This window comes from Cimex lectularius, unplaced genomic scaffold, assembly GCF_000648675.2.
Source record: "Cimex lectularius strain Harlan isolate CLEC.00 unplaced genomic scaffold, Clec_2.1 scaffold235, whole genome shotgun sequence".
Lineage (NCBI taxonomy): Eukaryota > Metazoa > Arthropoda > Insecta > Hemiptera > Cimicidae > Cimex > Cimex lectularius.
In genome coordinates, this window is record NW_019392839.1 from 481,238 (window position 1) to 542,185 (window position 60,948).

At 32.8% G+C, this 60,948-nt stretch overlaps 3 protein-coding genes across 9 annotated transcripts in view; 2 read left to right on the plus strand and 1 right to left on the minus strand.

Annotated features, from left to right (window-relative positions):
* LOC106670694 (nipped-B-like protein) overlaps positions 1 to 10,001 on the plus strand; it is a 21,681-nt gene extending 11,680 nt beyond the window's left edge. For all 4 annotated transcript variants that reach the window (XM_024228620.1, XM_014401234.2, XM_024228619.1 and 1 more), the window contains 20 exons: positions 1 to 113; positions 639 to 861; positions 1,410 to 1,681; positions 1,787 to 1,903; positions 1,992 to 2,120; positions 2,212 to 2,338; positions 2,417 to 2,586; positions 3,977 to 4,228; positions 4,305 to 4,539; positions 4,681 to 4,841; positions 4,922 to 5,116; positions 5,435 to 5,501; positions 5,572 to 5,762; positions 5,835 to 5,948; positions 6,025 to 6,216; positions 6,302 to 6,448; positions 6,521 to 6,717; positions 6,797 to 6,971; positions 7,178 to 7,330; positions 8,104 to 10,001. The exon at positions 1 to 113 is cut by the window's left edge and continues 73 nt beyond it. In XM_024228620.1, the coding sequence (XP_024084388.1) occupies positions 1 to 113; positions 639 to 861; positions 1,410 to 1,681; positions 1,787 to 1,903; positions 1,992 to 2,120; positions 2,212 to 2,338; positions 2,417 to 2,586; positions 3,977 to 4,228; positions 4,305 to 4,539; positions 4,681 to 4,841; positions 4,922 to 5,116; positions 5,435 to 5,501; positions 5,572 to 5,762; positions 5,835 to 5,948; positions 6,025 to 6,216; positions 6,302 to 6,448; positions 6,521 to 6,717; positions 6,797 to 6,971; positions 7,178 to 7,330; positions 8,104 to 8,289 (3,416 nt within the window). In that variant the 3' untranslated portion in view covers positions 8,290 to 10,001. The remainder of the gene's footprint in view (positions 114 to 638; positions 862 to 1,409; positions 1,682 to 1,786; positions 1,904 to 1,991; positions 2,121 to 2,211; positions 2,339 to 2,416; positions 2,587 to 3,976; positions 4,229 to 4,304; positions 4,540 to 4,680; positions 4,842 to 4,921; positions 5,117 to 5,434; positions 5,502 to 5,571; positions 5,763 to 5,834; positions 5,949 to 6,024; positions 6,217 to 6,301; positions 6,449 to 6,520; positions 6,718 to 6,796; positions 6,972 to 7,177; positions 7,331 to 8,103) is intronic.
* A 3,641-nt stretch (positions 10,002 to 13,642) lies between these two features.
* LOC106670713 (serine protease gd-like) lies at positions 13,643 to 27,828 on the minus strand. Of its 4 annotated transcripts, none has more exons than XM_024228622.1 (8): positions 27,501 to 27,828; positions 23,591 to 23,762; positions 22,044 to 22,133; positions 21,790 to 21,960; positions 21,401 to 21,513; positions 19,283 to 19,447; positions 19,047 to 19,203; positions 13,643 to 14,057 (listed from the first exon to the last, which is right to left on the minus strand). In XM_024228622.1, the coding sequence occupies exons 1-8, from the start codon at positions 27,696 to 27,698 to the stop codon at positions 13,855 to 13,857; spliced, it is 1,269 nt and encodes a 422-aa protein (XP_024084390.1). In that variant the 5' UTR covers positions 27,699 to 27,828; the 3' UTR covers positions 13,643 to 13,854. The 4 variants fall into 4 exon arrangements, with proteins under 4 accessions (XP_024084390.1, XP_014256763.1, XP_014256764.1 ...); XM_014401277.2 differs by having other exon boundaries at positions 13,643 to 14,187; positions 21,401 to 21,510; positions 27,501 to 27,825; XM_014401278.2 differs by having other exon boundaries at positions 13,643 to 14,187; positions 21,862 to 21,960; positions 27,501 to 27,824.
* An 11,732-nt stretch (positions 27,829 to 39,560) lies between these two features.
* On the plus strand, positions 39,561 to 60,295 carry LOC106670701 (plastin-2). Its single transcript, XM_014401249.2, has 13 exons — positions 39,561 to 39,745; positions 47,024 to 47,182; positions 48,911 to 49,019; positions 49,083 to 49,236; positions 50,926 to 51,133; positions 51,358 to 51,512; positions 51,588 to 51,693; positions 51,771 to 51,981; positions 52,693 to 52,831; positions 55,182 to 55,321; positions 55,611 to 55,762; positions 57,195 to 57,296; positions 58,216 to 60,295. The coding sequence occupies exons 1-13, from the start codon at positions 39,644 to 39,646 to the stop codon at positions 58,381 to 58,383; spliced, it is 1,905 nt and encodes a 634-aa protein (XP_014256735.1). The 5' UTR covers positions 39,561 to 39,643; the 3' UTR covers positions 58,384 to 60,295.
* Positions 60,296 to 60,948: the final 653 nt, after the last annotated feature.

Sequence of the window (60,948 nt, forward strand, 5' to 3'; positions counted from 1 at the left end):
CTGCAAGGCTAAGAAAAGATGCTGTTACTTCTCAGTTACGACGTTCCACGATTGATCAAATTATAAAAGATATACAAACTGAAGAAATGAAAGATGATGAAGGGGTGTGCAAGGTAAGATTAAAAAAAAACTATTTTTCTTAATTTGCTGACTAAGTAGGTGATGTGTTCTATTTCTGAATTAAGTATGTGTGCCATGAATATGAATGTGTATTCCATGGATATAAAAAATCACCTTAATATGTTTTACCAATCTAATTCTTTCTTAATTTCCAATTTTTTTGCTCACTTTCATTCGTTAGATTAAAAAAAAATTAATCCCACGATTCAGATTGTAAAATGATTCACAGATTATTGTTATATCATTAACTTTAAATCATAGACAGGAGTTAAATGCATCAACTAACTTTAATAGTACTTTGGTAGTATGGCAGACGGTTTTTATCCATGCCGTTATTTTATGTTAAGGCATATGTTTTGTTTTGTAAACTTTTTTGTACTAATAAAGCATTATATTATTATTATTAGTAGTACTTTGGTAGTATTAGCAAATCGATTTAGACATAAATTATGCTCTAAAATTCATTAACTTCATTAATTGCTAAGTAAAACACAATATTGGAAATTCTCTTTTTATAGGGTGAAATAAAGGAAGTCACTAATGACGATGATAGAATGCAGTTCCTTCAGAGGGTGCTGCTTGATTATCTTGCAATTCGTGGACAGACTGAGACGGTTTTAACCCATGCTAGACACTTTTATCTTGCTCAATGGTATCAGGATAATTGTGTGTCTTCCATGTCTCCATCATCCCCGTCTAAGAAGTCTTCTAAACGGAAAAAGAAAAACCGCCGGAAAGGAGGTAAATTGCTTTATGGTTATAAATAAATATTGATGTGTGGTATTGTAAAATATAATAGTGCCCTCATTGAATTTCCTTGGTCAATTTATCAGTTTCTTCGTTGCCCCTCTGTCATGTGAGCCCTGGCACCCTGACAAGGGTTTGCTCATTTTTTACATGATGTTGAATATCTTGTAAAAAATTTGCCCCTAATTATTGTCATTCAAATTTGTTTTTCTCATTTTTAAATCATGCACTTCCAGTGGTCAACATTTCAAATCCTTTACACCTACCTACAAATGACGTACAAAACATCTAGTTTAATAAGAAAAAAATTGATCAAAATTTTTATTGAGTACTTCCAATTCTCAAAATTGGAAATACTTTACACCAACTAATGCAGAAAAACAAAACTAGTCGAACAAAAATTGACTTTTTTAAAGCCAGATAAAAGCATATAGTTTGGTTGCTCAATTGAATTCAAATTCTATAAACTGTAATAACAATTTGTTCAGCAAATATTAACATAATATTGCCATAATTTTACACTCTATCTCTGCCATGTTTAGCTGAAACGAGCGATGAGGATCAGACGACGAGTGAAGACGAAGGCATTTGTTCCAAATCTAGTGAAGACCCTGTTGACACCTATAAGTTTAACGAGTCAAAGAAACGCTTTTTGCTGAGTAAAATCCGTCCTTTTGAAGACTCCGTTTCTGCAGATGGAGTAAAAACTCAGGTTATGCAGACTTACATAGATTATGGAAGTGCGGAACTGATTGCCCGTTATTTAGCGTCTAAAAGGCCTTTTTCACAAAGTTTTGACGTGTACTTAAAACATGTAAGCCAAATGTTATACTTTATGTTTTAAATTTGAACTCTTTCTTAAATTAAATGTTTTATCAAATGTACAACATTATAAAATGTAATTTACTTAATGTTTTAGATTCTTAAAGTACTTACAGAAACATCTGTTTTAATAAGAACAAAAGCAATGAAGTGTTTGACATCCATTGTGGAAGTTGACCCAAGTGTTTTGGGATTAAAGGAAATGCAATTGGGAGTACGTCTTTTTTTATTTTTGTTTTTTAAATTTTAATTGTGGTTTGTCTTAGAAAAACAAAGTATTTATAAATTATTGTGTTATAAAGGTTAGCCATTCTTTTTTGGATCATTCAACTTCTGTGAGAGAGGCTGCAGTCGATTTAGTGGGAAAGTTCATTCTTAGCCGGACAGAATTGATTCCAACTTATTATGACATGTTGTCAGCAAGAATATTGGTATGTTATTTGTGTTGCATTAAATCACATAAACACATAAGTGGTTTTAAAAATTGTTTAAAAAAAAAAACTATTTTATTTTTTAATTTAGGATACTGGAGTGAGTGTTAGGAAAAGAGTAATTAAAATTCTAAAAGAAGTTTGCATTGAATGCCCTGACTTCCCCAAAATTCCTGAAATTTGTGTAAAAATAATAAGAAGAGTTAATGATGAAGATGGTAAGTTTAATGTCAAAAATATTGTGTATTGAATTATATTAAACGTTAAACATTATGTTCATTAATTTTTTTATTTAGGCATTCGGAAGTTAGTGCTAGAAGTGTTCCAAAACATGTGGTTTACTCCAGTAAAAGAAAGACCTGTTTTGGATACTGATGCCTTAGTTCGTAAAGTCATGAATATCACAGATGTCGTGTCTGCATCAAATGATGTCAGTATTGAGTGGTTTGAACAGCTGCTTTTAAGTGTAAGTAAAAAAATAATTGAAATCGAATGCTAAATTGCAAAATAATATAGTCATAGTTCTGTAAAAAAATTTCGCATATATATTGGATATGAGCATAAGTTTTTTCGGTATTCAGAAGAAAAAAAGAGTAAAATTTTCAAAATATATGTTTATTTTATTTTTTATTCCAAAACATGATTTCCTTCGTTTTCTATAACATACTACCATTGTTCTGGTAGTAGAAATATTCTCTTTTGTAAAAATGTGATGAGACAAGAAAAAAAAAACTAAGTCCGATTTTCAGAGTTTACATTCAAAAATTCCCTACCTTTTAAGTGGTCAAGGGAGATGAACAAGTAAAAATTGGAAGGGGCAAGATCTGGAGATTATGGAGAGTGGTGCAACTACTGCCTGCCGAACTGATTTTACTCTGTGAGGCCTGGCATTGCCATAGTGAAACAAAACGTTGCGTCTGTTGATCATGGCTGAACCTTTTCTTTCAACACTTGTGTTTATGTTGCATTAAATTGATTGCACCCCCCCACTCTAACTGGGCACACTCTGCTGTAGGGTTTAGTTATATGGTAACAGTTCCCAATAAATTCCCCCCAGACATGGTGCAATTGTCCTGATGTCAACAGCACCATTTCATTCTTCTTGCAAACGGTCCTTCGGCATTTAACATTTTTGTAAAGGACCCCATTGCTCATCCCAATGCTCAAATATGAAATAAATCCTTCCAATTTATTCTTATTCTGGTGCAACAAGCCATGCGGTCTTCCTTGTTCCTGTGTGATAATTCAATGGGAACACATGAATTGAGTTTCACAATGTAATCCCAAGTTTGGATTGTTCTTTTTATTATTATACAATGTACCTGAAATCTCTTTATTAGTTACAGTTAATTTATCCTCACCCTCCAATGCTACTAATAAGTCATCGCTTTTAAGCTTTTAAGCTCATCTGGCATTCCACAAAGAGGCTGGTCTTTGATTTGTCTCATTACATTACGAAAACATCAGAACCCCAGTTGAGACGTTCAGTTAATTAATTTCGACAGGCATCCACCGGTCCATGCCCAGAGATCGAACTTTAATAGCAAACAATGCCTCAAATTAATTTTATCTGCTTCCACATCGAATGCTCCAAAGTTTGTTCTAGACTGACTTTTGGAATCAACTACTACCCCTTTCTTAACAATCTCTTTCAATAAGGCTTTTCCCACCCTAGAGCTAACAGGGCTAGCAGGTAAGGATTTCGACTCCTTTTAGCTCTTATAAGGGTAAAAGTCGAAATTTGAAAAAATCGAAAAAATTATGCACAACAATATTTATGACAAATTAGTAGGGATCTCAAGCAAATCGATCAATGTAAGTGAGTAATTAATTTAATAATTGATCATTTATTATAGCTATTTAAACCACGTGAAGATAAGGAAGAAACAACCAAAGTGGCTGTTGAGGTGCCCAAGACAATTCTTGTTGCATGCAAACAAATAGTTGATTGCTTAGTTGAAACTGTCATTCGACTTGATGGAAATGGTCAAGATTCACAAAGACTTGTTTCTTGTCTATTAATGCTCTACCTGTTTGCCAAAATAAGGCCACAACTTCTTGTACACCATGCAACAACTTTACAACCCTATTTATCATTAAAGTGCCAGGTAGAGATATTGTTATAATAAAGACAACATTTAAAGAAAAAGTTTGTTTAATAAAATATGTAATTAAATTTTTTAGACTCAAGGGGATTACCAAATTATCAGTTGTGTCGCGAGAACACTTGAACTAGTGGTTCCGTTGATTGAACATCCTAGTGAAATGTTTCTATCAAGATTGGAAGAAGACTCGGTTAAGTTGATGATGCAACAAGACCCATCAGTCGTCTCTAGTTGTGTTTCTTGTTTAGGATCAATTGTAAATAATGTAACTAGAAATTTTGCATTGATAAGGGATTGTCTAAAGAAGTATCATGGTAAGTAAAAAAAATTTGAATGGTATATTTTAAATTTTTGATAGAAATAATCATGTAAAAATGTTTTTAATTGTAAGTCTACGATATATAGTTTCTTAATTTTCAATAATGTGCATTAAACAAATGATTTTATTATTTTAGGTTTTCTTGCATCTTATAAACAGTTATTAGAAAGTGGTAATCGTAACCCTGAATCATTACAAAGACTGAAACCCCTTTTTAGAAGATCATTATTTGTAGTTGGTTTATTACTCCGTTTCTTTGATTTTACGGATAAAGATGTCATAGGTGATCAACTGCCTGTAAGTTTTTTCTATACATTCTTATACATAAAAACCTTCTTATAATATATTCCCGTCTTATAACAAATTGTTATTTATAGGAAACTATTAAAGATGATGTATTTAATACCTTCATATTCTTTCTGCACAATGACGAAGAGTCACAGCATTACACATTAAAGGCTGTCGGGTCTGTTTGCATTCGACATTATGAACTTATGCTTGGAACAGAGTTAAAAACCTTGTACCATAATTATCTGAAAAATGAAAGTGCTCCACTGGCAATGAAAGTGCAGGTAAGAAAATAGGCCACTCATATTCATTTTCTTCCTCGGTTGATCATTGCATGATTTCTGGTGACTGTTGGAAGAACTGTAGTACGAAATTGGAAAAAAGCATTCCAACAGAGTTACGAATCCATGATCAGTTGATGTTCGGGCATACGCATCATAAATCATGGATTAGTTGGCAACTGGTTTGTGATTGTGTCCTGGAACATACTTTTAATATCACAATTTAACGTTGCCATATCTGTTACTATGCTTTTAAATGTTTTTGTATAATGGTATGCTTTGTGTTGTTCAAATTTACTTATCATTCCTTGCATGTTATAGGTACTGACAAATATTGAAAATTATTTGCAAGAAGAAGAGAAAAAGATGATTAAACAAGATCAAGAATGTATGTATTAACTGTTGATTAAATATATTTAAATTAATAAATTGAGCTAATGATTCATATTTTTTAACAGGGGCAAAGTTATCGAAAACCGAAAATTTAAAGGAAATGGGTGATGTGACTTCTGGGATGGCCAGTACTGTAATACAATTGTATTTAAAAGAAACATTGGAAGCATTTCTTCACCCCCATCCATCTGTTAGAAATTCTGCATTAAAAGTTATTCAGCTTATTTTAGCACAAGGTTTAGTTCATCCTGTTCAGGTTAGATTGATACCACCTCCCCTGTTCACACATTCATAAGAATTTTTTTAAAAATTTATCTTCTATTTACAGATCGTTCCTTACTTAATTTGTATGAGTACAGATAATGACAAAGCTGTTAGCAGCTGTGCAGACAAACAGTTGCAGGATATTGAGAAAAAATATCCCGGTTTTATTCATATGAAGGTATAGTAAATACTAAGTTAGCCCTTAAGATTTTGTGATAAGGCAATGTAGTTAAATTAATTTTTTTAAATTTCAGGCTCAACCAGGCATCAAACTCTCATATAAATTACAAAAAATCTTACAGTATGAATCCACTGTTCGTGGGTTTAGATTAAAAGAAGGAGAACTGCCTTCGGCATTAAATGGTTTTCTTTATTCAATTCTTAGAACAAAACAACAGAGGAGAGCCCTAATGTTGTCGATCTTGAAACAGTTCGATGAGCACGGAGTATGTAAAATATTTTGAATTTAACTGCACAGTATAATCATCATATTAAATTTTATCTAAAAACTTTTTTTTAATGCTTTTTTAGAAGACCAGTTTGGCTCAAATGTTATATTTGGCAGATAACATGGCTTATTTTCCTTACCAAGTTCAAGATGAACCATTATTTATTATACACCATATAGATATTATTATTTCTGTAACTGGCACAAATTTGCTTCAGTCTTTTCGAGAGGTAAACATTATTCTGCTATAAAATATATTGATTTAAAATATATTGTTTTGTAATACTTACACATTCTTCTAGGCATTGATTCCTTTGCACACAGAAGAAGAAAGAGCTCAAAATCCTGATGAAGAGGAAGATGAGGATGAGGAAATGCTACTGCAAAGAATACCAGAAGATACGACAATACTTCAGCACTGTTTGACTGCTTCTCAAGGATGCTTATTACTACTTGTATTAAAACAACATCTAAAAACTTTGTACGGATTTAATGATGCGTAAGTGTTTCACAAAAATATGTATTTTATATTTTCTTTATATTTAATAACAATCGATTTGCATTTATTTTAATAACAGAAAAATTACCCAATATTCACCAACTGATGGTTCGAAAGTTTATGATAAAAGTGTCAATAGAAAATCAAATTCAAAATTTAACCCTAAAGCAACACTTCAGAAACTCAAAGAAGGGACACCGCCTAGAATACTCGATGAAGATGCAAGAAGAGAACTGGTGACTGAATACTTAGAGGTACATCATATTAATTTCCAAAAAATTAAGACGTCTTTATCTTAACATATAAATTTGTAGTTTCTTCTTAACCTATAAGCAAAGATTATTAGGGGTTAGCCCAATATAGTGTTCATGAAAAATAATCTGTTAATTGCCATTTCCTCCTGTGTTGTATATTTAAAATTGCTTAACACGTAAACAATTGTCGATGCATTTATTTTCAGTTTAAAACATTGATCATGAATTTGGATCCGGACGATCAAGATGATGACGATGTTCAACGAAATACTTCGGAGGGAACTGGGACAGTTCTCCGTGTTAGGGAACTAATTGCAAAAAAGACAGAAGAATCTGAACAGGCTGCTGCAGCACAACACGTTAGTTACATTTTTAATTATAATTAATGTATGATTTTAATGTATAGAAACAAGGTGACGCATCTTGGCCATTTTGTTGATCATGACAGAAACCCATTTATTAAAGAACTCTCTGGTACATAGAAATGATGTTAATGATTTTTTTATATTTTTTACGTGCCGTATAGTGCTAAGTAAATGAAATAGGCAACCCGCAGAATGTTTATTCAGTTTAAGTGTGTAGTTAAATAAAATTAGTTTTACTTTCTACAAAAATTTTCCTTTATTTGTAATAATACAAAATGGCTTAAATAATTAAAATTAATAAAGTTGTTACTGCCAAACTTTTTATTTATTTTAAGGTCATCATTAGAGCAAAACAATCTTAATATGTCTACACATTGACATAATTAAATTTTTATCGATGGTTTCAAATTTTAGTAGTGTTACACTCGGTGGCAATGTTGGGACTGGGTCTGTCTTCGAAGAAATTTTAAACCATCTATTAATAACTTAATTATGTTAAATTGTAGATATATTTAAGATGGTTTTGCCCTGTCGTTGACCTTAAAATAGGTTGAAAGTTTGGCAGTAACAATTGAATTTGTTTCTTCGTCCAAGCCTTACCAAGATCAAGATTATTCGTCCTTTGCAGTTAATGTGTTAACATAAATGTACAGCCAAATTTTCCTTGTCTATGTATTTTTTTTAAATTAGTGAGGTGATTTTCAAAAATAGAATCAGTTTCATAGTTAATTTCTAATATTAATGATTAAAACAATGTTATTTTTCAGGATCCTAACAACCCACCAAAAGTTCCAAAACTAACAATCATTACTTCTAAAGGTGAAGTAAGAACTCATAGGCATAAAAGCCGTAAGACTGAACGCCACAAGAAGCACCATCACAAACGAAAGAGGAAATTCAGAAGTAGCGATGACAGTGAAAATGAATACAGTGATCCTGACTTTTTAGTTTAAGCATTCCAAGATCTTGTGATATGACTTATTGGTAAAGTGAATGTGCAATCTTGTGGACTTATGCACAGTGTACATTGGTGTATAAAATTATTAAAAAAGAGGAAATAAGAAGCAAATATACAAAAATAATAAAATTTAATTTTGCCATTTCGTGAAAGTATGACACCACAATTGACTGTTTATTCGATTGTAAGAACACTCTGTCATTTTGTTTATTTGAAGTATTTTATTCAATTTATGTTAAATATCTTTCAAATTACTTAATTTAGTTGTAAACTATTGAATCATTTTCACTTGAAATTTATTTCTTGACTTATAGTTTTTGGATTAGAATCGGTGAAATATCCATTTTTCTCAATTTCTGCTTGCATTATTATTATAAAAGACAGACAAATGTTCTTTCAGTCGTATTGTACAAATTTATTTAAAAATAAAAAATGTATAAAATATTTATGTATATTTGGTTTCACAAATTATGGCAGAAAAAAATTGGCGTTACCATCTTGTCTTGTTTGGTGATTGTGGAATAATATTGTAATTTAATGTTTAAATTGTTATTATGAGTAGTATTTATTTGCCTGTTCAAATATTTATTGTTTAAATCAAATCACATATTGTGCATTATAGTATTGATGTTTGTAAATACATAAGTCAAATTATATTTTTCTACAAAAAATAATTTATACGCATTTTCTGGAAATAGATCAGACAGAAGAGAATTTTTGCCTTGTACAGTTAATAGCTTTTCCATGTTGAAATATGATTTTCTTTCCCTTCCCAAAATGAAAAGGAAATATATGTTTGTTAATCTGGTTATAATTCAGTTCCATGCTTTTATGTTTTGTGGCTCAAAATTTGTTGACACAGAGTGTTTAAATATGTAAATATGACCTCAATTATTTATTTTAGATTAATATAGAGTTGTGGTTAATATCATTTTCTGAAAAGAACACTTAAGCCTTGTTCCGTTTATACCGTATATATTGATATAATCTTCATATTGATCGGTTGTAAATGAAACAAGACTAAAAAGTGAATACTTCTTTTTCCAAAGTAATTCAAACTTTTTTAATTTACACCATTCTTTCTTACAGTTAGAAAAATTTCTGTTTGCTTAGTTGCTTTTTTCAGACTGATATTAAATGCCAACATGGAACTAGGGTAAAAGTGTAAAGCTCCAAGAACTGTTAGCATTGATTGTAACATGTCCAATGCTGATTGCATAAATATGTGAAAGTTTTTATATTGCAAAATACTGATTAATTATTCTTTTCCATTTAATTATACTCTTTGAGTTGGCATTCAGTGATTTACTGTAATTTATTGTTATTTTTATTTAAAGGATGATTCATGTGTCGATTAAAAGGAAATGTTTCTTGTAGAAATCTGTGTTATCAGTATATTTGCTCGATTCTTTCATGTTTGTTCTGTAAGTTTGTCACCATTATGGCCAGATTTGTTCTGAAATTCTAAGATGTAGCTGTAAAACAATGGAACTTTATCACAATTTACTTTTTTCTTCTTTTTTTTTTAAAGATTCCATATGGTACTGTAATCAGGACATAAAAATTGAAAATAAATGAATCATGTTGAGTATTTAAGAAAACGTGTATATAAGGTTTTTTTAAGGTGTTGAGCAATCATCAAATAAACACTGATTGCTGGGTGATTTATCTTCTTTCTGTTTTGATTTCCTACCCCTGTAAATTTTGTGTTTCTTGGTATATATTTTTTTCTTTAATTTTAATAGCATGCATTTTAACATTATTGGACCATTTTTATACAATATCCATGGTGAAAACATATTGTGCTTTTTTTGTTGTGTTAATTACATGAAAATATAACACTTGTAACACAATGTTGGAATGCAAACACTAAAAAGTGTACAAAGTCAAACATTTCTGAACATGTTATTCAACATTTTTAGAGTATATATATTATTATTCCTCTTTTTACCAAACAAAAAAAACAAGTTGGCCACATACATTTTCTAATAATGTATCTAGTTTGTGTGTATAAATGTATATACACAAACTTTATATTCCAAAAATTATATTTGTAATCCAGATGTATTATAAGCAACAAGTGTTACTGAATTTGAAGGCAATAAATTTCATATCGGCAAATTTAGAAAAAATTTATGTCGAGTAAATTGTAATTAAATACACCTGAATTCTTAAGTACAATCACGAGCTGTATAGCATAAAATTAAATAAATATAAAAAATATATATTAATTAGATGAGATGGGTTTGAATATATAAATAATGTAAATATATAATATACAGAAGGTGATTATTCCAAAAGTTTGTAGTATCTTTTTACAATGATAGAGATTAGATACATTTATTCAAATAAAGATTTATTTTTCCAATTTCTCCAATGCAAATGGCAACAAGCTGGTTCATTGTGTACATATATACTCACTTTTTTAACAGAAAAAAAGAACTTTAATTTATAAATTGTTGTATTGTTTATTTTTGTTTTTATTACATAATTAATATTTATATTTGATTTATTAGATACAATTTAATGTACTTACTATTTGACTAGTAAGTCATTGTCTAATAAATGCGAATAAAATCTAAAAATAGTGTTTATTTTATTTTTCATCTCTTAAAACTGCACATTTTTATTTAATCTTATTTTAGGTTAAATATTTGCTAACAAAAATCAAGAGAATGGAAGTGTAGGATTAAATGCCTGTCTGAGGGAATCAAAAATCTTTTCTGTTCTACTAGAAGCACCAACAAGTTTGTAATTTTTTATTTATTTTTTAAAGCTAATAAAAATCAATTTGTGCTGGAGACAAACAATAGATGTGCATCTGTGAAATAACAATGTTAAGTAACAAAAAGTATATTGCTAGGGTATCATGGTGGCCGAGTGGTTAGGGTTTCTGACTCGCATTTGTCACACTAGGATCCTGGGTTCGAATCCCACCAGCCCATGAATTTTTAATTGCAAATGAAAGAAGTGGTTTGATCCACCATCCAGTGGGTAGTAAGGAAACATTTTGGCTGTCATATAAAATCTGCAAGTCAAAGCAAATTGATTAATTTTTTTAATTTCTGACAGGAATTGTCGACACCTTCCTGTACTCTTTCAATTAATAAAAGACTAATTCCAGGGGCAACGTCGGTATTTGAACCCAGAAGTGCTAGACAAATACGAGAATTGGGCATCTCAACAAGGCTGTGTTCCACACACTTGTGTTTTTATATTTTAATTCTTAGTGAAGTATGTACTCTTATTTTTCTAATTTTACCCAGTAAATCATGAACTGCTGAAAGATAAATAATGGAAATATAGTATAAGAGTTGTCGGTGACTTATACAGCTCTATAGGAGAATTTGAGTTGTTATTTTTTAAAATATATAGGCTATATATTTGGGTTTCTCCCATTAGTTCCCAGCAGTATACACAACATTACTCCCTCCTATACCGCTTAATGTTAATAATGATAAGCCACAGACATTTACAGTCCAACATTTGAATCAAAGTTTGCCCTTGACTTGATCTATTATTTTATCCTCCAATTTTGCTGGTCAATGATGAAAAATCAAATTCTGTTGAATTGGGTAGTAGTAGCATCCTTGCTGTGGAATTCCATAATTTTTGAGAGTGTGATAAAAATTGTCTTCAGTTCCAGCTCTTTTTATTTTATGAGGAAGATTTTCACTTATAAGCATCTTCTGCCCTGCTCCTAGATTCACTGACTAGAACATTGTACGTTTGAACTTTTATCATCTCACAAAAGTATAAAATAACAAAAGAACTGACACTTGTTGACTTTATATCTGACAGAACCCATTCTGTTAACAAGATTCAGGGCTGAAGATGCTTAATAAAGACTGCTGGAACTGAAGGCAATTTTTATCCCAACCCTAAGAAGAATCAAATGTCCCTCCAATTGTATTCTTGATTATGTTGAACCCTTTCCAATTAATGAGCCATGTCACATCATGTTGAAGTCTTATACTCCATATGAAACACAAAATCTGATATTAGAATCCACAAAATTAAATTTCCAATTATCAACACTTCCAGGGATGGTTGCTTATCGTCCCATTTTCTCTCCTTTCCTCCAATTACAGGAATAATATTGTATTAATAAAAATCTCAGTGCCCATCGCACTCTCATACCACACGCAGATTCTAAAGCGCTTTATTTCAAACATACTCACTATCTAAATGTTGAAAATTTTTAATTGGGTTTCCCATTCGCAGAAGATCAACATATAAACAAAACCTTTCTTGTTTTATTATTTTTTTTTAATTTAATACAAATTTTTATTGGTTCTTTAGGTTCCTTTCACTCTAGAAACCATTGTAAGCTAATGTAGTCCTCATGTACTTTAAACTGTCTGTAGTTTTTCATTATGTCTGCTGTAAAACATACCTTACCTTCAAGACCTTGGATAAAAAGCATAATTATGACTACTAAATACAAATATGAATTAATACCTTACAGGTTCAAAATCGCAAGACTATTGCATATAGATCTTGAATTGTTGTCCTACTAGGAATACATCAGTAAGAGATAAACCTGATGTTGTTTTAAAAGATGCGTCAAAGGCTACCCTCATTCTGGTAAATAATCTACCCTCCTAGAAAGTGTGATGAGCAGATAACATGTCTTAATAATGTGGTGGTTTCTTCTTGCTTTGTTAACTTTTTATGTCCCAAGCGATCATATTCCTTCATGAATCTTGCAGTCTTCTCATAGTTTAGTATTGTTTGTTAAATGTCTCTCTAAGCATAAAACGTTTCAAAGCTGCATCAAATGGTTCACCAAGTGCCGGTCTGTCTTGCTTTAAAAGCAACTGGACCACATATTTTCCATTAGTGTTTCGAACAGTTTCTGTCAGAAATGCTCTTATGTGAGTTGCTCATCCTTTGTGATTCTTCTTGTTGAGACGTCTTCAACCTACCAGAACTGCTGTAGCTGTCTGTCTAAATTGTCGGAATAGAAAAGGAAGTTATTCATTCAATCCATCCATGAACGGTAGTCATATCGCTTCTCTGCGTTCAGCCATCTATTCACTGAGGCAGTGAATTTGCCAGTCTTGATGAAGGTTGTTATAACACAAGCATGTTAAGTACTTAGAGTTGGCAAAGTTTGTAGCAAAACATAGCAGTCGTAAGTAAATTGTGATTAATTCAACCAACACAAAACAAGAATTAAAACAAAAATGGCAAATCATACACAATACATAATGCACCTGCTTATAAATATAACAAAATAAGACAAAGAAAGGAATTATTGAATTGTTGATCAAAAATATAGTCTTTAACATGCAAAAATAGCAAAGAAAGAATGATGAAATATGGGTGGAATAAAATAAACAAAATAAAACGAAACAACCATATGTTTATTAATTCAAATCTAGTGTTTTATCAATTTAAAAAAAAATTAAATAAAGAACTGGGATCAATTATATTGGATCTGAACCCTATTAAAAAATTAATATTTATATTAGTGGTAGGAGGTCTTTATACATGTTAGATTAAGTTGAAATTGTATTTTTTTAAAATAATAATGTTACACACACAGAAAATTGATTTATTTGATAATTTTTAAAATCCAACTTTTATATTTTGCTACGTCGGTAAAAATTTGCAGGTTAGAAAGGTCACATGAATAAGTGTACTCATCGACAAGAGATAGACTGACTATTCCTCGGAGGACCCAAATTTCTTCATTTTTATCAGTCCTGGACTTAACCATTAATCCACTTCCGCTGTCACCATTACAAGGTCCACTACCTGAAAGTTTTTCTTTCTTTTCTTTTCATTTACTTTATATCATGCAGTTATCAAATGTAATATTTCTTCTTCTGCAGAGCAATTGAAGCATTCTTGTAAATTAAAGTTATACAGACTGAGGGGATGTAACCTAAAATATGGAAAATATAAAAGAAAAGTGTAGAAAAATAAGCATCTGGAATGCTTGATAAGAAGAAGAACTCCAGTTGTATTAATTCTTGTAGAACAGTAAAAGGGTCATTAATTTTATCTGTATTTGCAGTTTAAAAGTTAGACTGAATTTTATCATCAAACTGAAAGGGATTGACTAGTCCATTTTGATTGGCCTAAGTTAAGATGCTAAGAATCTTCTGAATCTGTAAAAGATCACCCCTTATCATCCTGATCTGCCTATTCACACTCATTTTCTCTCTCAGCTTTGTTTCAAGGCCAAAAGCACATAAAAAACACTAAATATTACACATTTTGATAGAGAAAATTAGCGAGGTGGGTGAAAAAAAAAGAAAAAAACCCACTAAATTCTCTATTTACCTATCTATGAAACCTGCTTGATATTATGGCACAAGTATTTTTACATTTGTTGATTTTTTTAAATACTTTCTTTTCAACACACTTTTAAAAAATAAAATAATACCTAACAATATACGGTACCAATTTAAAGCATGTGTTCATTATTGTGGTTAATTGGAAACAACAAAATTGGTTGAACCAAACGTATTTATTAGCAAGAAAAGGGGTCAACTCCTTGATCCTTGAGGAATATTAAGAGTACTCTGGTGCAGTGTTAATGTAATTTATTAGTTTTAATTAATTATACTTTTAATCTAAGGTCGTGGTTGAGATGAAAAACCAAATGTCATGAGCTGGACTTGAACCCACGGCCTTTGTAATTAATACAGTCAACTATGATTGCTAAATGCATATATGGAGTAATTTATCAGCTTCTTCCCCAATCACCCTTAGGAATATCAAGTACTCCAGGGCAGTAAAAATGCTATCCCAGCTTAATGTTTTTAATGCATATATTTTAATTTTATGTGTAAAATTTGTGTGGTTATTATGTGCATAATTTTCTTTTCTACTCAAAACGGTTAAAAGGCTAATTGAAAAACATGTAAGGGGCAGATCTCTAAAAGAAAAACCTCTTTATAAATATCAACACGCCTATCAGAAAGGAAAATCCTGTGAATCAGCACTACACCAATTAACAATACAAATAGAGCATTCACTGAACAACAAGGAAATAGCATTAGGAACTTTCTCGGGCATTGAAGGAGATTTGACAATACTTCTTTTAAAGCCACCCTCAAACAGTGACAAACTGACAAAACCTGCTGAAGATGGATAGAATCAATGTTAAAAGGCAGAAAAGTGCAGGCTTCCATGTTCCACGAAAAAGTAGAAGCAGCGGTGGCGAGGGAGGAATACTCTCGCCTCTGATGTGGAATGTGGTAGTGCATGAAACTAAATGAAAGCGGAATCTATACCCAAGGCTATGCAGATAGACATTGTCATACTAGTCTGGGGAAAATTCGACTCAACATTAAAAGAGCTCGCCCAAAGAGCACTAAACATGGTGGAACAATGGTATTCAAAACAGGGACTTAAAGCAAACCCCTCATAAACCACACTAATTGCTTTCACCAAGAAAAGAAATATAGAAATACAAGGCTTATGTTTCTATAATGAAATGCTGCAAATAAAAGATGAGGTTAAATGCCTACAAATAATCTTTGATAGGAAATTAACCTGGAACCCTCACCTGCAACATACTATAGCAAAAAGTGAAATATCACTAATGACCACAAGAAGAATCCTAGGCAAATCTTGGGGATTAAAACCAGAAATGGCTATACAAGGCAGTAATAAGACACAAAATAACCTAGATCATTAATCTGGTGGAACACAGCTCAACCAAAAGTAGCTACCCAAACATTAGTCAGCATACAAAGACTAACAAACCTACGTATCACAGGGGTAATGAGAACAATCCCTACAAATCCATTAGAAACTTTGCTAAACATACCTCCACTGGAAATATTCATAGAAGGAGAGGCTAGGAAAAACCCATTTAGGCTCCAGAAACAATTAAATTGGAAAGGAACTAAACAATTCGGGCATACAACCATAATCAACAAAATCAGACACCCATTATTAGAAATTGGGACTGACTATATGATCCCGAAAACATTCTTTACAACATCCTACATAGTCTCAACGTACTATACAGGAGAGTATCAGATACAATGATATGCTATGCAGATGGCTCTAAAACAAATTGAAAGAACAGTATTGGACATTTTCTGTACAAGCCCAAAACATAAGCAATCAAACTCATTAGGGAATTACACTTCGGTCTTTCAAACAGAAATACATGCCATCATTGCTTGTGCCCAGGAAAATCTTAAAAGAGGTTACACTGACAAAAAAATCCTCATAAGATCAGATAGCCAAGCAGCCATTAAAGCATTAGCATGTAAAAGAATCACATCAAAATTAGTCATTGAATGCATCCAAAATCTCCAAAACCTGGGGAAACACAACAACCTAATGATATCTTGGGTGCCAGGGCACAGGGGAATTTTGGGTAATGAGAAAGCAGACAGATTGGCCAGAGGAGGATCTGCAAGATCCTACACAGGCCCCAAACATACTTGGGACAACAAAAACAAATATAGAATCCTCCATCACAGAATAGATCCAAACAAAACAAAAGGAGAAGTTGATAAACTCTAGCGGCACTAGACACATTAAACTTGTGGTGAAACAGCCCTCACCAAGACTGGCAAACTCACTGCTGCAATTGGAGAGGGGTCCTATTCAGAGGAGTGATAGGACAACTAACCAGTTACTAGCATCTGTGAGAACATCTACACAACATGGGCATATACAACGATGATCCGATCTGCAGATTATGCAATGAGGAGGAAACAGCTACCCATATCATCTTCGAATGCGAAGCAACAGCTCAATGGAGATTTAACCAACAGTCAATGACCTGATACTTCTAAGAAGAAGGATTGAGTCTATTGCACTGAATTAGGGGACTAGGAAGGTACAATAAGCAAGAAGGCAGTGCCTGGGGAGCGCAAACCCCACTTCTTATTATCCTCATTACCCTACCATGTGCATATTTTTATCCTTGTTCGATGCAGCCCTGAAAAAGAGAGAGGGGGAGAAGCATAGGGTAGAAAAATGAGGTTCTTAAGACCCAAAACCTAATGTAAATAGAACTTGGCTGACACATAATTGAATTAGAATGAACAAAATTTGAAAAGGAAAAAACGAACGGCAAAGGAGAAGAGGGCTGATGATGACCTATGTAACCTGCTGGCACTTAAACCAGCCACAATGTTATTATATATAGCATTATATTATTACATTTACTGCACTAATCTATACAGTTCAAATATGTTGAATATTTTCTTCAAATGCTTGTTTATCACTTTTAAGGAATTCCATGTTTTAAATTGGATGTGTTTATTCTAATTGAAATAAAATCGACTGCGATGAGAAAACATATTTTAGAAGAAATGTGAACGACTAGTCTGATAGTTATAAAGATAAACTCCTTGAATATCTAAAATCAATAAACACATATGGTTACATATAACCCTTCACACATGGCATTTATATCTTTTCTTGGTATGAATGTATTTATTTGCATGTATGGGTAAGTGTAAATGGACTGGTCTGTGGCAGAATATAGAGTACCCCACAAAACTGTCAAAACTAGTTAGGTTAGGTTTTTTACTGTGTGTGTGTGTGTGTGTGTGTGTGTACAAGATGCTATAATATTGATCGAATTAGAGTCCTTCACCACGTATGACAGGAGACGTCTATTAAGGGATATGCTACATGTTCAAAGTGTCCATTTTAGTGAGACGAAAGTAAATCGTCCATGAAGGGGCTTTATAAGCTATTACCATAGTGTAAGAAAAAAACACAGAAAGGGAAAATGCAAAGTAGCTACAGATATGACCATAGCTGTCAGTCAAAAGAAAAAAAAAATTATTAAAAGCAGACTCAGCATGATATCTGGTTAAAAAAATTTAATAATAAACAGAAACATATTTCCAGATGGTGAATTAAATTTTAATTTTGTTAGGTTTGTGGTTACAAATTCTTTATGGCAGATGATTCGGTTCAATCAACTTTCAAATAAGCAAATTAATGTGTGTTACAAAAGTTCAAGTTGAGAGGTTAAGAAAACACAAAACACCTATCAATTTGTTCAAACTATGTGATAGTTTTTGTAATATAATTTGAATAGAATTCAATAGAAAGAATAAAAGAAACAAATAAATAATCTATTGTTTCTCTATCACTTTGTTGATACCTCATCTTGTGTTTCTTTGTGTATATTCAGACTGAATGTATTTATTTGTGTAAATGTGAGAGGGTCGATGGTGGAATATCAAGTGCCCCACCATACTGAGTGAATGGTGTGTAAATAGGAATGTCTTTAAGATTTAATGAGTTTGGATTGAGAGTGATTGCATTGGAGGCTGAAATGACCTAGCTGTTGAAAGCCCCTGGAGCCAACCTTGGTGGCTGGACGGATAAGATTACTGCCTGATCCCAGCCTGCCAACATCCGAGGTGGGTGATTTTTGAAACCTACCAGTAATTTATTGTAAATTACACAAAAGCTGCAATCCATGTGTAGAATTGAGCTTATATAAATCAGTAATCGGTAATCAATTTGTTGTTTCTCATGTTAACTTAAAATGAGCAATGTTTCAATTTAATTCCACTTCATATGTAACAAATAGTATTTATTTAATAATTCTAAAAGTGTAATAACATAAAATTCAACTAAACATCGTTTTTCACAAATATTTAACACATTAAATTGGATTATTTTGAGAAAATTGAAAATTTAGAAACCACAATTATTGAATGGTCTCTATTTTTTTATAGTGTGGCTATAATCACAAATTTATGGATAAATATTTTAAAATATCACTATTAAAGCGTCAGGCATTACCATTTTTTATCCCAGCGCAAAGAGTTGTGTTCGAAGTAACAAACATAAATTCTTTTCTATTTTTCATACAATCTTCTTGATTAAAAATACACATTTTAAATATTCTAGGCTCATTGTAAACAGTGTTCGTTAGTATGTCTTTTCCCCATCCACCCACCTAAAAAGATTTCAAACAAAATCATTAAATATTCCATTATGCTATTATAGAGTTAAAATTGACCTTTCAATAAGCTTACTGTTCCATATTGTCCTTCCAATGAATCAAGAGCATGTGAATCAGGCCATAAGCAAACAGGAGTTACAAATTGGTTGAATATCACTGCAGTCGATAACTGCACTATTGCTAAATCTGCTTCATAATGTTCAATTTGGAAATCTGGATGTAAATAAATATTAGATACCTAAAATATAATTCATATATACACATATATCTTTTTAAATTTATACATTTGTCAAATATTTAAATCAATTTAATTCCACCTTAACAAGTTATTGTCTAAATGTTAAGCTTATTGAAAGTCTTTCTCATATTGCCAATTGTTATGATTAAAACAATTGGTCAGATTCTTAAACCAGATAAGTATGTACCCCCGAGTACACACTGAATTACTTAACAGAACAAATAAATTAAAAATTTTTAAAGAAATGGGTCCTGGGCACTGTGCAGCGCCTGAAAATGAGAACACCGACCTGGCTGCCAAAGAACCATCTAGCACTGGAACAGTATTAAAAGAAATCCCTATAAATGATTACATGACAAAGACAAATTTCAATGGTAACGTAAATGGGATAAAGTGACAATAAATTACGGGAAATAAAAGATATAATTCGGAAATGGGTATCATTGTACTATATGAATAGGAAATAAAAAACAGCTCTCTGTAGGCTCCTCAGACATACAAGACTGACACATGGCCATCTCATGACCAGGGAATCCCTCCAGGTGTGTAATGAGGGGCTGCTAATATGCTGTGAAACATATGGTATTGCATATTTTATTGCTATACCATGACAAGATCAGAGTTCCAACTGTCAGAGTCTTTGAATAAGATGCTGGGCAATATCCTTGTTGTCCTTTTGAAATTCTTAGAATGAATGGAGCTTATAAAAGAAATATAGTCATGTAGAATTGGTTTTGATGAGGGAGGAGTTTTTCCATAATGCAATATGTGAGATGTAAATCCATTCCACAAAAAGTGCCCCTAATCATAATAGAGGAGTCAAAAAGATGAATGCTTGCATATCCGTCTTAGGCTGGTAGGCCCGTGGGATGTGTCGTTCCTGGCAGGCTCTTCCTTTCCTTCTCCATATGCCCATATTCAACAGCAACATTTATCAAGAAACCGGCCTAAATGACCCTTATTGATTGAAAGCTAAATAGGCCACACTCGTTTGGCAGATCAGCCCAGCGAGGACAGGCAGATCGCAATGAACGATAACGACCAAATTTCAGGTTGATCACCCCGTAGACAACACAAAATCTCACAATTTATTACATTTACTGGAATTGACGGGCATTGACATGGTTCCAGGTTTGAATGCTGAAGCGCTGGATTCGAACCCAATTTACTTACAATTTTTTTAACGCATACCCTCATGAGAAAATAAAAAACTGTATCAAATAATTATCATGATGATAAAAGTCAAAACAACACATTTTGTATCTTTTTTGTATGCTTGAGAATTCCCTCCAAAGAAAAGCTCAAGAAATGCAAAATGATGAAGCCAGAAGGAAAAAAGTTCCACATAGACCCCTTTCGGGAGGTTCGCAAAAGTTTGGTGCTACCAAAAGGAGTGTAGTCACAGTAAGTCAATAGCTGAGTGGAGTTTAGAGACACTGGTCAGTGTTGGTCATGAGTTAGTTACAGTTTAGAGTTAGTCACTGGTCAGTGGCTATTAGTGAGTTAGGGATTGGACTTTAGAGTTACCGGTAGCAAAAATTTAAAAAGAGTGGACTTTTTTAGATTTTTATTTCTAGAGTTTTGTAGAGAGAGCAGCTTTGGATGGAGAGTGCCTGGCTTTGGCTTAGATACCTCCCTCCTTTGTGGATTTTAAGCAATTAACGAACGTTGTTTTGAAACATGAAGACCTTGGTTACTTTTTTATTGCCCCACCAGGTACTACTAAAAATTGAATACACCAGTTTTCCTGACAGAATTACTTGCAAATAATGCCAACAAATCTTGAAATCAGGCTTGTTGGTCAGAGCAGTTCTGCGTCTTATTTACACATGTGAATGAACATATGTAAAGTCACGTAATCAGTCCATAATATGTTACAGGACATTACATCATTATTATAATACAATAATATTAATATAACGTCAATATGTAAAAAGTTTCTCAATTACTCACATGCCTTATTTGTGAATTTGGTTCTCCCCACTTCAGCAAATTGTGTTTACCAAAATACGTTATGAAATCATCCACTTCAAATTGTTCTTTATGAGTTTTAATGCAATGCCCTGCTATAAATTAAAATAAATATAAAATTACACCTTGTTTAAATATAATTTATTGGATAGAATGTAATGTATTAGATATAAAACTATATTTTCTCTTATATTTGTGTAATAAAAATATAAATATTAATCAATATTCAATATTATTTAAATTCTAATTCCGAACTAGAAAAAAAAGTAATACAAATTCTAATCTTAGATTTATTTTAGATTAAAAAAAATATATATATACTAAAAAATATCTCCAGCTTATTTATTCCTATCCCTACAAAAATTGCAAACCTGTAATTAGGTGAATATTTGATATTAAATTTCCGCTGCAATGAAACTTAAGGCCATAGGCGTAATTTTTACTTTTTATAAGAATTGCAGCTAACCACGGCCATTCCTCTGAACTGCTTAATGTTTTAACCCTGTTCCTTACATGAGAAGATCTTTTCCCACAGATCTCACCTGAAAACAGCTTTAAACAGTTACATTCTTAACAGGGTGTTGCTAGTGTTATTTAAATTATGTGGATAGAAAAAATGATTTACCCGGGGTGGTACTTAGTTTATAATTACGCAAACGAGGATTAGTCGGGAACTTGTGCACTAGGTAGATGTTGGTAACCACATCACCAACAACTGAAACAAAATTAATAAATTTTTGGTTATCTATATACAAATTTTATAAAGATTATGTTAATGTGAATATTAAATTATTGATCATCATTTATATACAAATTTAACAAATTATTTAGGCGTTATTTCTGCAAGAAGATGAACTCATGCTGTAATTCTATAAATTGAGGAGAGTGTTGGTGGAATAACACAGAATTACAACTAACAATGGAAAAACTCTGGCTCTGCAAAAATTAACAATTACAAATGTTATGATAGACTTTAATTTTATTACTTTTGTTTTAGTTAGTTTAATGGCAGAACTGAGGGACTGCAGTGGCTGATTTGTATTTGCTAGGTTGTTTATTCTAGGTTTGACTGCTTGAATTATTGGTATTTTATTTGAGATGAATTTGGAAATAAAGTGGTTCTGACCCTTTGTCCACGATACCTGCTTTGTAGTTGGCTTAACAAACCTCCCTGTAGGACAAGAATTATATTACTTAATGGTAGAACTTTTTGTTTTGATATTTACTGATATCATTAGTATTTATTTATTTTTGTTTATTTTTTATTTAATTTTTAAATTTATATTTTATTTATTTATTTTTTAAATTCATATTCATTAATTCATATCAACCCTTGGGGTGCCGGTTTTTTGAAGAAAAAAAAGCCCATTTGTAAGTATGTCAGATTCGAATGCAGGATGGATTCGAACTTGGGACCTTTACCTTACAGTGATGAGCATCATGCCAATGCCTTAACTGTTGCGGCCATAATATTTTATTATTATTGTCTTTTTTTTTTTTTAATAAATACAATCACACCTGAAAAAAAGCATGCATGAGGAGGCTCCCTATACGCAATCATAAACTTGTATTAACTTCAGGTTCCAGAGTGGGTTAGATCTTAAATTTGCCTTTTAAATTTATTAAATCATTTATTGTTTTCCAGGCTGGTTATTAGACTCTTATACTTTATATTTTTAAGTAACACCTATTGGGTTAAATTCATAACCAATCCAGAGTATGTTGAAAGTCCCAATCATAAGTGCCACCCACTCATAAATGAATCTAGCAAATAGAAAGAAAAAGGAATTTGTTAAAACGGACAGGTCTATTTCAACTGCCCAATGTCTACCAAACTGATGAGAAAAGTTCACTTCCTTGTAGACAAGCTAACCAAACTTCATTTTAAACATAGAATTGTATAAATAAAAAATGGTTATGATGGAGTGAGTACGTATATCAATTAGATAATTAAAAAGAATGGGTTTTCCTCATAAACTGGTTTTGGCGTGATATGGATTTCTATCCTTTTCAATAATAGAATTGCCTTGACTAAACTGGCAGTATATAATCAAAACAGAAAAATTATTAAACAATACTTATATAAAATAATTCCTAGCAAAGAACCCGAACAATAAATTTGATATACAACTGTCAAACAGCAAAAAAAGAAATAAATAACATAGAAATTACCTTGAATACCACTGCAAACCAATTTATGTTGTAAATAAATCCCTTTCAAAATGGGTAGTGGAAAAGGCAATGGGAATCTAATAATGTACTGAATTTCCCTGACGCCTCTGTGAATTATTTTTTCTATGACGATTTCAGCTGGTTCAGATAGTTCAATCAAGCCGACATATTTCTACAACAAAACACAAAGATCAATCACTTCAATTGGTTCTCGTTTATTCACTTTTTAAGATATGAAATGTAATTATAAAAATTTTTGTTTTAACTTAATATTAACAATTTAAGACAATTTCCTACCAAACAGTGAAAATTATTATTAGAATGGATTTGGTATCATTCAACTTACTTTAGTACTTAACATAATTAATGATAACTGAATTTTGTAGCAAACTGTCTATTGAACAAAAAATAAATAAGCATAACATTGAACAATATTTATTGAAGGTAAATGTATATATGTAATATATGTAATGTAATGTATGTAATGTAATGTATGTAATGTAATGTATGTAATGTAATGTATGTAAATGTATATAATGTGTGTGTGTGTGTGTGTGTGTGCATGTGTTTTGTCTCCTAACAAATGTTAGTTTATTTATTATTTATACTTGAAAACCTAGTTACAAATAGATAACATCTCATAATTAATTTTTGAATACATAATATTTATAAATTTTGTAATGTAGGCAAAAATTTAACAATAAAAAATCTACATTTGTTATGATACAAAGACTTCTATTTTGCAATAACGATTAAAAGATAATATTAAACTTTTTTACTCCATTCTAAATGATGCTTTACAATTATATGCACCATCTTCAAATGTTACCATACGAGACATCATAACTGGTTTAGTAAAAAATTAATTTCTAATTAGTAAAAAGAAATATGGGCATAAACAGTACAAAATTAAAAATTCATTAAAATATTACTATCTGGAACACAATCTGTTAAGTCATCTGTTATAACAAATTCAAAAATTTTATGGAGTTATGAAAAAATAAATTAAAAATCTAATCCTTATATTAATCAAAGTATGCATCATGATGAAGTCTTTTGGGTTCCAATTCAGCATTTCTTCCTCAAATCCTATTTCTGTTGTTTCTATTCCTTATGATGCAGTTAGTTGTTTTTCGAAAATAATTTCCTTAAAACCTCTTTGTCCAGTGGGTCCTGATCCCATTCCAGCAATACTTCTTCAAAACTGTTTAGTGCTCTTGGCCTTTCCCTACATATTGAATCAATCCCTGCCTACAGGACAATTACCAAACTTATGGTAGCTACATTCTTCTTATTTATAATTCTGGTGACTGAAGTCATGAAAAAGTATCGCCCTATTAGTACTCTTTCTGTTATCCCCAGAATATTTCAAAGCCTTATTGCATTCTGCTATAATTCCCAAACATGGCTTTATGCCTAAACACTCAACTCCCGCTAATTTACTTTGAAACACTCTATCATCATTTCAATCAAAACGTCAACTGATGTCAATTATCTAGATGAATCAAAAGTTTTTGATTCCATAAATATTGACCTTCTTTTACATAAAATTCACCAAAATGGGATATCTGTTCTTCTTTCACGGTTTCAAAATTGTCTTAAACGTGTGGCGATTAGTGACAGTTAATCGATATTTATTTACAAATCGTGAGATGCGGTCTGGTGTGATGTAGGTGGCACGATAAAGAAAATGTTTTTCTGAAACCTACATCCCACCAGACTGCATCTCACGATTTCTAAATAAATATTGTCTTAAACATAGGTTTCAAATTGTTAAAATTCATTCTTCCCTTTCTTTTGAATGAATGCTTGTTCTGGCATCTCACAGGGTTCTCATTAAGGACCGCTTTTGTTTCTTTTATTTATTAATGATTCTTCCACTTCTTCTGTTAACTTTCTTCTTTTTGCATATGATCTTTAAATTTATCATGAATTTTTGAGTGCTCAAGAATAATTATCTTACAAAAGTCTTTCTCAGATTATAGTATAGTATATCACAATTATAGTAATAAAGAATTTTAAAGGCTTTAAACAACACTATTGCTCCCTTATCCAATCTAATCTTGAATTCTCTTCTCCTGTCTGGCCTCCTATCTTCTCTCTCAGAAACATTTTTTAAAACAAGTTCAAAATAAATTCTTTAAATTCAACTCCTTCAAATTAAATATTTCTTATAGTTCTCATGACTCTCTAATCTACTACTCACTTATCTTCATTAGAATCTTTTCGTGTTTATTTTGATTTTGTGTTTATTTATAAATTAATAAAAAATAAAGAATCGACAGTCCATTATTATTTTCTCGTGTAGATTTTTGAATTCAACACCATAATCAAGGGCTTTCTTTCATTTTCCTCATTTCTCATTATTTTCTGATTCTGGTGTCAACCGACTCCAGAAAATGGCTTACTTTATTTAGAAGTTTCCACTAATCTGTAATAGTTCTTCACAAACCAATTAGATCATATTTTCAGTTATTCAAAATAATTAGAATTTTACTACTGTCTTTTTATTATAATTGGAAGTTTTAATTTTATTACTGCTTATGCTAATCGATTGATAATTTTTCTAATTGAATAATTGCTCAAATCTGCACATGTATGCACTTATATACATGAACAGAGTTTAGCCTATCACTCCTTGCAGTGAACCGGCAATTCCAGCTTTTGTAATTTACAATAAATTATTGGCATGCCTTGAGAATCACCCACCTCCTGTTGGCAGTCCGAGTAACAGGCCTTGGTCTTTTCCATCCAACCACCGAGGTTGGGCTCCAGGGGCTGCCAACTAATGCATGCAGTTCCTAAATCAAAACTCTCACTCATTCTTGAATAAATTTTTTCAATTAGAGTGGTGGAGTGCTCGATATTCTTCCATCCTAATTGGGGGTCGATGGGGTACTTGATAATCTGCCATCAACCCTCTTACATTACACATTCACGCTAATAAATACAATCACTTTCAACACTTACTAGGGGACACAAAACTATCAATACTATATACAATAAAACAACCGGGTTTCCTCCAAGAAACGAAACAGGTGACCCAAATACCTGCTGCCGTGCACAACCAAGATTCTCCGTATGGCATTCCTACATGCTTTCTACTTAGTTACAAGGAGTTGCACCCTTGAACTAGGTGGGACACATCGAGCAACCTGTTCATGCTGAATAAGGTCCGTATGTGGACACATACGCAGGCGTTGACCCAAAATTAATTGTCTGTGGGTCAACCTAGCATTCGTAATTGTAGGTAAGGATGTTTCTTCTACGAATCAGATCCTCCACGGCCACTTATTGACAGTGTTGACCCATGAGAGCTTCTCTGCCGACCCAACCCTTCGATGCTGCTACCTTCTTTTAATAATGTTTTTTATTACATTTTTAGCATCAGGGTGGTTATGTCCCGGCTTTAGCCTCCCAATAAAGATTTGTTCTGATTGCTTATTGTACAATTATAATCAATTAAATTTTATTTTTATTTTTATATTCTTTAAATAAATTGTTTACTGTTTACTAACTGTAAATAAAAAATTGTTTGTTTAATCTTTTACAATTGTGCAATTTACTTTCTCAACTAATTTTACTTCTTTACTATCTATTTTTTTTTTCATATGAACAAATTTGTGTTTTTTATTGAAAAATGTCTTGTATATTGTAATATTTTGGGCATCTGCCCGTTTAAATAAATACATTAAAAAAAAATCATTTTACATTTTACTTTATAATCCAACAATGAAAATTATGACAAAAAAAGTACGAATTTTTTTGTCATTTCATTTGTTTGCATATCCTATTTGAACAGGCCTATTAAGCCAAAATAGAATTACACCGTTTGAAATATATTAATTAAATTAACGACAAAGAATAATTCCAAAAATTGAATTATGTCTAAATTGAAGATAATACTTACTGTTTTTAAAACTGCTTTCAACCCTAACTCCAATTTGACGACAATTGGAAATTGTAAATTCGTTATGTTTACTCTTAGCCTGCCAGTCCAAATGTTCGACTCGGAGTGGTAACGAAATAATTCTGGACACGGTGAGTACGGCAAAAAGAAACAATCTCCACTTAAAGAAAATAGTAAAAGCCAAATCGCAAGTTTCATCGCAAATTCATTGCGTTTAGGTCGCCATTTATAGTCGTTGAGAAGAGCGATTGTAAGAAATTTAACAGGAGGAGACAAAATTGTACATATGTAAACACTTTTACACCTTGGCTTAAAGGATTAAAACGACTTGTATTTATATTTTCTGTGCACGATACAAATAGCAAATAAGACAACTGCAATACATAAACAGAACATACCAACAGATAACTTAACACGCGGAGATTTATTTAATTACACTACTGGACTTGATTTGGAAAACACGATTGAAAATGGTTGAATATATAGTTTACAATTTTAATTAATAAAATTTTAATAAAATGTTCTTTCCAATCTCGTCCGATTTTAATTTTTTCGTTATATATCTTTTTGTTTTACACAACTTCACCTAATTTGGCCTAATGTTCTATTCTTGTATTTTTTAATTCGTAAAGGAATTTATCCTTTATGACAAATTTTTTTATAAGCCAGAATAGGCTAAAACGTACAGTTTGTAGATCCTTTCCGTCACTTCCTACACTCTCAAAGATACGAACTGTGTTGCAGAATGAGCGAGTCTTCTCCCGTCTTCTCTCTCTCCCTCTCTACTCTCTCATTCATTCATTCATTCTCTCTCTCTCACTCACTCACTCACAATCTCTTTCACTCTAACTTACTCTCTGTCCCACAAACTAACTCACACTTACTTACTCTCTCTCCCTCTCTCTCTCTCTCACACACTCTGATTCACTCACTCACTCTCTCCCTCTCTATCTCTCTCATTCACTCATTCTTTCTCTCACTCTGATTTACTCTCTCTCACTCACCCATTCACTCATTTCTCTCTCTCTCTTTTGATTTCTCTCTCTGATTCACTCTCTCCCTCTCTATCTCTCTCATTCTCTCTCTCTCACTCTCTTACATTATCTCTACTTTATCTCTCTCTCTCTCTCTCTCTCTCTCATCCACTCTCTCCCTTTCTATCTCTCTCATTCACTCATTCTCTCTCTCACTCACCCATTTACTCACTTTCTTCCAATCTCTCTTGTTCCCTCTAGTCTCTCTCTCTCTCTCTCTCTCTCTCTCCCTCTCTCTCTCATCCGTACACTTTCTCTCTCACTCTTTCCCTCTCTATCTCTCTCATTCACCCATTCTCTCTCTCTCTCTCATTCTAATTTACTATCTCTCACTCACCTATTCACTCACTTTCTCTCTCTCTTCCATTGTCTATTCTCTCTATCTCTCTCTCTCTCTCTCCCCCTCCAATTCATTCTCTCCCTCTCTATCTCTCTCATTCACCCATTCTCTCTCTCTCATTCTAATTTACTATCTCTCTCTTTCTCCCCCTCCAATTCATTCTCTCCCTCTCTATCTATCACATTCACTCATTCTGTCTCACTCTCACATTCACTTACTTTCTCTTTCTCTCTTCCATTCTCTCCATCCCTATCTTTCTCATTCACTCACCCATTCACTTACTTTCTCTCTCTCTCACTTCCATTTTTTGTTTTACCCTGTACTCTCTCTCTCTCTTCCATTTTTCTTTTTCCCTCTACTCTTTCTCTCTCTCTCTCTCTCTCTCTCATCCTCACTCTCTCTTTCTCACTCTCTCCCTCTCTATCTCTCATTCACTCATTCTCTTTCTCACTCTGATTTACTTTCTCTCACCCACCCATTCACTCACTTTCTCTCTCTCTCCCTCCCTCTTCCATTCTCTCTTTTTCCGTCTACTCTCTCTTTCTCTCATCCACACACACACACAACGCGCGCGTAGGATGAGAAGCCGTGTTGTATAAAGAAGAATACTTTCTAATTCTACAATATAAAAACGAATTATACGAAAATTCTACAATATAAATTGAAGCCTTGGTGTTCAAACAACCCAGACGAGCTCTTGGCCATAAATAATATACTACAATTGTTGATAGAACAGAGAAGCTGTAATCTATTTGAATAAATAAGTACAGTTAAGTTCCCTTGTTAATGATACAAGGCCATAAAAACCGCAAACCAATGATTGAAGAAGTTAGAAGATGCTTGCGAACCTCAAGAAAGTAGAAAAACTGTATGTGGGATAAAGCCCACGCCGGATTAAATGGAAACGCGGAAGCAGACCAATTAGGAAAAAGCGCAGCAAAAGAATAAACGAGAATAATCAATAATCAAGAAGAGAAACATGGCCATTGGAAGAAAAAGACATCATCAATTCATATTATATTCACTTTTTAACATTTATCAATACATAGTTTGAATCTATCGAAATTGTAAGTATTTCCCTATTTATTATCATTATGTAAATGTTTATACTAATTATTGAATTACATATATACAAACATCTGTAATCCTTATCGGGGAACAGGGGGAAAACACAAGGCTCAATGGCAGGGGTACTGTTTTGGAGAACAAAACTCATTCACTCACTCTCTCTTTCGTTCTCTATCACTCACTCACTCATTCTCTCTTCCCTCCCCAAATAATGTTTCATTTTTCCTCTAAAAATTCTGACTTGAATTTTTTCCAAATTCGGAATACCGGAATATTCGGAATACTTAAGTTCGGATTAGGGCAGGAGACTGTATAGTGTATACGGAGGTCGTCCTTCCTAGCTGAATTAAAACAAACAGACAATTTCTAGTTTCGCAATCTATAATTTTAAACGGTCACTGAGCATATGGTCACGGTTTGTTAAGCAAAAATGTTCGAGCTTGAGACAGCTTTTTTTTAGAACCAACATGTTTACACTAATGTGTCAACAATAAATCTGACAATACAAACGTTGCCAGTATTGGCACTGTTTGTGAAAGCTAGCAGTACTGTTACTCCTTTTTTAAAAACTTGATAAACAGGGCCTTTTTTATTGTTATTTTTTAAGGGTTTCGCTATCTAGTATATTGGTTACCCTTCCCTGAGTCTTTGCTTCTTCAATTTTTGGCTTCGAAGATAAGAAATAAGCTGATAACTGAAGGAACCAAGTCGGGGCTATGGATAAGAGAGTTATTTGGCAGGAAAATCACACAAGCCAACCAATGAAGATGGCACAGTTCTTGTTCTGCGGGGTTGTGTTAAGGAATTCCATGACAGTCTACTGCGTAAGTTTTGTTCTTTGTAGACGTGGGCTTTAAGTTACCGGGTAACATCAACTTGAATTGACCCCCCCAAAAAAGAGAAAGCAATGAAAAGCAGAAAACGCGTCTGACAGACCTAACAAATAGGCAGAACAAAAATAATCGGAAACATACAAACTACAAATTAGTTTTGTTATTTGTTGAACTTTAGACCACCAGACAATACAGAGATAAACAATAGTAAATCTGATAATCAATGTATAAAATCAATAACTAATCAGGATTATTTTAGCAACAATAGGGGATGGTTAGGGTAATAGTTCTATACATCAAGCAGCCACAACAGGGAAGTATTATCGTACTCTTTTTCCCAGAGTTCTGAAAAAACCATGGTTTCAATCAAGAAGGTGGTAGGGTAAAAGCAATTTTCTCAACTATCTCACCCCTAAGAACCGGTCATGGTATCTGCGGATCCTATTTGTATAAAATCGGATTGAGAGCTACCCCTAATTTTGAAAGATGTCGCGTAGAGGAGAATCTTGAGCATCTGTTATTCTGCCGCGAAAAAAATGAAATACAAAGAAAACGATAAGATCCCTATGGGTTTGTCCAGACATCGAGAAACCTTTCGATCTGAGTACCTTAGGCAGGGTCACACCAAAGAACCTTTTTTAAGACTGACACCATTCTTTGGTGGTGGCAGAAAAAAAAGAGGAAGTACTGGTAATAAAACCCAAAGTATCCTATGGCTAATCTGGTGGACCAAAGCTCAGCAAAAACAAGCTACCCAAACATTAGCCAGCACTGGCAAGACCTATGAATCACAGAAAACACTGCTAAACCCACCGCCGTTGGAAATATTTATAGAGAGCTAGAAAAAGCTTATCAAATTGGAAACTAAACACTTCCGGCACGCCAAATAAAACACAGAATTCTCCATCACAGAATGGATCCAAAAAAGTCAAAAGAAGAAGTGAGAAATGTCTAGAGACGCTAAACACAGTAAACTTATGCTAAAAAATTCTCACCAGGACGGGCAAAATCCCTGCTACGGTTCGAGAGGGCTAAATTCAGAGGAATTATAGGACTATTTACCTCTCACTGGCATCTGAGAAAACTCTACACAACATGGGCATATATAACGATATTCGCATATTCCATAATGGCCTCATCTTTAGGTTATGCAATGAAGAGGAAGAAACAGCCACCCATATTATCTTCGAACGCGAAGCAACCGCTCAATGGAGACATAACCTGGGATACAAAGAAAACCCAAGGAATGGAGTTGTACCGACGATTGTTAATGACCTTCCTTGAAAGAAGGATCGAATCGACAGACTTAACTAAGGAATTAGAAAAGTACAATAAGCCAGAATGCTGCAGTGCTTGGGGAATATAAACCCCATCTTCCTAGTCTACTTTCATCATCAACATAACTGGGTTCATCCCTTAATACAAAATCGGGAGCTCAGTGCTATTAGGAACTGAATGCAAATGAGGAAAAGTTCCAAATATTTAACAGAGTGCCAAAGACTCTTTTTGAACAACTGCTGAAATAGTTGGACCTCATATGCTGAAAAGCGATACAAATCACAGATTGGCTGTACGACCATAGGAAGAACTAATAAATAACATTGAGGTATGGTTTGCACGGAACATTTCATGAAACGCCGTGTGCATGTTTCTTGTGCATTTCAATCAATCAGTTTCATGAAACTCGAGTTTGTGGTTATGAAACCAGTTTCCTTCAAACTGTTATTTCGGATTTTATAAAACTGAGTTTCATTAAACGCGTTCTACGTGTCTCTTGTGTATTGCAATCATTGTTTTCATGAAACTCGAGTTTCAGGTTTCATGGAACAGTTCCATTGCTGTGCACCAGACTAGTGTTCCAGGCCATTAATTTTTCAAGTTGTTCCAGGATATTTTTATTTTTTAACAAAGCTGGATATTTTTCACCCTAAACGGCATGTACTATTTCAAGTTGAACTGAATAGAGATGTTGATTAGTGTGCAAGCATTGCTGTGTTGTTCTTTGTCTTACTAGTGATGGTTGATATTTTACAAAACTGTTTTTAAGGAAGTGTTATGTTCAGTAGTTTAATCTCTTTTGTGATGTTTTGTTCACGGGTATTAACCAACACTTAAAACTGAAATGATTCAATAATAAGATTACTCAAATTCTATGATATTTTCGTGAATCCGTAGAATGACTAATATCAGGTCGCCCATGCCTAAAATTGCGTCAGTTTGAAAGAATTTAAAATTCTTTTGATAATCGTAAATATCAAATCCATTATTATTAACGACCTTTAACAACCTATAGAGATTACTTTTTTTAGCGTCGAAATTCCTTTTCAAGAAAATTCTACTTTACCAATCTAGTGGGAACGAATAGAAAAATGAAACGGCATTTTTTCGAACTTTTCAAAAAAAAATTTAATAATGAGAGCGTTATGATTTTTTTAAAATTATATTTGACCAGCTGAGAAGTTAATCTTATAAAATAATTATTATAACACATATACACCCAAAAAGACTGTCTAGAGATAGGCAACGAAACACCGGCCATTTTTCACAAGTGTTTCTCCAACTCCTTGAGGAGAACCACTTCCCAAAGATCATGGCTGAGAATTGAATAAACCATTTATTTATCTACATCGACAACATATGCATACCATCAACATCTTAAACCTTACACCCACCAGAAAAAGAAAATTAACTTTCAAATATACAGAAAACCTACTGCAATTGATATCATAGATGCACACTTGCACACAATTCAATCAAACCAATACAAAAAATTGCAGCGCTATGGCACTTGAACCACAGATTGAAAACAGTTCCACTTAATATCAAAAACTATGCATTAAAACGATAGCAGAAATAGCAGAAAATGGGCTTAAAATTTTTTTTACCGTGCCTAGACCAACTTACAGGTTCATCACTCCGCAGACTATTCCGATAAATCTCACAATTAGCCATGATAATATAATTGATTTTAGTTTTTTTTAAATATTAATCGATTTATTTATTAAATCTTGACTTAATAAACTTGTACAACCAATTAATTTTACACTGATTATGAGACAGGGTCATTTCGCTATTCGTACGACAAAGTTCGTCAGATGTTTCTACACTTCAAATGCAACAGAAAAGTTCGTATGAACCATGGTCCGATTCTCAACTCTTTTGCAGATATTCAACTTGTTTTAACTTTTGGGAAAATCCAACAAAAAAAGCATTTTAAAAAATGTGTGGTGAGTTTAGTCGATAATTATTCAGAATTCGTGAGATGCGGTCTGGTGTGTTGTAGGTTTAAGAAAAACATTTTCTTTATCGTGCCAACGTTTCGATCTTTATTGAGACCATCTTCAGGGCTCAAAGTGTTTGTCTTCTGCGTAATTGTGCCATTCTTGCGTGTCGTGTTGAGAGTGCCCAGAAACGTTGGCACGATAAAGAAAATGTTTTTCTGAAACCTACATCACACCAGGCCGCATCTCACGATTTCTAAATAATAATTGAAAAGAATGTTAAATTTCCTTTAAAAAAATTTCCTTAAATTAAAAACAAGCACGAAATCTTTCAACGATTGGTAAATTGAAAATTTGTAAAAAAAAGCACTAAAAAAAATCAACGTAATTTTTCTGCTTTCACTATGTTTTTGTCGCTTTGATGTGTTTTGTTTGATTTGTACGTAGAATTTTTCTCTTTTTTGTGTGCTTTTTTATTAAGTTAAAGTTAGGTTTTACAACTTCGGTATTGTTTTTCTATTGTCTGTGTTTAGTGTAGATATTGTCCAATTTTTGCAGACATTGAACTTTTTTTTCAAATCTATTATGAATGATTAACTTTTGGGAAAATAAAATAAAAAATAAAAAAGCATTGAAAAGAATGTTAAAATTCATTTAAGAAGGCACTCTTATAAAACTTTCTATTTAATTTTGGTGAAAAACTAAATCTTTCAACGACTGGTAAATTGAAAATTTGTAAAAAAAAAAGCACTAAGAAAAAAATCAGATTCTCAACTCTTGCAGATATTCAACATTTTTTTTTCAAATCTACTCGTAGCTTTTGAATTATTATCTTTTGGAAAATTCCCAAAAAACAGCATTGAATCAATTTAATTTTGGCGAAAAAACAAACACTGAAGAAGACACAATTACACAGAAGACAAACACTCTAAGTGAGTAGAAATACTTTGAATATAAAAAATATATTTTGCATTGTATAAATTCACTTTTTCACATCCAAAATGTAACTGTAATATGTAAACAATGTTTGTAAATCCCAGGCCCTGAAGATGATCTCAATAAAGATCGAAACGTTGGCACGACAAAGAAAATGTTTTTCTGAAACCTACATCACACCAGACCGCATCTCACGATTTTTAAATAAACACTAAATCTTTGAACATCTGCTAAATTGAAAATTTGCAAAAAAAATTCAACGTAATTTTTCTGCTTTCTTTGTTCACTATGTTTATTGTTGTTTTGATGTGTTTTGTTTGATTTGTACGTAGAATTTTTCTCTTTTTTGTGCTTTTTTATTAAGTTAGGTTTTACAACTTCGGTATTGTTTTTTGTATTGTCTGTGTTTAGTGTGGATATTGTCCAATTTTTGCAGATATTCAACTTTTTTTTCAAATCTAATCGTAGCTTTTGAATGATTAACTTTTGGGAAAATAAAAAAAAGCATTGAAAAGAATGTTAAATTTCATTTAAGAAGGCACTCTTATAAAACTTTCAATTTACTTTTGGTGACAAACCAACACCAAATCTTTTAACAACTGCTAAATAGAAAATTTGTGAAAAAAAACCAACTAAAAAGCACAAAAAAAGAAAAATTCAACGTAATTTTCCTGCTTTCGTTGTTCACTACGTTTGGTGTCGCTTTTGTATGTGTTTTGATTGATTTTTACGTTGTATTTTTCTTTGTTTTTTGTGCTTTTTTATTAAATTAAAATTGGGTTTTACAACTTCGATATTGTTGTCATTATTTTTCGTTTGTCTGTGCTCAGTGTAGATATTTTGCCCGTTTTTCAGCTTTGGTTTTTTCAACATTTTATGTTTTTTCAACTATCTACGGTTGTAGCTCTTGAATTTTTCATTTTTGGGGAAATCCAAAAAAGCAATGAAAAGCGCTTTAAAATTCTTTCATGGCGGTACTCTTCTAGAACTTTGAATTTAATTTTTGTTAAAAAAACAAACACCAAATCTTTCAACAACTGCTAAATTTAAAATTTGTAAAAAAAAACTAAATTTGCAACTTCATTCGAAAAGCCTCGATAGAGCTTGCCAAATTCATAACATCTTCGTTTAATAAGCTTTATAGCGGTATGCCCTTTTCTTTAATTTCATCGAACCAAAATGCAGAAATTCTATGCTAAATGGGATAAAAGTGGTGACTGTGGGAAAAAAGGGGTGTGGGTAATATAGTAATTTAACTTTTTGTCCTGAGCAGAATATTTCCCAACTTAAGAAAAAAGCATAAAAAGAAAGACAAATAAATTAAAACGCATAAACAAGAGAAAATAAACTTAGCGAACAACCAAAGCAGAAAAATTGGGCAAAATATTTACACTATACACAGACAATAGAAAAACAATACTGAAGTAGTAAAACCTAACTTTAACTTAATAAAAAAGCACAAAAAAGAGAAAATTCTACATACAAATCAAACAAAACACATCAAAACGACAAAAAACAGTGAAAAAAGAACGCAGAAAAATTACGTTGAATTTTTCTTTTTTTGTGCTTTTTAGTTGGTTTTTTTTTAACAAATTTTCTATTTAGCAGTTGTTCGATTTAGTATTTGTTTTTTCACCAAAAATAAATTGATAGTTTTGTAAGAGTGCCTTTTTAAAAGAAATTTAACATTCTTTTCAATGCTTTTTTTTAATTTTCCCAAAAGTTAATAATTCAAAAGCTTCGAGTAGATTTGAAAAAAAAGTTGAATATCTGCAAAAGATTTTTAGTTGAGACAAAAACGTCAGTGTCATGAGCGGGATTCGAACCCACGACCTTCGGCTAAATACGCCGCAAAACGAAGGGAAAATTCAAAAGGTGGGGTTGAGATGGGAAGTTCGTGCACGAGTGGATCGAAGTCACGATAGCTCAAGTGGTAGAGTAGCGGCGTATTTAGCCGAAGGTCGTGGGTTCGAATCCCGCTTGTGACACTGACTTTTTATTTCAACTAAAAACCTTAATTAATTGAAAGCTATTAATGGTCAAGCGGAACACGAAAACTAGTGAATCTGCAAAAGAGTTGAGAATCGGGCCATGGTTCGTACGAACTTTTCTGTTGCATTTGAAGTGTAGAAACATCTGAGGAAATTTGTCATACGAATAGCGAAATCACCCTATATACACAAAAGTGGTTAAATTTAGATTTCACCCACTGGTGTCATTATTAGTCTATTAAAGTTCGAAAAATGAAGTCTAGGAAGCAAGTTTTTAGGGCTGTTCTCTCACTCNTCTCTCTCTCTCTCTCACCCACCCCGTTTATATAATGGTACTATTTACTGGCCTACTATTTTCCATCTGCGAGTGTTGCTATAGATGTGTTTTCTGTTTGTATAAAGCAGATACAGAAGTGGTCCTAGAACTTTCCCATGGGGAACGCCAGGCTTTATAACTAAACATATGAAGTACTCGTCCTCGTGCTTTACTCGGAATAATCTCTATGGTAGGTAGGTGGAGAGAAGTTGTACACACAGGGATGGATTTTATTTTTTTAACTTGATCAATTGCTAAGTGATTTTTACAATAAATTACCGAATATGTTGTCCCCATGTAATAAAAGTTGGTTTTTCAAGCTTAGGTGAACCTTATTTTATTTTCAACCTTATTTTCACCCCATTGAGAGATGATTCTGTTAATCTCTGTTCACTGTGTAACTCCTGAGCAAGGGAAGACCTTTTTCATTTTCTGGCTGAGTGTTCCATCCATGCTGATTTACAGATTCTCTTATTGGGCAATAACAGAATTTCGAGAGTCTTTCTCATAGAAAAGCTCAACTCTGCAAACTGTATACCTGATTGGTTTTAGTAAGAGTTCACTTGGGTACCGCAGAGAGCTCGTGGAACAATTTAATAATTAATTTATTTAAATTTTAGTTTTATATTAAGGAGCCCTAGGAGTGTCGTTTTACGTACTGCAGACACCAAGATTTAATTGTCTCTTTTTTATTTTAGTTGTATTTTATTTATCTTAGTATTATTTTGATTTTTTGTATGTACATATCCTTGTAGATACCAACCCCAGATGTTGGCATTCTGGGGTCAGACCTCGGTCTTATCCGTCCAACCACCGAGGTTAGGTTCCAGGGGCTATCAACAGCTAGGTCATGCCGTGTTGGCAAACTTCAGTTTATAACTCACTAATCAGAAAATACTTGAATCATTTTTGGTCATTGGATATGCATTAAGACCTCAATTCGAATTATAATCCCGATTTCAGAAGGATTAACAATCTGAGCCTTGACGACACTTCCTGCATTTGCGGACGTGGGTAGATAAGTTGAGATTATTCAGCCAGATTAGAATATGCAACATAAATAATACATTTAAATTGACTGTTCTTTTTATCTAAGCTCTTGGTTGAGATGAAAAAGTTATAAATAATATAGCCATCTGTATAAGGAATAAAACAATTACGTCAGAGATCCTTAAATGTCATGCAATTGTAATCAAAAGGAGTTAGTGAGACCCATCAATCTTTCTTTACACGCCGGACACATACGCGGGCTTTGGCCCAAAAGAAAGTTCTACTCACTAGAGGACACAAAACTATCAGTACTATATACATCTCGCTGCCGTGCTCAAGCACAGTTATCGGGTGGCATTCCTACGCGCTCTCTATAAGGAACCAAGGAATGATTCTTTAATAAAGCGGGTTACATCGAGCAACCTTTCTCTACATGCCCAAAATGTAAAAAAAACTTGATATTCCTCTATCACCCTTTACACTTATTATATAACTAACTTAATTAAAGATTACGAACATTCTGGATCAAGGTATTGTCTTGAAGAAGGAAGTAAATTCAGTTGCTACTGCCAAGCTTTGTTGAACTTGAAAAACTGGTCGATATTAATTCTAATACTGAAAACAGAAGCTAATTGTCGGCCCCACTCACTAGAGGACACAAAACTAACAGTACTATATACATCTCGCTGCCGTGGTCAAGCACAGATATCGGGTGGCATTCCTACGCGCTCTCTATGAGGAACCAAGAATGATTCTTTAATTATGTGGGGCACATCGAGCAACCTTTCTCTACTCATTGGGTGCAGATGACTCTTCTACGGGTCAGTCACCGAAATGTATGATTTATAATATATATTTATTGGTTTTATAAGCATTATGTATGTATTTGAACCAATTATGTTGCAAAATGTACGTAAAAAGTTTTTTTGACTCTAATTATAAGTTTTGGATTTGATATACTTCGTTACATTTTTTTAAGTCATTGCTGAAATCAATCATTGTTGAATTATGATTGCAATGAGCAAATAAAGATAAATGTAATAATGTAAATAACGTTAAATTGATTAAAAATGCTAAAATATGTGCACAGCCCAATTTTCATGCACGGTTCAGTGATGCGGAGTAGTTGTGTTAATTGTTATGTTTATGTTGTTATGCTATAGAATTACGAGCAGAACGGACGTTATGCTCGGTTGCAAATCAATTAAAGACGCAACAAATCATCGTAAGTATGTTAAAATAAATTGTAGAGTTGGTCGATTTGGACGGGGAATTTTCGTCGGCGTAGATTGTCGCGCTTGACTCTGCTCACTCCCTCGGTGAGTAATACACAAACAATCTCCGCTTTGCCATTGTCTGAGTCATTAGATAAGTGACTCCTCCGTAAGGCACACGTACCACTGGCTATCGCAGAATGGCAACAGTCAGCCACTTCAATTCATATTCGAACAGTTCGTCGGGGATCGGAAAAATGAGCGTGGACGAATCGGCCGAGCTGAGGGAACAATTCACCGCAGTGAGTAGAACGGGCTGTCCGTTTTTTCCTTCTCCTTGTCCCTCTTTTTTTCCCACCAATTTAAATTTTTACACAAGTCACACCCATGGCCAACGTCGCCTTTTGACCGTGCGAATATTTACACGTTAGTTTTAGTAGATTATCTCGGGGTTTTTTCTTTTTGTAGGGTTTTCTTTTGTATTACTTAAAAATGCCCTTTTCTCGAAATCGCAGAGTCGGGCCATTTTGCGATTGTTGAGAAACAATTCCAAATTTGGTTATAAACACGCGATCGGCCTTCGTCGCTGCAGATCGCCTTGAAAGCTGATTTTATTTTTACGAAAGATTTTTAACCACTGAAAAAGAAAAGAAGAAAGAAAAACCTATTCAAATTGACAATACAATATTATGGCAATTTTTTTCATTTTGTTTTTATATTTTATTTCATTCAATTCCCTAGCCGGTGTTCGTCAGATGATCGAACGGGTTTTCCGTGAAAGATAAACTCAATCTTGAAGTGTTTAAATCGTTATAAAAACGAACTTACGAAAATTGTTCAAATTACAATCCAATTTGAATCCAAATTGCGCATCAGAACAAATTTTTTTAGTTTTTGTCACAGTTCGTCCTCTCCAAAATTTTGTCATCACTATAAAAAACTTCGGTTTGTTCAGGTGTTTATTTTTTTCTTTGTATTTATCTTTTATTATTGTACGTTTTTATGCGTGTGTGCCTGTTTTCTGTATAAGCAAAGATTTTTTTCCCCTTTTTTGGCGTTGGAACGTGACATTCGTTCGATATTGCTTGTCCCAATACAATATTCCTCATATGGCCGAGTTAGTCATTCGCAGACGATAACGTGATCTTTTTTCTTCTTCAATACAGTGGTCTCGCAGTAAAACAAACTAATTGCAGGGGATTTGATTTCGGATTACTGAAAAATTCGGGTTGCAAAGGGGTGTTAAAAAAATTAACATTATGTACAAAAAACAAAAAATTCAACACAACAATTTATTATTGTTCCATTCGCAAAACCTATTAGAATACATATATACTGTCAATTTTTCTTTTAAAAAATCTTTTTTTCTTATTGGTCTTTTCTTTATTGCTTCTTCCTCTTTTTTTACTCATTTTTAAGCTGTAGGTATGTTATAACACGAGAGTTGTTTGTGTTACAGAAAATATGTAGACTGATCTACATTTCATTTGTTTGTAGTGAGGGATTCAGTGAACTGGAAAATTTGTTTTTTCTGAGCTGGTCTTTGCCTTATGTCTCTCTCTCAGTCAATACTTCATCCTCTTTCCCACTCAATGACTCTCCTTCTCACTCACTCACTCCTTCACTATCTCTTTCTCTGAATTCTCTCTCCCCCTTCCTTTCTCTCCCTCTCTCTCCCCCCTTCCTTTCACTCACACTCTCTCACTCTCACTCTCTCACTCTCACTCTCTCTCTCTCACTNTATCACTTACTCTATCATTCACTCGCTCGTTATCTCTTTCTCCCTCTCTCACTATCTCTATATCTGTCCCTTGCTCACCTACTTTCTCTCTGTTACTAACTCTCCCATTCTCTCTTTCTCTCTCACTATCTCTTTCTGTCCTCCTCCCCACTCGCTTTCTCTCTCACACTCTCATTTACTATCTCTTTCTATCTCATTCACTCTCTTTCTCACTAACACACTCTCATTCACACACACTACACACAGTCACATTCTCACTCACTTTTTTCATTCACCACACACACACACGCGCGCGCGCGCACACACACGCACACACACATTTTCTCTCTCTCTTTTTTTTTACTCGCTCTCCTTTTCTCACTTGCATTCACACTTCAGACTCTCTTAAGTTTCACGTTAAGTGTAAAAAATGTCCAAGAGAACTAACTTTTCGTGATTAAATAAAACGATCATTCAATCAATGATATATGTATCTCTTTCTTTCTTTTTTCCCTTTCTCCCCAAATAATGTTTCATTTGTTTCCTTTAAAATTCCGTCTTCTTGAATTGTTTCCCAGTTCGGTTGACTGGAATGTTCAGAATACCGAAGTTCGGAGTAGGGAGAGAGGCACTGTATTCCAAAATTGAATGTTGAACATGCTTGCTCTTTTGATTTAGAACCGCTTTGGATTTCTGCCTCTAGGAAATATTCTATTAGACGGCTATTTGCATTCGTGAGAATTTTCTCACGCCGCTTTTATCCTTTCTACTACATTATAAATTAGACGGGGATTCGACTCGATCCGTTGCCCGTTCCGAGTAAAAGCTCCCGGTCTCAATAAGAGCCGGTGTTTCCCACATCTCACTTTCCTTTTTCTTCGGCTTTGCCAAAAGCTTTTGTCGAATTTCTAATCAATCTAAAAAAATACTAATAATATATATGGTTTTCCCATTGGTACAAGTCATCGTGCACGCCCACGAGTAGTCGTCATTTTTTTCCAATGAATCTCAAGGCCCTGGAATTTTGGAATCATCGCCGGAATTTATAGATTTTTATCAAAATTGAACCATATTATGTATTTAATAGTTATAATTGTCCGTGTTAATTATTTTAATTAATTATACTTTTTATCTAAGGTCTTGATTGAGATGAAAAAGCTAGTGTCACGAAGGGGATTGGAATTGAAATATTAATGTATTAACAAAAATTAATTAAAACTGAATTTAACTCACGTTTCAATAAATACAGTTTTTTATTTATTTTTTAATTAATTTGTTTATTTATTTATTCATTTTTTACGGGGGTTTACAACAGCAGAGGTCATATCAACACCCAATGTACTGGTATTATTTAAAAAAAGCCCATTTGTAAGTATTTTGAATGAGTGAATGAGTCACAGATTTGATAGTTCATTAACGTCTAGAAAGCTTGGGAATGGGTAGGTGTAGTTGTTCGATAAATTTGCAAAAAAAATTTCCAACATTTCTATTTACATAGGAGGTGTTAACCATATACTGACAATAATGTAACAGTTCAAAAAGAAAAAATGTTCTGAACAGCACTGAAAAATCATACAATATTTTCTTTTTAATGGCTTCAAAACCTATAATTCATACATGCTTACTGTATGAATTTTAGCTCGGTATTATGGCAGTCGAGTAGCTCATAAAATTAGCGTTGGTTTCGGTGATAAAACAATAAGTGAGCACACTGCCCAAAAGTGGTTCTAAAAATTTGCTTTGGGGAATGAGATGATTGAATACGAACCATGATCTGGTAGGCCGTCTGTTTTTAATGATGATGAATTGAGAGAAACTATCAAACTTGATTTGAGTCAAACGTGTCAGGAGCTTGCCAAAGTGTTCGATGTAAGCGATGAAACCATTCACTCTAGCTTACATCAACTTGGGAAGAGGTGGAAGCTGAAAAAATGGGTTCTTATTAATTGACCAATGTTAACAAGCTTCAGCGATTAAACCTTTGTTATTTTCACGGCACAACACAGAGGCATTTCTTGACTGGATTGTCATGAAAATTGGATCCTGTATCAGGAGATCGTACTCTTGGCTGTCACCAAATGACCCTGTCCGATTGACGCAAAAATCAAATATAAACTAACAAAAGGTAATTGGTTTGTGTTTGGTGGAGTATGGCAGGTATTGTGCACTATGAAATACACTGGCTAGACCATCAACACAGAATTGACTCAAGCCAACTGCAACGAATATCCCTGGTACAGAAACAACCTACTCTCATAACAGAAAAGGTGTAATTTTTCACCTGGACAACAAAAGACCTCTTACAGCCAGAACAACAAAGGAGATGATAATTAATGAAGCTTGGTTTGAAATGTCCTACCACACCCTCCATACTCTATAGGTACCTTCCTTAGCAATGGGCAACCATTTGCGAATCGGGAGTTGATAATCACCAACAGCTGTAAAACTAGCTAAGTCCCTGGACTCAAACTTTTATAAAAAGGGCATAACTTGTCTTGTAACTCGTTGGGAGAAGAAACGTTAACAACTAAAGGTACCATTGCGGTTGTCGATAGTTGGAGCTTAACTTTGTTCGTCAAAACTGAATATGGAATATCCAGTAGGGTTGTTCTTATTGTACTATTATGACTTAAAACAATTTATTATTGTTGACACGCTTTCCAAGTTCCGGCCGGCTTCCTCTTCAGCGACTTGTGGGAGATCAGTTACAAACTTAAGTTGAATAATACCAGCGACAACTAAAGATAAATTAGAGTATAAATTATAACAGTTGGAACAAAGAGAAAGTATCCACGCTGATGTTTTTCCCCTATTTACATATATTAATTTGTAAAATGGTTTGGAAGGCCTAAAAATGGACACATATTTTTTTGCAGTATTAATTATTTGGGGTATTATTTAGTTATTTTATGAAAGGTTGAATTTCAATAAAGTTTATTAAACAGTTGGAACTAAAGGCATTGACATTCAACCTTTGATAATGGAGTTCCACCACAAAAGTACAACAGACCTTGAAAAAATCGTTAGTTATTTTAATACTGCAAGTGAAAACCAGGTATGAGCCAAGCAAAACAGATTACTCGAAATAAACATTATGGGTAGAAAGAGGAAATCCTACTTACCAGAAAATTAATTAAAAACTCTAACTGGCAAAATTACAGGACAAGTTAGTTAAATACCGCCTTAAAAAAATGGGACTATCAACAAATGACCAGTGTTGACTACGTCTAGAAGAGGCAGAGGCAACAGGACATCCTGTGCATCTTCCCCACAATAGCTAGGAAAAGGCTGTGCTAACTGGGAATGCTGTTCTCGAGCCATACAGATCTAGATTCCATACCCTTGAGAATAATTCCCTACTTCATAAAATAAATGAAAATCTTACAGGAAATATTATATAGAAGGGATGAAAAAAATTGTTATTTTATCCAATGTTTTGTCGTAAGTCCTAAGACACTTTCTCCTGTTGAGAAGTGTATCACCATAATTTTGTTTTGTAATATAGTAAAGTAATACCTGTGATATAGAAGGGCGAACCCTTGTGGACGAAGGGTCAAACCACATTACAATACCTCCTACATATTATTTCCTGTGCCGTGATTTGAACCCTGAAATATAAAAGTAAACGCTAGCAAGGGAAATACGTTGGTCATTTAAAATAGACACAAATAATTCAGTTATAATTATTAATTACATTCAGAATATTGTTTATTCCAACTATATAAGTTGTTAAAAGTACACATCATTGAAGTAAATAGTGTATACACATTAAAAATTAATGAGAGGTGTGTGAATGTATTTTATGCTTACAACTTAGGGAGTCAGAATTCTCTGGGATTTCACCAATGACACCAGAAAACATTCTCATCACCATGAAAAGCCATATATTTTATTTGTCTTTCAGTAGAAAGATTTTAATCTTAAAAAGATTTACGATGTTTTCAGTGATTTTTTTGTGTGTATTATGTGTTGGTTTTTAAAGGGTTTGGAATTTGCACTGTTTTCAGCTTGCTTTTCCAATAAAATTTATTCCTCCTTTATAGTAATGTAATTGATTGACATACAGGAGGACTTAACATCCAACTGCCCGTTTGGTGTTGTAGACAAGTGGTCAAACTACTTTACAATTCTTATTCCATATTATTCACAACTAAAAATCAATGGGGTATGCTGGGATTTGAACCAGAACCACTAGTGTGGTAAATAAGAGTTAGCCGCCCTAACCCGTAGTACCCTTTAGAAAGTTCGAAGTATTCGTGTGTCGCATGCGTGGTATCCATTTCAGTTTTTTTTACCGTCCAGTACATTATTCCTCCTTTATAAATGGGACTGTAATAATACTATGATAAAATTTTACCTTACTGGAGTGAATACATAGTTAAGGCTGTTTGAAAGTGTCAGTATGTTTCGCATGAACTTTTGTTGGTGACAGAAATGAGTTGTTAATAATCCTAGAGCCTAACTTTAGTGGGCATAACATGCAAGTCCGAAGTCTTTGTGAGTAGTCACATGTAAAGTTGTTACTTTGATTTTGTAGTAATTTGCTTTTTATAAATTATAATTTATTAATAAAGATACAATTTATTAATTAAATTAAATTGACAAGTTAAAAAAATTTCATTTCTGTGAAATAAGTTAGTTTTTAAAAGTTGTTACTAAATTATAAAAACAATGCGACAGTTGTTTTTGCTTAATTATGATGGCTTTTAAAAGAATGTCACTGGGTTTTGTTTGTAAACACAGGTGAATGATGAATCATCGTTAAATATTTATGGCTTTATAAACCCAATTCATAAATTATTGTTTATTAATTATGCTCAGCATTCTTATAATTAATTCTTGAACAAAAATATTTTGATTATTCCTAATCTAGATGTTATGACCTCACTTGTGACTCATAATCGAAGCATGAAAAATTTGAATTTGCCTGATTCATAACTAGTGTTTATGGCTGAAATGACTCAAAAGTGATAATTTCAGAAAACCTACAGGGTGATGTTGGATAATTTGCAGATAATTCATGAAGTGGGAGGGGAGAATAAATTATGCTAATGAGTAATTAATTTTGTTGTAGTATTTTGTTTGTTAATTGTTTATATACTTGCATGTTTGTTTTATAAAGAATAATGCTTTTAAGCAGAAAACACCAAAAAGCTTAACGTGATTGGATATTACTAATGAACTTGTGACTACAACAAATGTATACATATATATATAAAATTTAATTAAATTAAAAAATTCAGTGAAAGTATAAAATTTCATTCGGTTTGGTTATTATTTTATCTTAAAATTGTTCCTATTTTTATTTGATGCATTAAACATTTACGGGGCATTAGTGGCTGCAACGATTAAGACGTTGACAATGCGCTCATTTACCTCATCACTGTTAGGTAAAGGTCCGAGGTTTGAAGCCAGCAGCCTTGCATTCGGACAGACTTACTTTTTTTTCCCCCAACAAAAAACACTGTCACCTATAGTTGATATGACCTCTCCTTTTGCGAACCCCCAGGGGGAACATTTACACACAATACAAATTACATCATTGAAAATAAATGTTTTGATCAGTGGTCAGGTTTATAAAAAAACTTGGAACAACAACCAGCTTTCTTTCATTTATTGAATATAATTTGGGGCTCACACCTGTGAGTAGAGACAGACCCAGTAAGTGACCCCAACGTGAGATCCTTATCGTTTTCGTTTAAAAGGATATGTATGAGTCGCGAAATACATTCGCTATATGCAAGAGAGTTTGTTGTTACTGTTTCAAGTTTTTAACAAGCCTGACTACTAATTATATGCACAAAAGGGGAAAAAAAATGGATTCATCTACAATAAATGTGCATATTCCTATTTTTTTCAGATTGACAAAAATGGTGACGGATATATTGATTTATCTGAGCTGAAAGATGCATTAGAACTGTGTGGTTTTAAATTACCAGGATGGAGGGTTCGTAAAATGATTGGAGATGAGCTGAAGACACAACATCAAGGAAGGCTTTCCTTTGCCGAGTTCGAAAAGGTTCTTTTTTATTTTTTAATGCAAAATAGATTAATTAATCAGTTTTATTTTATTTCATTTTTTTTTTTTCAATTCTTACATATCAAATCAGAATTTTATAAATAATCTGTCATAGTGCTGATAAAACTATCTACACTTGATAAATAAAAAATAAACTTGGATTTTCTATGGTTATTCACATGGCAACAGCACACAATCTAGAAAGAAAGCTCTGTAATGACCTTGATTGCATTAAGTTTCGATTTGTGCATTCTGAGATCAAGTGGAGTTACTTTGTTTTTAAAACTTCTAAAGCATGAAAAAATTCAAATATCCTTAAAAGTGAAATCATTAAGATATTGGGTTGTCCGGAAAATAATGCAGGATTTTGGTATTAAACAAAAAAAAAGAAACTAGTTACTTTAAAGCAATGTTCTTTAATCAAAATAATTTCCCATACTCTCAATACATTTCTCCCAACGTGTTGGTAACTTATTAATTCCGTCTGAGTAGAATTCAGAATTTTTAGAATTGATAAAGTCAATAAATGCATTTTCCAGTTCCGTTTGATTTTTGAATATTATGTGTTGTAAGTAGTGGTCCAGGTGTCTAAAAAAATGGTAGTCAGTAGGCGAGAGGTCCGGAGAGTAGGGTGGGTGAGGCAAAGTTTCATAGCCAAGCTCCAATAATTTTTGTGACGTTACACGTGACACATGTGGTCGAGCGTTGTCATGCAACAAAATGGGCCCTTTCCGATTGACCAAAGAGGGCTTCATTACTGCCAATTTCTGATGCATGGTATTAATTTGGTTACAGTATGATTCAGCATTGATGGTTTCGCCAGGATTTAAGAAGCTGTAGTGTATTAAACCAAATGAAGCCCACCATACCGTAACCATTACCTTTTTTTGATGAGTTGGGGGCTTTGGAAAATGTATTGGAGCTTCTCCTTTGTCGAGCCACTGTCCAGAACGTCTAGTGTTATCGTAGAGAATCCACTTTTCGTCACATGTAACAATTCTGGCCAGAAATGGGTCATTTTTGTTTCGACAAAGAAGTGATGCACAAACATCAAAGTGCTGATTTTTTTGGCGATCGTTTAATGAGTGTGGAACCCAATTTTCGAGTTTTTTCACTTTTCCAATCGCCTTGAGGTGGTCAGCGACGGTCGTTTTACTGACTTTGAGTTGCTCTGCACCCACCACTGATCGCAGAACATCATCATTAAGAGAGGAAGGCCTTCCACGACCTTCTTCATCTTCAAGGCTGAAATCTCCCTCCCGAAATTTTTTAAACCACCTTTGCACAGTGCACTCATTAACACAACCCTCGCCCCAGACTTGGTTAATGTTTCTAGCCGTTTGGGCTCCGCTTCGGCCGAGTTTAAACTCGTAAAAGAAAATCGTACGAAATTCTCGCTTTGACATTATAAGGATGACTGAATTATTTCCAAGTAGCGGAATGCTACAGAGGTAAACAAACAATATCATTTGGAAGAGGATTAATAAGTGTTGACATTCATACAAATGAGTAATCCTGTAAACGTAAACAGAATATTTTATATAGATTTTTTTTAATGAAAACTTAAAATCCTGCATTATTTTCCGGACAACCCAATATAATATAGACCTTGTTTTCTTCTGCAGTGTAACGTGAACCCTTTCTTATAACAAGTGTAGACTGTACGTTTTGAAACGGAAACGTATGCACTTCACTAAGCAGAATTACAATTTTAATTTTTTTCCACAGCTTTGTACCGAACTTAAAGCAAACGAAGTAGCGAGCACTTTTAAAAAAGTAGTTTCGAAAAAGGAAAACCTTGAAACCTTGGGTGGAATGTCTGATGCTTCAAGTGAAGGTAAATGGTCGATATACGCGAGATTTATTTCTTTAATATAATAGCCATTCTATACATTTACAGGAACTACACATTCTGTAAGGCTTGAAGAGCAATTGGCCTTTTCTGATTGGATAAACAGTAACCTTGCTCAAGACCCAGATTTGAAACACCTTTTAAAAATTGATCCCGAAGGAAAACGTCTGTACGATTCGGTTAAAGATGGAATTTTATTGTGGTAAGTATATTTATAAGTTAAGTTCTTTGCATTCAGGGGTCCCCCTATCATTATTAACTTCCCGTAGTTTTGTTTTATTAATATCAATCAATTAGAATATGATACAGTTAGAAACAATATTAATTTGATTGTGATTTGGTAAAAAAAAATGATCAAACTTAGTAATGTGTTACATTTTTGGAGGGTATATAGCAGTAGGTATAAAGAGAAAAAGAAAGTGCAAAAATTATTCTTTGCTATCAACAATTCAAAACACCTGCTATAATCTGTTCCAAATGTTAAAACACTAAATGAAAAAAGTTGGTACTTCTTAATAAGTTGATAACCAGAAAAGTTTGTGTGGTTTGTCATTTATTATTATTTTAATTCTGCTAATCAACATTTCTATTTACATAGGAGGATTAAATATCTTTTATTTTGTTATTATTGTTTGTGTCTGTTTTTGAAAAAAAAATCGTACGTTTGTAAGTATGTTTTACTTACAGAACTTTATCTTTACCTTACAAGATAAGGTTTGTACTACCAGACAACAGTACAAACTAAACTGTTGTAGTCACCGAAATATATGTTTACATCATATAATATCAAGATGTTAATGTGTCAGTTCATAAAGAAAAAGCGCCTTGAACTGTTGTCTGTAAATTATAAAATATTTTCTTTCTCATGGCTTCAAAACCCAAAGTTCATTTGAGCGTATTGTATGAATTTAAGCTTGGCCCTAGGACGACAGAGGCAGTTCATAAATAGTTTGTTGGAAAATTAACACAATAAGAGAGTGCACTTCTCAAAACTGGTTCAAAAAGTTGACTTCTGGGAATGAGGGAGTCGAAGATGAACCTGGTCTGGTAGACTTCAGTACTGAATGGCAATAAATTGAGGGAAACTATGAACTTGATTGGAGCTGTCAGGAGTTTGTCAGTGTTTAATGTAAGCGATGAAACCATTCGCTCTAGCTTCAATCAACTTTGGAAGAGGCGGAAGCTGAAAAAATGGGTTCCTCATTAATTGACCAATGGCAACAAGCTTCAGTGTCTAAACCTTTCATCGCTTTAATGGTTTTTGACTGGATTGTCACATGCAATGAAAAATAATTCTTGTACAGTAACACAGTCTCATTTACATGAAAACTGAATATTCAACAACAAAAGGTGATGCTATTTGTTCGGTAGAGTATGACAGGCATTGTGCACTACAACTCGTGCCATGTGGCAAGACCATCATCACAGAAATCTACTCGAACCAACTGCAACGAGTTTCTCTTGCTCTGGCCCAGAAACCCAGCTCTCATCAACAGAAAAGGTGGTTTTTCACCAAGACAACAAAAAACATACATTCAGAATGACATATGGTGATAAAGAAGCTTAGTTTGAAAGTCCTACCACACTCTCCATACTGACCTGGCTTCATCTGACTTTCATCTTTTCTTAGAATGGACAATCATGTGTAATCGGTAGTTATAGATAATCTGCTGGAAAACGAGCTGAGTTTATTTTTTAAGTCTTGGGACTCAAACTTTTATAAGAAGAGCATAACTGGGCAAGTAACTCATTGAGAGGTTATAGATGACAATAGAGACTATTTGCCAGAATAAAATATTTCTAAACTTATTTTTAAACCCATAAACTTTTCTGGTTATCTTATAGTTGCTGCAATTTAAATTTAAATTTAATTTTTCTGTCTTTGTTTCAGCAAAGTTATAAATCATTCATGCCCAGATACAATCGATGAGAGAGCTATAAATAAAAAGAACCTCACTACTTATACGAAACTTGAAAATTTGACACTGGCACTTATTTCAAGTCAGTCTATAGGATGCAATATTGTCAACATTGATGCTCATGATTTAGCAAAAGGAAAACCTCACCTTGTATTGGGTTTATTATGGCAGATTATTCGAGTGAGTTTCATCACTGCTTATTCTATATTTTATACTCAATTGTGTTTTTATAGAAAGAAAATTACCATTGAATCAAAATAATGTTAATACAATTTTTGTTAAAGCAGAAGAAAAATTTGTTTTATTAAAAAAAAAAAAATGTTCGAGTCCTATTCCTCACAACTATTCAAACTATCAAGTCAGTAGTTATATTATTAATTTTGTACTTTTCATGTTATTTCTAGATTGGTCTGTTTAATCAAATCACATTAGAAAATTGCCCAGGATTGGCAACGCTCTTATCGCAAGGAGAACATATTGAGGATTTGATGAGATTGTCTCCAGAGGCTATTTTGCTTCGTTGGGTTAATTATCACTTGGAACAAGCTGGAACCCCATTGTATGTATTTTATACATACATATTTTTTTAATTAAAAATATGAACTAATTTTTAACAATTTTATAAAACTTTCAGGAGGTGTAACAATTTCCATAGTGATATCAGTGATTCAAAAATATATACTTACTTGTTAAAACAAATCGCACCTCAAGATAAAGACGTTACTATGGAAGCATTAATGGTAAGTAACATTTTGATTGATATGACCTTGTAAAAATAATAGAATAGAACCTAATAAGCAGATTAATTTATGTTCAGGAACCTGATGTTCTTAAAAGAGCAGAAATCATGCTGCAGCAAGCTGGGAAACTTGGATGCCGAAGCTTTGTTACACCTGCAGATGTAGTTAACGGTGTTTACAAACTTAATTTAGCTTTTGTAGCCAATCTGTTCAATAATCATCCAGGCTTAGACCAGCCCGAAGCTATTGAAGGGATGGATATGGTAGAAGAAACACGTGAAGAAAAAAGTACGCTTATGATAGTTGCTTACGTTGTGTATTGTTAAAACTCAACACATTTGTTACGGCACAGATTTGTAAAGACTCTCTTGATATACAGCAAAAATGTTGATTAAATTTTTTTTTCAAAAATTTTAAACAAAATCCAAAATGTCAAATCGAAAAACGATCTTTATAGTAATGTTGCCAAAGCGATACTAAAGGCCTTTGACATAAACTCGATTCCAAAAACTACCTCAAACACCGTACAACAAGCTTTGAAAGCGTGGTTTTTGTAGAAGAGGTGCATCATTCTTGAATGACATCTATATGTGGAAGGATTTAGTGTGTCTTTTCAGAACGATGACCGTAACAAATGTGTTAATAAACAAGCTTGATAACCCAGTCAGGACGGTAGTGTGACTCCTCTCGTCACTTTTAGATTCGAGTTCATAGAAGCATTTGGCTGTTTAAATTATTTTTAATGGTAGTGGGAGTGGGAAATTAAAAAAAAAAAAAAATACCATTTTAAGCACTGCTTTGAACTTCAGACTAAAAGTGAAGGGAGTAAAGCACATCATGCTCTCAGTACCTAAGTAAAGGTAGGGGTGAGAATGATGGCATGCCCTCATGCACCTTACTGAGAAAAGTGAGAGCACATCACGCTCACTGTCCGGAATGGGTTAATTGTAAAATTTAAATTTTTCTTATCAGTAACTAACTGTATTAATTTTATTTCAGCATATCGTAACTGGATGAATTCCATGGGTGTGACACCATATGTAAATTGGTTGTATTCTGATTTAGCTGATGGTCTCATTATTTTTCAACTTTATGACATCATCAAGCAAAACACTGTCAACTGGAACAGAGTCCACAGGTTTTTATTTTCCCCTAAATTTTTAGTTGGATGAGCCCTGGTACTTGTTAAGATTAGATAAAACACTCTTTTTATCTCTTGAATGGCAAAAACTGCTCTAAGCTGTCCCTATTGTTTTCCTCGATAATATCTTATATTTTCAAAAGACAAATTTCAAAAGCCATTATCAGTGCTAAAATTGAAAAACTGATTATTAATCATCCTTATTATCAAAAGATAAATAATAGCATTATGGAAAGTAGATGTATGATGAATCAGTCCTCTTAAGCTTATGCCATTCACAATAAAATTATTTCAAGTAAAATTTAAAATACAAAATGTACATCTTAAGGCAGCTCCAGACATGCGGTATAGCCGATTGTCCATCCACACTAGTCTGGATCGGCTAAAATTTGCATGGCATTCGGCAAATACCGCATGTCTGGAGTCGCCATTATAGGATGAACAAGATAGAAATAGTATTGGGTGTGTGAGCATGTTTTTTCGGTTTTTGGGAAAAAAATCAAATTTTCAAAATAAAAATGCATTTTACTTTTAATACCAATAATTCTTCCAAACGTCCTACAGCATTTTTGTAAAGGCCTACTTCTCATCCTTAGTGATTAAATAAGAATAAAGCAGGGAACACACTTATCCGATGCTACCCGAAGCCACCCGATGAAAATCCAGTCCAATTTTCCATAAGATTGTATTACCCCTATGCACATCTGCCCATTGGTATGCAACGTTACCCTATTCTACGCTCTGCGATCCGTACTGTCCAGATTTTCGTCAGGCAGCATCGAAGACAAAAGAACCGGACACTCATATTTTTATTCAAACTACATGTATTATTGCTGTTATATTAATTACAACATACTTATTTTAATATAAACCAAATTAAGTGAGATCAAAAATTCACTAGTTCTTATTACAAAATATAATTTTAATGGTTTGGCAGAAAATTTATCAAAACAATGAAATACCATTTATTGGTATAATGAATTTAACTAACAATTTATTACATGGTTTTGCTCATTAAATTTAACTAAACTTTATTACACGGTTTTGCTCATAAAATTTAACTAACAATTTATTTCATAGTTTTGCCCATAAAATGTAGCTAAAAATTTATTACACGGTTTTGCTCATAAAATTTAACTAACAATTTATTACATGGTTTTGCTCATAAAATTACACCATTTTCATCAAGTAGCGTCAGAAATTTAACTAACAATTTATTTCATAGTTTTGCCCATAAAATGTAGCTAAAAATTTATTACACGGTTTTGCTCATAAAATTTAACTAACAATTTATTACATGGTTTTGCTCATAAAATTACACCATTTTCATCAAGTAGCGTCAGAAGCGGACACTCATATTTTTTGAAGTTTATTTCAAACTATATATATGTAATTTTGTAGTTACTAAAATTTATGACACGGTTTTGCTCATAAAATGTAGCCAAAAATTTATTACATGGTTTTGTTCATAAAATTTAACTAACTAAAAAATTCATGAGTTTTTATAAAAAAATTATTTAATTATGATTGATGATTAAGCAGAAAATTTATCAAAACACCGGAATAACTTTATGCAAAACAATTAAATTGAACTAACAATTATTACATGGTTGTGCTCATAAAATTTAACTAACAATTTATTGATGTGATACACACTGTGTGACTGTTGTGGCGTGTGCTTGACGTCGCATAGATCGTCGGTAGTGTTGCATCGGGTAAGTGTGTTCCCCGCTTAAACTCTTCTGATTTATTCCTATGCAAGAGTAATACACAACAAGTGATGCGGTCTTCCTTATTCCCCATGACTCAAGTTTCACAACATAACCCAGAGATTGAATTTTTTCAATTGTTGTGCGATGTACCTAAATTTTTCTGATAGCTCTGCTACCATTAATTTGTCCTCATCTTCCAATGCCACTAATAAGTTGTCTTGTAATTTTTTTTAAATTTATATATTTTCAACAGAGACTTATTAAGACCTAATAAGTCTTATTCAAATTTGTTGCTTATATCATAAAAAATCTCCATGTTTTTTTTAAATAATAAAGTAAAAACTAAAAAAAATTTAACATATAAAGTTTTTACTTTATTATTTAAAATAAATAAGTAAATGGAAATTTTGTCTGAGTAGAACTATCTTTACAAAAAATGAATCGACATACTCACCCCACCATTATTTCTACCAGGTATTAGTAGATATAGATCTATAGACCATAGGGACCTGACATTTTATTGTGAGGTTTTTCCAATTCCAATTGTTTTTCATCAGATTTTTTCTTGTTATAAAAAAAGATTTGATTTATAAATTTAATATAATGTTAATTTCATTCATTTTTCGTTATTACAGAACATTCTCCAAGCTTACGATGTTCATGGAAAAACTGGAAAACTGTAATTATGCTGTAGAACTTGGGAAGCAGTTGGGATTTTCGCTTGTCGGTATTGCTGGTCAGGATTTAAATGATGGAAATGCAACTCTTACATTAGGTATTTTAGAAGCATGTTTTTACTTCTTTACATGAAATGTTGTGTGCTAAGCAATACTTCAACTTTTTTTTTATGTTTTGAGCTTTACCACAAAATGTAGACCATTTTTGTTGCTTTTAACGAAATTTAGAGATTTCTTAATACCAAAACACGTCATAATCTTAAAAACTTTCTCTATGGCCTTATAAGTTTTTGTGTTATTAATTAATACAAAAGAAGAGTACATTTTATAGTATATAATTTTCATATTTATTAAAATTAACCAAACAAGTTTGATTTTATTTAACAGCTTTAATTTGGCAACTTATGAGAGCATATACTCTCTCAGTACTAACACAGCTTGCTAATACTGGCAGTCCAATTGTTGAAAAAGAAATTGTTGCCTGGGTCAACACAAAGTTGCAGTCATGCAATAAAAAGAGCACACTTAAAGGTTTCCAGGTAACTATTGCATTCAAATTTGCTACATATTCTAATAGAATATTTTTGAGAACTGTATTTTCATCATTACAAAAATATATTGGGTTGTCCGGAAAATAATGCAGGATTTTGGTATTAAACAAAAAAAAAGAAACTAGTTACTTTAAAGCAATGTTCTTTAATCAAAATAATTTCCCATACTCTCAATACATTTCTCCCAACGTGTTGGTAACTTATTAATTCCGTCTGAGTAGAATTCAGAATTTTTAGAATTGATAAAGTCAATAAATGCATTTTCCAGTTCCGTTTGATTTTTGAATATTATGTGTTGTAAGTAGTGGTCCAGGTGTCTAAAAAAATGGTAGTCAGTAGGCGAGAGGTCCGGAGAGTAGGGTGGGTGAGGCAAAGTTTCATAGCCAAGCTCCAATAATTTTTGTGACGTTACACGTGACACATGTGGTCGAGCGTTGTCATGCAACAAAATGGGCCCTTTCCGATTGACCAAAGAGGGCTTCATTACTGCCAATTTCTGATGCATGGTATTAATTTGGTTACAGTATGATTCAGCATTGATGGTTTCGCCAGGATTTAAGAAGCTGTAGTGTATTAAACCAAATGAAGCCCACCATACCGTAACCATTACCTTTTTTTGATGAGTTGGGGGCTTTGGAAAATGTATTGGAGCTTCTCCTTTGTCGAGCCACTGTCCAGAACTTGTCGAGCCATTGTCCAGAATCCACTTTTCGTCACATGTAACAATTCTGGCCAGAAATGGGTCATTTTTGTTTCGACAAAGAAGTGATGCACAAACATCAAAGCGCTGATTTTTTTGGCGATCGTTTAATGAGTGTGGAACCCAATTTTCGAGTTTTTTCACTTTTCCAATCGCCTTGAGGTGGTCAGCGACGGTCGTTTTACTGACTTTGAGTTGCTCTGCAAGTTCTCGAACAGTTGTTTTGGGGTTTTCTTCCACCACTGATCGCAGAACATCATCATTAAGAGAGGAAGGCCTTCCACGACCTTCTTCATCTTCAAGGCTGAAATCTCCCTCCCGAAATTTTTTAAACCACCTTTGCACAGTGCACTCATTAACACAACCCTCGCCCCAGACTTGGTTAATGTTTCTAGCCGTTTGGGCTCCGCTTCGGCCGAGTTTAAACTCGTAAAAGAAAATCGTACGAAATTCTCGCTTTGACATTATAAGGATGACAGAATTATTTCCAAGTAGCGGAATGCTACAGAGGTAAACAAACAATATCATTTGGAAGAGGATTAATAAGTGTTGACATTCATACAAATGAGTAATCCTGTAAACGTAAACAGAATATTTTATATAGATTTTTTTTAATGAAAACTTAAAATCCTGCATTATTTTCCGGACAACCCAATATATAAGAATTTAAAAAGTATATTTAAATATGATGATGTTAAAAATATGTTATTTTTCTACTAGGATTCTTCAATTTCTGATGCCAAGGTTGTCATTGATCTTATTGACGCCATCAAGCCTGGTACTATAAATTACGATCTTGTGAAAGATGGAGAAACTCCTGAGGTATGTTTTGATACTATTCTTGTTGAAATGAAACGATGGTAAACTTTGTAATTAAAATGATAACAAATTAACCTTTTCGGGACAGATTTTCGATTTCTAAAAAGTGTTCCCTCCATATCACCTCAATTGCTACATGACCTCTCCCCCATTTGATTTATTTATGTTGCGCCAATTCCGTACAAAATTCGACAATACATTTCTTGGATATTATACTTTGTAACGGAAGTAAGTAAATAGAAGGGAAAAAGTTTTATTTAATTTAAAATTTATTTCACTCATTATGTAAGTCTTATTTATGTATTTTAAAACGTAATAACTAAAAAACAAAAGTAACGTTGATTGTGTATTTATTTAGCTCAACTCTGTATGTAAACATACATAAACGTAAATGCGTACAAATAAAGACAACAAAGCAAATAGCTCCAAAAATTACTGTGAATAAGCAATGTAAAACTAAAACACTTGACAAAGAGGTGAAAAATCAGAAAGACGATCGGTTAAATGAAATACAGGAAAGGTAGAGGGTTGAAAACGGAAGGGGGACATGCCCAATGTGATGTCGATATTGTAGCTGAATGAATTGAGAGAGAGAGGGCCTAGATTGTGAACAGAAGGGGGGAAGAGAGTAGTTTGTTGATGATAAGGATGGGAAAGCAAGGGCGGGGAGGTGACCATTTACTACCACGGTGTCTCCTTAGCCCAATAGATCAGTGTCAAGCTAGGGCTCATAATATGCAAAAAAAACCACGAGGGCAAGATAACTCATAAACTGGGCCTGGGGAGCCTACTAGCCCGAATGAGATTTCTCGTCACAAGTCCCGAAAAGGTTAAAACAGAATTTTATGTATCATTAATTTTAAGCGTTAAGTAGAAAACTTAAGTCAAATTTAACCAATTTATTCTGTTGTTTCGCTTTTAGGAAAAACTAGCAAATGCAAAATATGCTATATCGATGGCGAGAAAAACTGGTGCTCGTGTTTATGCTCTTCCTGAAGATATAACTGAAGTAAAACCGAAAATGGTCATGACAATGTTTGCTTGTCTCATGGCTATGGATTATGTTCCCAACATGGGCTCCAGGAATTAATTATAAAATGTTTTATCTATTAACTCTCAGTAAACTTCAGTTTTTGTTTTCTTTTTTTTCTTAGGCTTTAATTTATTAAATATAATAGCTATTGGACAGACTGACTTAAATTAGCAGACTATAAGAAAACGGTGATATAAATATATACAATGCTATATATTATTACAAACAAACCAATTACATGACATATACACCACACATACAAATATATATAAAAAAAAACCATGCCCATTTTGACAATGTTGAGAGTTAATGTAAGCATTTGTTACAAGTGCACCTAAGTCAGTACTTTTTTTATTTATTACCAATATGCTTCAAATGTAGTGTTGAAGGGATCATAAGTTACTATAGTATGTATAATTGCATATAATGCAATATAAGGAAAAGAAAATATTATTGTACAACGAATTTTCTTATTTACCATGTTTCTTAAAAATTGTTTGTAATCTTGTGTATTTATTATCAATAGGTTATTTATATTGTTGTTAATTTCTTAATCAAATATTATCATTTTTTATATTAATGCATGTAAAAAACATTATTTCAGAAATAGTTTAAACAAGATCAATCGTGTGTATTGTAATAAGGACTTCCTTTGTTATGTTATGTTTTGCATATTAGTTCTAGGTTACTACAATGAACTTAAATAGGTATTTGCAAATTTAAATTAGAAAATTGTACGGCAAATTCCTTATGTATATCTCTTAAATGAAATGCATCATTTTTTGTTATATATAATTTTAATATATTTATTTTTTTCTCTGGCAAATTTTAAATTGATTATTTTTGTAAGAGGTTTGTTTTCAAAATCATAACAAAACTCAAGTGCCAATTTAGTGTGAATAGTCTTCTTTAATGTAAAAGATGAATTTTGTTTAATAAATTTTGATTTAGCATATACAACTGAATCTCGTTTTAGATTACTGAGAGGTAATCAGTTCTGTTTCCATTTTTATTTTGGTTGTATTAGGCAGTTAAAATTAAATCAAAGTTAAAATTATATTATTTTGAGGCTTAAAAGTCATTTTAGAGAATTACATTCAAATTTATGAGGATGTAACAAATTATTTATACGGATGTGTACAATAATGGGATCAGATGTATGGTGGTAATGTATAAGTTAGCAAAAGTATATTTTTTTATTGTAATTTAGACTACCATTTTTACATTCCACGCATGAATTGATTGATAGGTGACATTTTGTGCAAAATTAATTTTTTGTGTAGTTTCTAAATTGTCATGATTTTATTGCAACTGTTTTAGTTCGTTTTGTTTACAAGGTTTGTAACTGTTTTTCATAAACCATACTGGCTTTATATCAATAATAACTAGAATAGTTTAACATTCCAATCAATTACGTTATTTTTAAGCGTTTCTTTGTTTTAATTTTTTTAAAATTATTTTTCCTTATAAAATTGGCAAGTAATAATTATGGTGTAGGAACACCATTGTTCTTTTGATTTGAAGGTATCTACATAATTAATCCACTAAATGTATCTTTTTTTTATATGGAAGTTTTCAAATAGACATAGGATTCATGGGGCATTAAAGACATATAAGATGAAAAAAAATTAGTTTCAGCTGTTTTTTTGTGCAATAATGGGATGTATGTATTCATATTATTCTAGTGAAATATTTGTGCAATAATGTATCTTGTCTTATTCAAATTTTATTATTATCATTTTGATTAAAAAAGTGGTTTTATGTTTGGATTTTCCAATGTAATTAATTTTTATTGATAAAATTACAGATGGCATTTGTTGTATTAGATACTACTATGTCCAAACGTCAAATTGAATTTGTGAAAATGTCATACTTGTATCATTAGCATAGTAATATCATGATAATCATTTTTAATAAACTTTGTATCCAATTTTGCTATATAAACTTTTGTACGTATAAAACTTTTTAAGATTTTTGTACATTCATATATTCTACTAATAATACAAATAATAGTAACAAAGCGATTTTTCATTATGCATTTACATTCTTTAATCACCTCATTTAACCCTCCTTGTGAGCGACTGTCCACATTTATTATTGTCTGTCTAATAGTCTAATTTTAAAAAAAGCCTTATAAACAAGTCAAACAAAATAGGTTGACCAGTGACCATGTTCAATCTACTTCTCAATTTCAAATAATTATACTTTTTATCTAGTTTAGGTTGCGTTGAAAAAGTTTTAGTGTCACAAGTGGGATTCGAATACACAACTCGTCTAGGTTGAGATTGGGATGGGGAAATGGTGTCCGAGTGGATCTGTCACGACAGCTCAAGTGGTTAGAGCAGCGCCAGCATTGAGCTGAAGCTCCCACTTGTGACAATAACTATTTCATCGCAACCAAGGCTTTAGCTAATAAGTATAATTAATTGAAATAATTAAATAGGTCAATTATGATCGCTAAGCATAACTACTTCTGAATTGCAAATCCTTCACATTTTTGGGTAGATGGCATTTTTTCTCTTTCGGTTTGGTGTCTTACCAACTAGTTCTTAGTTTTCACTTTCTCTCCCTCACTCATTCCTCCTTCTCTCTCTCACTCGTTAACTTTATCTCTTTCTCACT

Coding starts and splice junctions, on each gene's coding strand:
- LOC106670713 (XM_024228622.1), bottom strand. CDS start 27,698: ATGAAACTTGCGATTTGGCTTTTACTATTTTCTTTAAGTGGAGATTGT. Junction 21,961..22,043: donor TAAACTAAGTACCACCCCGG/GTAAATCATTTT, acceptor AGCTGTTTTCAG/GTGAGATCTGTGGGAAAAGA. Junction 21,514..21,789: donor AAATATTCACCTAATTACAG/GTTTGCAATTTT, acceptor TTTAATTTATAG/CAGGGCATTGCATTAAAACT.
- LOC106670701 (XM_014401249.2), top strand. CDS start 39,644: ATGGCAACAGTCAGCCACTTCAATTCATATTCGAACAGTTCGTCGGGG. Junction 39,746..47,023: donor TGAGGGAACAATTCACCGCA/GTGAGTAGAACG, acceptor TATTTTTTTCAG/ATTGACAAAAATGGTGACGG. Junction 49,237..50,925: donor AAAGATGGAATTTTATTGTG/GTAAGTATATTT, acceptor TCTTTGTTTCAG/CAAAGTTATAAATCATTCAT.